General features: G+C 45.0%; 1 protein-coding gene and 1 long non-coding RNA gene across 2 annotated transcripts; one reads left to right on the forward strand and one right to left on the reverse strand.

Annotated features, from left to right (window-relative positions):
- Window positions 1–19,766: 19,766 nt before the first annotated feature.
- LOC125526925 lies at window positions 19,767–22,278 on the reverse strand. The gene is made up of 3 exons (XR_007291925.1): window positions 22,104–22,278; window positions 21,014–21,073; window positions 19,767–20,197 (listed from the first exon to the last, which is right to left on the reverse strand). It is a non-coding gene; the product is annotated as an uncharacterized LOC125526925 (long non-coding RNA).
- A 1,078-nt stretch (window positions 22,279–23,356) lies between these two features.
- On the forward strand, window positions 23,357–28,114 carry LOC125526924. The gene is made up of 5 exons (XM_048691526.1): window positions 23,357–23,741; window positions 23,907–24,034; window positions 25,301–25,404; window positions 27,351–27,457; window positions 27,795–28,114. Exons 1-4 carry the CDS (start codon window positions 23,476–23,478, stop codon window positions 27,411–27,413), a joined length of 561 nt encoding a protein of 186 aa, XP_048547483.1. The 5' UTR covers window positions 23,357–23,475; the 3' UTR covers window positions 27,414–27,457; window positions 27,795–28,114.
- The last annotated feature ends 43,975 nt before the right edge of the window (window positions 28,115–72,089 follow it).

The raw sequence follows: 72,089 nt of genomic DNA on the forward strand, positions 1-72,089 counted from the left end.
GCGACAACCAGAAAGAAAGAAAAGGGGGGAAAAGGGGGAGAAAGCAACCGTGAGTACTCATCCAAAGTACTCGCAAGCAAGGAGCTACACTACATATGCATGGGTATATGTGTAAAGGGCCATATCGGTGGACTGAACTGCAGAATGCCAGAATAAGAGGGGGGAAAGCTAGTCCTATCGAAAACTACGCTTCTGGCAGCCTCCGTCTTGCAGCATGTAGAAGAGAGTAGACTGAAGTCCTCCAAGTAGCATCGCATAGCATAAACCTAACCGGTGATCCTCCCCTCGTCGCCCTGTTAGAGAGCGATCACCGGGTTGTATCTGGCACTTGGAAGGGTGTGTTTTATTAAGTATCCAGTTCTAGTTGTCATAAGGTCAAGGTACAACTCCAAGTCGCCCTGTTACCGAAGATCACGGCTATTCGAATAGATTAACTTCCCTGCAGGGGTGCACCACATAACCCAACACGCTCGATCCCATTTGGCCGGACACACTTTCCTGGGTCATACCCGGCCTCGGAAGATCAACACGTCGCAGCCCTACCTAGGCACAACAGAGAGGTCAGCACGCCAGTCTAAATCCTATGGCGTAGGGGTCTAGGCCCATCACCCATTGCACACCTGCACGTTGCGAGGGTGGCCGGAAGCAGAACTAGCCCCCTTAATACAAGAGCAGGCTTACGTTCCAATCCAGCGCGCGCCGCTCAGTCGCTGACGTCACGAAGGCTTCGGCTGATACCACGACGTCGAGTGCCCATAACTGTCCCCGCGTAGATGGTTAGTGCGTATAGGCCAGTAGCCAGACTCAAATCAAATACCAAGATCTCGTTAAGCGTGTTAAGTATCCGCGAACGCCGACCAGGGCCAGGCCCACCTCTCTCCTAGGTGGTCTCAACCTGCCCTGTCACTCCGCCACAAAGTAACAGTCGGGGGCCGTCGGGAACCCACGCCCACCTCTACCGGGATGGAGCCACCTGCCCCTTCAGCCCCCAACTCCGAACAGTATCATAAGTAATGTAACAGTATAATGTATATAGCATATGCCCGTGATCACCTCCCGAAGTGATCACGGCCCAGTAGTATAGCATGGCAGACGGACAAGAGTGTAGGGCCATTGATGGAACACTAGCATCCTATACTAAGCAGTAGGATAGCAGGTAAGGGTAACAACTGTAGCAACAATGACAGGCTATGCAGTAGAATAGGAGTAACCGAAAGCAGTAACATGCTACACTACTCTAATGCAAGCAGTAGAGAAGAATAGGCGATATCTGGTGATCAAGGGGGGCTTGCCTGGTTGCTCTGGCAAGTAGGGGTCGTCTTCGATGTAGTCGAACACACGGACATCGGCAGCGGTCTCGGAGTCTACCGGAAAGAAGTAACGGAGGGGGAATACAATAAATAATAGAGTAATCAAAGCATTACAAAGCATAACAAGGCAATGCGCGGTACTAGAGGTGACCTAACGTAGTAGGAGGGGATACCGGCAAAGGGGGGGAACATCCGGGAAAGTATCCCTGGTGTTTCATGTTTTCGGGCAAATGAACCGGAGGGGAAAAGTTGCGTGTTCGCTATGCTAGGAATGTGGGGCGGACGAACGGGCTGCGTATTTGGATTCTTCTCGTCATTCTGAGCAACTTTCATGTACAAAGTTTTTTCATCCGAGTTACGATTTATTTTATATGATTTTTCGAAGTTTAAATCAATTTCTAGAATTACTAATCTATTATTAATATGAAAATCAAATAGCGAAAATTCTAAGTGCACCCGGTGCAGTGCACCCAGAGTGCACCAGGGGTTGACAATGGGGCCAGTCAACTGCCCAGTCAGCAGTTGACTGGTCCACGGTTGAATAGTCAATGGGTATGGTGGGACCCACATGTCAGTGCCTTATCTATTGCTTATCTATTTTTATTTTATTCTAATTCCTTAATTCTTTTCTTCTTTTTTTAATAGGCCGGCCCCACGTGAAGTGGCTCAGGCCACGGTTGGGTGGCTGGGAACGCACACAGGCGCTCCCAGAGAGACGTCGGCGGCGACGACGCATGACGAGGAGCCGCAGCGCAGGGGCGAACGAGATGGGCGAGGCCAGCGCGCGGGCGCGCGGTCAGCTAGTCGAGGCGAGTGGCGGACGGAGCCGGCAAGGGCGAGTGGCGGCGCAGGAGAGGAGCAGCGGCGTCGGGGGAAGTGGGGCGCGAGCGGGCGGTCCGGCGCAGCAGAGCAACGCGGTAGCGACGGCCGGAGACGGGTGCGACTAGTCGCGGCGGGGCCAGCAGCAGCGGCTCGGACCAGCGAGCCGCAGCAGAACGCAGGAGCGCAGCGGGGCATAGCAGTGGGGGCGAGCAGGGTCGATGAGGGGACTGAGGCAGCTGCGGGGCACGACCGGCGAGCGGCGCGAACAGCCACGGCTAGCGGACGCGGGACGCGGCCAGGGAGTGCCCCTGGGGCGGCCAGGACGCCGTGAGCGCGACCACACAGTGGTGAGCGACAGTGGTGAGCGCGAGCTCCGGCGCGGCGGCGTACAAGTTCTACGGCGACGGATTCGACAGGAAAAAGGGGGGAATCGGTGGAGGTGATCACCACGGAGCTCGTGGACGTGGTCAGGAGGTCGGGGGCGCTCGGGAGGCGGCGCATCTGACGACGAACATTGGTGGCCGTAGCGAAGAAGACGGGTGATGGCGAGCTTCCGGTGCGTCCGAGCTCAAACCGATGCACGTAGTCGGTGGAGGTGGAGGCGCTGAAGCTCCAGGGCATGCTCTCGGGTGACGGGGATGCCGATGGCCGCGGGATCGATGCGACAACGACGATCATGAGCTTCAGGCGACGAACAAACGAAAGAGAGAGAGCACGAGGGGATAAGTGACGCTTAGGGTTTGTCTATGGGGTTGGGGGTCTTCTTATCCATCTCCAGGGTACTCCAGATGATCGACACGGCGACAGTCGGCGGCGTGGACGGCGTGCATGCGTGCACAGCACCATGGCCTCCTCTGCACTATACAGAGGTGGGAGGAAAAGCCTTTGTGGGCTGGGCCAAAACACTATAGCTACATAGAGCCCACCAGCACAGGAGCTTGTTGGTTTTTTTTCCTTTTACTGATTTTCCTATTATGTTTTCTTTTAGTCTCTAATTTATTTACTATTCTAAAAAGATAAAAGTAGTTCCTGATTTAGTATAACTAAATATACTACTGCCATATTTAACTATGGCACCCAGATAAAATAGTTTAGTATTTTACTAAATATAAAAGGCATTTATTTAATTGCTTAAGATGTTGTTTTATTTATTGTAGTGTATTAAAATAATTTATGAAAATGTGGTTTCACCACCATAATCATCTAGGATTTATTTGCTACATTTCGAACACTTTAGATTTAATATTTGAAAACTTTTATTGTTTGCTTGATTTTGAATTTGAATTTGAATCGGTTTCGAACTAACTCGAGTTTATCAACAGTAACCGAGGTGACCTGGCACCATTAGCAGAGTTTTACTGTACCTTGATTATCCGGGCGTCACAATTATCCTCCACTACAAGAAATCTCGTCCCGAGATTTAAGAGGGAAGTAAAGGGGAAGGTTCGGGTTACGAAATTCCAGGGAGTGTTCTTGGTATTGGTTGTTCTTCTCTAAGAGGTTGATCCATTACATTGATGTCTTCATTTTGCTGTTTCAGGTCATCATGATGAAGTTGTCGTCCTTTTGGTCGTTCTTCTCGAAGAGGTTGATCCATTACATTGATGTCTTCATTTCGCTGTTTCAGGTCATCATGATGAAGTTGGCGTCCTTTCTTCGGGAACTCCATCGTACTTACGAATAGGTAAGGGGCAGCTTTACAACAATTGAATGTTATAAAGGAAAATCATCTGGGCGGGGGTATCCCAAGAATGATCATAAGAGTATCTCTCGAGTTGAACAAGTGAAACACATCGAGAGCAAAGTAAGAAGGTACCATAAGAAGTTTGAAGCGGATAGACAATCGCCGTTGCCTGAAACAAGGCAACGGGTATAGGTATTGTGTTTAATACCAGAATCGATGATCACACGGAAGGTGGCTCGTGAATTACATACGAAGCCAAGCGTGATGAATAACTTTAGAAACAGGGTTGTACGGGAGAGTCAGGTTTCGATCCTGTGGAACTGTGGGTTATGGGCCCACCGTGTGGGTTAAAAGTAGGAAGGCGGTGACGATTTGCACGATCATGTAAGCAAGGCATGTCAGAGGATAGCCTGTCAGCTATGTCGGCAACAACATTGATACCAAGGGCGAGGGACGAAGAGAACCATTTTCCTGCTCGTTGAAATGAGGCGGACCAATAGGCAAAGTTCTCGTCCATCGGTGGCTACCGGGATATCATCAACAATAGTAACAGGGTCTTGCTGGAAGAATTGTACACCTGGGTGTTTACATAAGCAGGAGAATATTACTACTTAGATCATATAGACCTCAAGAAGGTTAAACAGAACAATGGAAAGGAAAATATGATTATCAGATTAAACAGAACAATGGAACGGAAAATGTGTTTAAACACATATTGCAGGGGTATATCCTTCCCAAGGACAAGCAGAGCATGATATCCATGTCAGGATATAATGTAGAAAACTCTTTAGGTAAGGTGAGCAAAATTTCATGACTTTACCCATACAGCGGTGTTTGGATATTTGAGCAGGAAACATTTAGCATCTGGGCTTCAAATGTTCTTGTTGAAAATCGGAGTACCACCGACATGCTTCGAGATAGCATTGACAAGGTCTTCAAGCAAAGGTCAGACTCAGGATGCCTGAGAAGAAAAAGGTGCGACACAAATTGACGAGATGACATTGTAAGATCCTCGGGAAATGAACTATGGAAGCGAGTTCTGAAACAAGAGTTCATCATTAATCCAAGGGAATGACGAGGGGGTGGCTGATGGACTCAGCGACAATTCATCAAGATTAACCAAAGATGATTTCCACAATTATGTGAACAAGGAGATAACATTAGTCAGATCAAATGATATAATGATGTATGTCCGATGACAACATACACAATTGAACAATGATAGAAAGGTGCACCCGGAAATCTGGACTAAGTAGCACGATCAATGTTCGAATGATGATTCAATAAGCAATAGACTTAGAATGAAACTGTAGACCAATAACTTCAAAGCAATAGGGTTGCTAGAAGTTTAGAATTTACACATCACAGACCATTTGTCGGTATTCCGGTTAGAAACAACACGGAGACCAAGAAATGAACGCAAAAGGCGAGAGATATTACTATATCAAGAATTCTCAAGAGGTGGTAAAATTACCACGACATCCTTGACATAGAAGGTGGTAACATTCCAAGGTAAAGAAGAACAAATGCTGGATAGCAAGGATCTCAAGGTATAACACAAAACAGGAATAAGTTTGTGTTGAAAGGAAGGTGATAAAGTGGTCGGTGATAACACAAACCATTGAGGGGCGAGGATGGTATTTCTCATCAAGAATTCGATATATATCTTGGAAGAGCTCAGGATGTTGCTGATGACCACGACACATTTGTCGAGAGATTTCATGAAGATGTAATCGGTCGGCGATGACATCAAGTCAAATGATGATGCAGCGAAAGTCAAATAATACTTGAAGAAGAACTCATAAGAAGTTATGCAGTTCCGTGATAATCTCGAGATACCAGAGGGGGTAATACTCGACGACAGATCAAAGTAGAGGTTGGACTGGGGTATTGCTCTACATAAGCGCTTAAACTTGCACGCGAAATGGAATCAAGGAGAAACATGGTCGGAACCATGTCCACAGATACAAGATGAACTTATAACAAGGGGATAATTATTTTAAGAGAAGCTTCCATGATAAGGTATACATCGTTTCCATGGGCATGAACACAGGGTTCAGGTCGACTCCCACTTGTTCAACGCATAACCTTTCATTCACCTCTCGTATTTTGAAAATGGCATTAGTTGTTGAAAGTTTTACCTAGTGCAATACCAGATAAGTATGACCCATGAAATCTTCCGGGTTTGCACAGATTAGGGAAGGCATTAGTTCAAACCATCGGGTATCTTAGGAACATATATCACAAACTTCAGGAGTAAATAACACAAGCTCGAAAGTAGAGCATGGTTGTCAAGGCAGAGGATACAATTTACCAAAGGCATTATATACCTGTGGAAAGGCTCACAAGGTTATTGAATATTAAGGACGATGTCGGATGAAATCCAACAATGGATCTGACGATCCACAACGGAGCTGATGTGAGTATTGGTACTCTACCAGAAGAAGAAAGAATACAAGGGGATCAGATGATAGAAACAACTGACTAACTCAAAGCTCAATTGCACAGGAATTATGATTCCAAGATAAGGGATCAGAAGCAATGCTCTGAATAGGGATGGATAAGTTGAATATTCTTAGAGGTACAATCGTCGGCAATTTGATTGGTCGAGAACCGACTCATGTTTAAAATGGCGTCTGAGCCGGAAGGATGAATTCTAGGATCTGGTTGAGGATTGCGAACATTCGCACTCATTGAATGAATGGGCTCAAAATGATAGTGGCAAGGGATGCCAATAAGATTACTAGACTTATGGGGTTAACCATAATGCAAGCAAGTAAGAATTTCTAGAACAACATGCTGTTGAGGATTTTCGAAAGATCGAATAGTATTTCGAAGACTTTTGTGAAACAGATGAACAACTGGGGAGAAACAAATCCTCGGTATGTGTGAGGAATAATTTGTAGGTGTATTCAGGCGAGCAGAAACTACAACGCAGTAGGCACAGAGTTATCTCGTAGCAATAGAGAGAATTTCGGGGTATCTTGTAATAACAAGATCGATTGGGAATAAAAGTAAGAACGACAGGTGTAAGCATTTATCCATAGGGATATTTCAGTGGTAGGGAATTGTAAAAGCAACGGGCACAAGGTCTCGAGAAAATATTGGAGAGTATCTTCGAAATCTTCTTGTGCAGTAGACGATCATCTGTGACAAGGGGCTCTCCGGGAGAAAGTTGTTATGAGAACCTAATGTTAGAGTTTAGCAAATTCATTTAACCCGAATAGAAGAGAGATCAGAGTCCTAGAGTATAGACAAGGAGTAAAAGATACTAATACCACCCAGATGGCGACGTGGGCCCGTAAGGCACACAGCCATGTTAGTAAAAAGTTTAGTAATGTCTAGACTCGACTTCGGCCAAGGAGTGTGGAAGGGGGATTCCTACAGGCAGTCGGCTCTGATATCAACTTGTGACGCCCCCGATTTAATCGTACACTAATCATACACGCAAACGTGTACGATCAAGATCAGGGACTCACGGGAAGATATCACAACACAACTCTACAAATAAAATAAGTCATACAAGCATCATATTACAAGCCAGGGGCCTCGAAGGATCGAATACAAGAGCTCGATCATAGACGAGTCAGCGGAAGCAACAATATCTGAGTACAGACATAAGTTAAACAAGTTTGCCTTAAGAAGGCTAGCACAAACTGGGATACAGATCGAAAGAGGTGCAGGCCTCCTGCCTGGGATCCTCCTAAACTACTCCTGGTCGTCGTCAGCGGGCTGCACGTAGTAGTAGGCACCTCCGGTGTAGTAGGAGTCGTCGTCAACGGTGGCGTCTGGATCCTGGACTCCAGCATCTGGTTGCGACAACCAGAAAGAAAGAAAAGGGGGGAAAAGGGGGAGAAAGCAACCGTGAGTACTCATCCAAAGTACTCGCAAGCAAGGAGCTACACTACATATGCATGGGTATATGTGTAAAGGGCCATATCGGTGGACTGAACTGCAGAATGCCAGAATAAGAGGGGGGAAAGCTAGTCCTATCGAAGACTACGCTTCTGGCAGCCTCCGTCTTGCAGCATGTAGAAGAGAGTAGACTGAAGTCCTCCAAGTAGCATCGCATAGCATAAACCTAACCGGTGATCCTCCCCTCATCGCCCTGTTAGAGAGCGATCACCGGGTTGTATCTGGCACTTGGAAGGGTGTGTTTTATTAAGTATCTGGTTCTAGTTGTCATAAGGTCAAGGTACAACTCCAAGTCGTCCTGTTACCGAAGATCATGACTATTCGAATAGATTAACTTCCCTGCAGGGGTGCACCACATAACCCAACACGCTCGATCCCATTTGGCTGGACACACTTTCCTGGGTCATGCCCGGCCTCGGAAGATCAACACATCGCAGCCCTACCTAGGCACAACAGAGAGGTCAGCATGCCGGTCTAAATCCTATGGCGCAGGGGTCTGGGCCCATCGCCCATTGCACACCTGCACGTTGAGAGGGCGGCCGGAAGCAGAACTAGCCCCCTTAATACAAGAGCAGGCTTATGTTCCAATCCGGCGCGCGCCGCTCAGTCGCTGACGTCACGAAGGCTTCGGCTGATACCACGACGTCGAGTGCCCATAACTGTCCCCGCGTAGATGGTCAGTGCGTATAGGCCAGTAGCCAGACTCAAATCAAATACCAAGATCTCGTTAAGCGTGTTAAGTATCTGCGAACGCCGACCAGGGCCAGGCCCACCTCTCTCCTAGGTGGTCTCAACCTGCCCTGTCGCTCCGCCACAAAGTAACAGTCGGGGGCCGTCGGGAACCCAGGCCCACCTCTACCGGGATGGAGCCACCTGCCCCTTCAGCCCCCAACTCCGAACAGTATCATAAGTAATGTAACAGTATAAAGTATATAGCATATGCCCGTGATCACCTCCCGAAGTGATCACGGCCCAATAGTATAGCATGGCACACGGACAAGAGTGTAGGGCCATTGATGGAACACTAGCATCCTATACTAAGCAGTAGGATAGCAGGTAAGGGTAACAACTGTAGCAACAATGACAGGCTATGCAGTAGAATAGGATTAACCGAAAGCAGTAACATGCTACACTACTCTAATGCAAGCAGTAGAGAAGAATAGGCGATATCTGGTGATCAAGGGGGGGCTTGCCTGGTTGCTCTGGCAAGTAGGGGTCGTCTTCGATGTAGTCGAACACACGGACATCAGCAGCGGTCTCGGATTCTACCGGAAAGAAGTAACGGAGGGGGAATACAATAAATAATAGAGCAGTCAAAGCATTACAAAGCATAACAAGGCAATGCGCGGTACTAGAGGTGACCTAACGCAGTAGGAGGGGATACCGGCGAAGGGGGGAAACATCCGGGAAAGTATCCCCGGTGTTTCACGTTTTCGGGCAAATGAACCGGAGGGGGAAAGTTGTGTGTTCTCTATGCTAGGAATGTGTGGCGGACGAACGGGATGCGTATTCGGATTCGTCTCGTCGTTCTGAGCAACTTTCATGTACAAAGTTTTTTCATCCGAGTTACGATTTATTTTATATGATTTTTCGAAGTTTAAATCAATTTCTAGAATTACTAATCTATTATTAATATGAAAATCAAATAGCAAAAATTCTAAGTGCACCCGGTGCAGTGCACCCGGTGCAGTGCACCCAGAGTGCAACAGGGGTTGACGATGGGGCCAGTCAACTGCCCAGTCAGCAGTTGACTGGTCCATGGTTGAATAGTCAATGGGTCTGGTGGGACCCACATGTCAGTGCCTTATCTATTGCTTATCTATTTTTATTTTATTCTAATTCCTTAATTCTTTTCTTCTTCTTTTTAATAGGCCGGCCCCACGTGCAGTGGCTCAGGCCACGGTTGGGTGGCTGGGAACGCACACAGGCGCTCCCAGAGAGACGCCGGCGGCGACGACGCATGACGAGGAGGCGCAGCACAGGGGCGAACGAGATGGGCGAGGCCGGCGAGGCCAGCGCGCGGTCAGCTAGTCGGGGTGAGTGGCGGACGGAGCCGGCGAGGGCGAGTGGCGGCGCAGGAAGGAGCAGCGGCGCCAGGAGAAGTGGGGCACGAGCGGGCGGTCCGTCGCAGCAGAGCAACGCAGTAGCGACGGCCGGAGACGGGTGCGACTAGTCGCGGCGGGGCCAGCAGCAGCGACTCGGGCCAGCGAGCCGCAGCAGAACACAGCAGCGCAGCGGGACGTAGCAGTGGGGGCGAGCAGGGTCGATGAGGGGACTGAGGCAGCTGCGGGGCACGGCCGGCGAGCGGCGCGAACGACCATGGCTAGCGGACGTGGGACACGGCCAGGGAGTGCCCCTGGGGCGGCCGGGACGCCGTGAGCGCGACCACACAGTGGTGAGCGACAGTGGTGAGCGCGAGCTCCGGCGCGGCGGCGTACAAGTTCTACGGCGACGGATTCGACAGGAAAAAAGGGGGGAATCGGTGGAGGTGATCACCACGGAGCTCGTGGACGTGGTCAGGAGGTCGGGGGCGCTCGGGAGGCGGCGCATTTGACGACGAACATCGGTGGCCGTGGCGAAGAAGACGGGCGATGGCGAGCTTCCGGTGCGTCCGAGCTCGAACCGATGCACGTAGTCGGTGGAGGCGGAGGCGCTGAAGCTCCAGGGCATGCTCTCGGGTGACGGGGATGCCGGTGGCCGCGGGATCGACGCGACAACGATGACCATGAGCTTCAGGCGACGAACAAATGAAAGAGAGAGAGCACGAGGGGATAAGTGACGATTAGGGTTTGTCTATGGGGTTGGGGGTCTTCTTATCCATCTCCAGGGTACTCCAGATGATCGACACGGCGACAATCGGCGGCGTGGACGGCGTGCATGCGTGCACAGCACCATGGCCTCCTCTGCACTATACAGAGGTGGGAGGAAAAGCCTTTGTGGGCTGGGCCAAAACACTATAGCTACATAGAGCCCACCAGCACAGGAGCTTGTTGGGTTTTTTTCCTTTTACTGATTTTTCTATTATGTTTTCTTTTAGTCTCTAATTTATTTACTATTCTAAAAAGATAAAAGTAGTTCCTGATTGAGTATAACTAAATATACTACTGCCATATTTAACTATGGCACCCAAATAAAATAGTTTAGTATTTTACTAAAAATAAAAGGCATTTATTTAATTGTTTAAGATGTTGTTTTATTTATTGTAGTGTATTAAAATAATTTATAAAAATGTGGTTTCACCACCATAATCATCTAGGATTTATTTGCTACATTTCGAACACTTTAGATTTAATATTTGAAAACTTTTATTGTTTGCTTGATTTTGAATTTGAATTTGAATCGGTTTCGAACTAACTCGAGTTTATCAACAGTAATCGAGGTGACGTGGCACCATTAGCAGAGTTTTACTGTAGCTTGATTATCCGAGTGTCACAATAGGATAGCCATACACATTGGGAAATAATATATAGCGTTGAGCACCATGTTTAAGTAGAGATTACAACGGGTAAAAAAGGGGTTACACCGCTGCATAGAGGGGGAAGAGTTGGTGATGAGGGCGGTGAAGTTGTTGGTGTAGATTGCGGTGATGATGATGGCCCCGGCGACACTCCGGTGCCACCAGAAGCGATGGGGAGAGAGCCCCCCTCCTTCTTCTTCTTCTTCCTTGACCTTCTCCCTAGATGGGAGAAGGGTTTCCCCTCTGGTCCTTGGCCTCCATTGCATGGGAGGGTCAAGAGCCCCTCTGAGATTGGATCTGTCTCTCTGTCTCTCTCTGTTTCTGCGTTCTCTGATTCTGCCCTTTCACCGTTTCTTAAATTCCTGGAGATCCGTAACTCCGATTGGGCTCAAATTTTAACACGATCTCTATCCGGATATTAGATTTCTTGCGGCGAAAGAAGGGCATCAACCGCCTTACGGAGTGGCCACGAGGGCCCAGGGAGCGCCTGGCCCCCTGGGGCGCGCCCCCCTGCCTTGTGGCCCCCTCGGGTATCGTCTCGCGTTCATTCTTCTTCCCAAAATTCACATATATTCCAAAAAAATCTCCGTCAGTTTTTATCCCGTTTGGACACCGTTTGATATGGATTTTCTGCGAAACAAAAAATAAGCAACAAACAGGAACTGGCACTGGGCACTAAATCGATATGTTAGTCCCAAAAATAGTATAAAAAGTTGCTAAAAATATATAAAAATTGTAGAATATTGGCATGGAACAAATAAAAATTATAGATACGATGGAGACGTATCACGGAGCGATACCTACATGCTAGGCTCAAGCATCGCATGGTTAGCTTGACGGTTCTGGAGTGGGCTCGAAAGAACCAATGTGCTAGGTTGGCAAATCTGAGGGAGGGTGATGCCAACACCAAATTCTTCCACCGTCGCATCAATGCCCGTAGACGAAAAAACCACATTCACTGGTTAAAGCATGCTCAAGGTTGGGTGACTGAGCATAAGTAAAAAGAGAAGATCATCCACGACCACTTCTCCGAGGTCATGGGACGGGCAAGCACGAGTAAGAATGATTTCAATGGGATGAATTGGACATCGAGAACCATGCCTTGCAAGACCTCGACTCCGCCATCACTGAGGAGGAGGTTTGGGAGGCTATAAAGTAGATGCCTAGTGATAAGGCGCCGAGTCCAGATGGATTCACGGGGATGTTCTTCAAGAAGTGCTTGGGAACCATCAAGCATTCGATCATGGGGGTCATTCAACGATTCGATTCTCTGCACACCTCCAACCTCCAGTGGCTAAATTCGGCCAACGTTATTTTGTTGCCAAAGAAGGATGGCGCGGAAGGCATCTCTGACTATAGGCCCATTAGTCTCATCCCGCCATCGCTAAAATTATTGCCAAGATTCTCTCGCTTCGGCTTGCGCCTCACATGGATGATCTTGTCTCCAACGCCCAGAGTGCATTCATCAAAAGAAGAAGTATTCACAACAACTTCATGTATGGTCGAAACTTCGCCCGACGTCTTCACAAATGCAAAACACCCGCACTCCTCTTCAAGCTTGATATTAAGAAGGCGTTTGACTCGGTCAAGTGGGGATACATCTTAGAGATTCTCCAGTGGTTGGGCTTCCCACCCAAATTTCGGGCTTGGATTGTTGCGTTGTTATCATCTTCTTCATCTCGGATTATGTTAAATGGGTTGCCCGGCACATCGACAATCTTGCCTACTGCAAATGCCATTATTAAGGACATATCAAAATACTACCTCCTTTCCGGTTTATAAGGCTTGTGCGTATCCCTAGATCTATACTTCGACAAACATAAGATGACTTATATAGTCTAAATATTACACCATTAGAAATTATACGATTTGAAGTTTCTAATGATACATAAGAACATTTAGATCATTACTTTATTTTAGTGATCTATATGCTTGTATTTCTTTACGGAGGGATACTACATATATCCTTTCATGACATCACAACCATCCTGTTGTTTCCAGATTCTTGCCTTGCCAAACCAACCAGCTCGCTGCCATTTTGCCTCGAAGAGGAAGTGATGGCATATGGCACCAACAAAACGGAATGGTATAAGCTGGACGTATCGGGTGGGGGAAATAATGTTAGGCCGCCGAATATAGATCCTCCTCGCACACGTTATTCCAAGTTCCTCTGTCTCATATTCCCTAAAAAAAAGTTCGCCTGTCTCATCACTCCCAGAACTGTTGACACTCCATCATTCCTCAATCCTCGCCTTTGTGGGTTGTGGCCGAGATGTACTACTCAGATTCCTTCCCTTTCTCCCAAGGACAAATAATAGGATGTGCTTTATCTGAAAGTCACCTTTCACTGCTCCTGCTTTATGTACCCTCGGTCCTGCCCCGAGATGCAATTGTCAGCCGCTCGATCGATCGCTGGATATTACTAAAGGAGCACACAGGATTAGGTGACAGCCGAGCAGGATAGTCCAGGCACAGGCATAGATCGAGAACATGGAGACCAGCAGCAGTGAGAAGCGTGTAGGGGGAATCAACGAGTTCGTCTCGATCCGATGCAGTGCAGTTCGACCACGTGCGTGCAAACTGTACTACAGCAAGATCATGTCAGATCACAAAATTATCAGTAGATGATATGTTCTGCCGTCTCGGTCCGATGCAGTTCGACTCGACCACGTGCGTGCAAACTGTACTTACAACAAGATCATGTCAGATCACGCAATTATCAGTGATATGATCCGCCGTCTCGATTCATATCATGCGTACGGTCCCAGAACGCAGAGGGTTGGTTGTTAACTAACGCCGAAAACTTGCGTCACAAGCGTTAATTAGCATAACCCTTACTAACCCAAGGGGTCTACATGCTGTTAGAAGCTTCAGAAAAAGGGCGGTTCCACTGATTAGTGCCCGTATGCATGCAGTGGGGGTTACGGTACTTTAGAGAAGAACGGAAAGGTGACAATGGCGGCAGAGCGCTTCTTTCTTCCCCTTGAGAAGTAAACAAAACGGGCGAGGTCTCATGCGGACACACAGGGGAATTCCCGAGCGCAAAGCGATCAGAAACATTGTTGCAAGGGACAAGGTAGCTTCTGCGGCCTGATCTCGTCGCATTCCCTTCACATCGATTTTACTGTGGCTCTTGTAGGAGTAACTGTCCGACAATCACGGCCGGCAACCAAGCATCAACTGGTTGTGCTGCAGGTAAGGAATGGAACGAGATGCTAGTACTGTATTTGGTTATGTTCATGCTGGGGTCGCGGATTTTGCATCTTTAGGACTTTAGCCAGTAAGTAATTAGCTTTGGTTGTACGTACTTGTCTTTGGGACAAAGGTCTTCGGCTGGACGCCTCGAACCGCATACGGCATACTAATCATGCATAATCATGGCGAGCGGCAACATACGGAGCGACACAATCTTGTGGCACTTGATTAGCCGCAGCTACTTACTTAACCTGCTTTCTCCCAAGACTCTCGGCGATGGTTCAGCTAACGGTTCGTGCAGTGCGCCAAGCAGGCCATGGCCTGGAGCTCAACACACAGGCGTTCAGAGGCTCAGAGCTGTCGCGTTCATCGAAAGTAGGAGTGGAGTGGACGTTTCTGCGTACATCCATTTTCAGTAGGGCACAGGGCCCATATATTGCACACCATCTCGGCTGTGCCCACATTTTTCTTCTTTTTTTTTTGAGCGAAGGCCGTGCCCACATATGTGGGCCGACTTTGCGTTGAAGCCGTGCTGAAGAATAGTTCCTTTTCCCGGGCTGGACCGATAGCGCCAACCCTGTCATCATCAATCGGTTTGATGGGCGACAACGATTTTCTTTAGCAAATGGCTGAAAAATTGCTGTCACTCGGTTTCGCTGTTGCTCCGTTATGTGTCGGTGGTACACAGAGCTAGCTCACCCGAGCAGTAGCCAAAATGGACTACGGGAATTCTCCCATCTGCTTATCCGTTCCTCTATTCTCAACTGTGTGTCTAACTCTGAAAAGAGGAGAGGGCCTCTGACCTTTTTATTTTATTTATTTATAATATACTTCTTTCGTTTCTAAATATTTGTTTTTCTAAAGATTTTGAATGGACTACCATATACAGATGTATATAGACATATTTTAAAGTGTAGATTCACTTATTTTGCTCCGTATATAGTTACTTCTTGAAATCTCTAGAAAGATAAATATTTAAAAACGAAGAGAGTACTACTGATGTAGAAACTCGGTCCCATGCCGGAGCTTTTTTGGTTAGCATATTCCGAGCTCAAACTTGTCTTAGGACATCTCTTATCGAACCCTTAAATGTTAACTCATCAAACATTTTGTTAAATTTTCAAGTTTAAGGAGTTAATGTCGGGGAACGCAGTAATTTTAAAAAAAATCCTACGCACACGCAAGATTCATCTAGGTGATGCATAGCAACGAGAGGGTATGGTGTTGTCCACGTACCCTCGTAGACCGTAAGCAGAAGTGTTATGACAACGCGGTTGATGTAGTCGTATGTCTATACGATCCGACCGATCTTAGCACCGAAGGTACGGCACCTCCGCGATCTGCATACGTTCAGCTCGGTGACGTCCTACGAACTCTAGATCCAGCAGAGGTCGAGGGAGAGTTTCGTCAGCACGACTGCGTGATGACGGTGATGATGAAGTTACCGACGCAGGGTTTCGCCTAAGCACTACAACGATATGACCGAGGTGAAAATCTATGGAGAGGGGCACCGTACACGGCTAAACAATCAACTTGTGTGTCTATAGGGTGCCCCTGTCGATGTCAAAACTGGCGGATCTTGGGTAGGGGGTCCCGAACTGTGCGTCTAAGGCCGATGGTAACAGGAGGCAGGGGACACGATGTTTTACGCAGGTTCGGGCCCTCTTGATGGAGGTAATATCCTACGTCCTGCTTGATTGATATTGATGAGTATGAGGATTACAAGAGTTGATCTACCACGAGATCGTTGTGGCTAAACCCTAGAAGTCTAGCATGTATGATTGTGATTGTCTCTACTGACTAAATCATCCGGTTTATATAGACACCGGAGGGGCCTAGGGTTATACAAAGTCGGTTACAGAGAAAGAAAATAATACATCCGGACGCCTAGCTTGCCTCCCACGCAAAGGAGAGTCCCATCCGGACACGGGAGAAAGTCTTCTATCTTGTATCTTCATGGCCTAATAGTCCGGCCCATGTCACACAGGCCAGACACCTGAGGACCCCTTAATCCAGGACTCCATCAGTAGCCCTCGAACCATGCTTCAATGACGATGTGTCCGACGTGCTGATAGTCTTCGACATTGCAAGGCGGGTTCTTCCTCCGAACACTTCAAAGCGTTTGATCCGAAGAGTCATACTCGGCTTTCCATTTATTGTCGTACCCATTGGCTTCTGCGCCTCCACCGTTACGGCTTCCACGTGTCAAGCGAACACGAAAGGTCATAGTAATTTTTGCACATACCACCTTGGCCATGTAAGAAGGGTGTCTATTTAAAGGGACTGGATCTCAGATCCTATTCCACATCGAGCGGAAAATCCTTAGAGCTTGCTAGGAGAAACCATTCTAGCATGGCTAGTGTTCCCAGTTCTTCCTCCCGCCCCCATGGCTCCGAAAAAGGCGATTGGGAGAGATATTCCGTATCCCACGATCAGTTGGCTAAGCTTCAAACGCAGGAATCCCCCCCCCCCCCCCCCCCCCCCCCCCCCCCCCCCCCCCCCGCGGATCTAGTCCCTGTTCGAGCAGGATTAACCTCTTTTACCGGCGAAGCCTTGGCGAAAAATTTCCCCAATCCAGCCAGGAGGGGAGCGAGTGTGCTTTACATCCTTAATAAGAGGCGTCGGGTTTCCAATCCACCCCTTCCTCCGAGGTCTTCTGGAGTACTACGGCCTCCAACTGCACAATCTCACGTCGGGTTTCATTCTGCACATCGCGGGCTACGTCGCTCTTTGCGAGCTATTCCTGGGCCGCGAGGCTCATTTCGAGCTATGGAGGAAACTGTTCTGCCTCGTCCCTCGCTCCCAAAAGGGATCTATATTTGAGGTGGGCGGCGCCGAAATATGGCGCATAGCCGGGACCGGATACTTATCCGGCACACCGAAGAAGGCGTCCGAAGAGTGGCCCTCACAGTGGTTCTATATTGAGGATGTCGCTCTCCCTGACCCAGTCCGAATGGGCCCTCCAAAATTTACCAGTGCTCCATTGAAAAAACGCCACAGCTGGCGGCCTCGGAGCCTTGAGGAGGAAGATAGCATTGTCGGTGTCAAAACCGGCGGATCTCTGGTAGGGGATCCCGAATTGTGCGTCTAAGGTCGATAGTAACAGGAGGCAGGGGACACGATGTTTACCCAGGTTCAGGCCCTCTCTATGGAGGTAATACCCTACTTCCTGCTTGATTGATCTTGATGAATATGGGTATTACAAGAGTTGATCTACCATGAGATCGAGACGGCTAAACCCTAAAGCCTAGCCTGTATGACTATGGTAATGATTCTCCCCCTATCCGGACTAAGCCATCCGGTTTATATAGACACCGGAGGGGACTAGGGTTGTACAAGGTCGGTTACAGAGAAAGGAATCTTCATATTGGGTCGCTAAGTTTGCCTTCCACGCCAAGGAGAGTCCCATCCGGACACAGGAGAGAGTCTTCGATCTTGTTTCTTCACAGCCCATTAGTCCGGCACATATCCAACAGGCCGGACGCCCGAGGACCCCTTAGTCCATGACCCCCTCAGTAGCCCCTGAACCAGGCTTCAATGACGAGGTGTCCGGCGTGCAGATTGTCTTCGGCATTGTAAGGCGGGTTCCCCTTTCCGAATACTTCAGGATAGTCTTCAGGCGAAACGACGGTGTCCGTACCTGCAACACAAGTACCACAGCCGTAGAGTATAGTATTTTACGAGACCAATCTGCTGATAATTTTTATAACATGACATCACGCTCGCTCGATTATTTATTTCAAACCGTTTCCTATCCCACCGTTCCACGTTTCGAGGCGTGGTTGTCATTGGCACGTCATGTCGAAGCAGAGATCATGTTCCCTTATTGCGGGATTCTCATCAATACGAGCATGGGTAACCCAACCGTTCTGTTGAAAAGATTCCTTAGTAATAGGCAAGTCTTCAGGCTCAGGAGGAGGCGTTCAATACCCGGTGCCTTTATAAAGGAACCAAGGGCCGTCTTTTTACGCCAAACCTCTCCTCAGCCTTTCCAACCTCAAGTTCTAGCACCCAAGGTTCGACTTCATTGCTCCAAGCTTCCCCATCATGTCTGGGCCCATCCCTCAAGGTCGATGGGTGGCTTCCTCCGTTACAAAGGAGGATGTCGCAAAGCTTCGGGCGGCCAGATACCTGACCGCGGAGATCCCCCACAGGCTTCCTGCTCAAGGACAGGTTATTCCGACCCCCAGATCCGGCAAGAGGGTCGCATTCATCTCTCACTTCCTCCGAGGGCTAGGGTTCGCTCTCCACCCCTTTGTCCGGGGGCTAATGTTTTATTACGGACTAGATTTTCACGATCTAACTCCGGACTCTCTCCTCCACGTCTCAGCGTTTATCATCACGTGCGAGGCCTTCCTTCGAATCCCCCACACTTCGGCCTATGGCTCAAGACCTTTAGTGTGAAGCCGAAGGTAGTCGACGGGGAATATGCGAAGTGTGGCGGTGTTGTAGTAAGCAAGCTTACCAACACTCTCTGGCCAAAAGGCTCTTTCACCGAAATTTCCAACCAATGGCAGCGAGAGTGGTTTTACATCACGGAACACCGTAGTACCAAGTGGGCAGCTATACCTGCGTTCTGTTCCGGCCCTTCGTTACAGCTTGCATCATGGATCAATAAGGGGGTGGGCATGGGATCAGTTGATGAAGTGCAGACTCTACAGAGCCACATCCGAACCCTTCTTTCTGTCCAGCAAATCACTTCTAAACAGGTCCACATACCAAACTATAAACGGATTCACACCCCAATCTATTGAAACCCGTACAGAAAGCAGGTAAAAGTGTTAAAAGCTAACAAAAGGTGAACTAAGCTAACTACAGGAGGATGAGAAGGACCAAAACTAATGACATCTAACCACACAGCTGAATAACACTCTGAGCACTAAAATACTAAAAAATTGCAATTGCTGATGCACTGAGTCAACTATACAAAGGGCAAAAATACCACTAATAATTACAGTGTAAGAACCATGGAAAATGCACGGTAATTCCACTAAAAATACACTGTAATTCCACTTGCAAAATACAGAGCAAAAATCCCTAAAAGTACACTATAAATCCACTAAGACTTACAATGTAAATTCCACTAATAATTACAGTGTAAATACCATGGAAAATGCACAGTAATTCCACTAAAAATAGACTGTAATTCCACTTGCAAAATACAAAGCAAAAATCCACTAAAAGTACACTGTAAATCCACTAAGACTTACAATGTAAATTCCACTAATAATTACAGTGTAAATACCATGGAAAATGCACAGTAATTCCACTAAAAATACACTGTAATTCCACTTGCAAAATACAGAGGCAAAAATCCACTAAAAGTACACTGTAAATCCACTAAGACTTACAGTGTAAATTCCACTAATAATTACAGTGTAAATACCATGGAAAATGCACAGTAATTTCACTAAAAATACACTATAATTCCACTAAAAATGCCACTTGCAAATACAGGGCAAAAATCCACTAAAAGTACACTGTAAACCCACAGATTTACAGTGTAAATTCCACTGTAATTCCACTAATAATTACAGTGTAAACCCACTGAAAATGCACTCTAATTCCACTAAAAGTACACTGTAAATTCCACTTAAAACACACAGAAGAATTACACTGCAATACCACTGAGAAAGTACTAAATTTAACCCCAGAGAAGCACCACCAGAGAGGGCGATTCCTCCATGATCAAGGACACGAACATGGTTGGAGAAGCAAAAAAATCACAGGTAAACACCCCCTCCTATGCATTCATCAGCTCCTGTCGTCTCTCATCTCTCTCCTGCCTGAACAGATCTGGAAGAAAGAACATACCTGTAGTGGATATTACATAGGCTAAGTTAAGCACTAAATCTACATAGATTGAAAATAAGAACATAATCGTACAAAAGCTTGAACCAGGAGAAACTCTAGGAACAACTAGGATATGGTTGCATGAATTTGTAGTCTATGATCACAGGAAAACTGAAAACTAGATGCCCAGATCATAGATTTCTGAATTTGCAGAAATAAACACACTACAAGGATCAAAACATGCTCACGAAGCTAGCAATTCCATTTTAGGAAAACTAGTTAAAAACATACAAGGGGGAAGATTGCCCGAGTTGAGAGAAAATATGACTATTTTCGCAAACTTTGGAAACTAAAAACCTAAACACTGTTAAGAAACCTTGATTACTGGTTTTAGACACTTTCTACCCGTTCTTAAATAGCTGTGATTGAAGGACTGAATTTAAGTAACTTTGGAAGTGCAAACTACTATGATCTGATGCTTGCTTACATTGAATATTGATAGGCATTAACATAAGCACTAAAAAATGAAATTAACAGAAAAAGGACAAACACAATCAGGCTAAAAACATTCACACTAGAAGGCACTCACACTAGTAGCAACAAACAAAAAGAATCTATAAAACTGATAACATATTTACATTTCAGAACTAAAAGGACAAATTTGTGACCGTTAGATCAAATTACTGGGACCTACTACAAAATTACTCTGCATTTATTTACAGTTCAGAATTGAATACTTGTTTGCATTAATAGATAATTTACTCAAACTACTGAAGGCAGATGCCTACAATCGAACCAAATGCAATGAAATGCATCATCAAAGGACATGCGATGTACCTCAATGAAGACGAGGTTGATTTCCTTAACATATGGCTTTCTAATAGCAGAAAAAAAATCCTGAAAACAAAAAACATTATTAAAAACATGCTTTCTCTAACTAGTTTCTTGACAAATAACAGAGTGGGTCATACGCTTTTACCGAGCTACTTCAGGCGCAAATGATGTACAAGGTTTGCATTGCAAAAAAATCATAGAAAACTAAAATAGGGAAAATCTACCAACACTAGTCATCTGCTAATGATATTCAGTTTAACGTAGTGTGTTGGAAAAAAGGGAAAATTCAGAGTAGATCACTGTAACTTACACACTCCTGAAGTTACAAGCCAATGGAACAAAACACTCAAAATTGCAGTGTAAGACAGACTAATAAAAGAGTGAAACTACAGTCCGAATCACCGTTACTTTTCTGAAAATATTCAGTCCACATCACTGTCCAATTAACTCAAAGTTACAGTCCAAATCACTCACCAAAACAGTAAAAATTACAGTACAACGCATTGTTACTTGACTTGAAAAATTCAATCACATCACTATCCTATTCACTCAAAGTTACAGTCCAAATCACTACTCAAAACATTGAAAATTGCAGTCCAAATCATTGTTACTTAACTGAAAAAATTCAGGCCATGTCACTATCCAATTCATTCACAGTTACACTCTAAATCACTAACCAAAACCACTAAAAATTAGAGTCCAAAATTTCTACTAAACTGAAAAAAATCAGTTCACGAAATACACATCAGGAGACTGAACCCACCAAGAGGGTCAGCATTTGTATCCCAGCCATCTACATAAGACACATACCAGACGAACGACAACCTACCAAACTAGCAGATGACAAAGGGATCAGTGTACTTCTAGTCTAAATTTAATGTGAATATCAGTGATCTACTCAAGGGGCAACACAAACCACATACATCTACACAAAATATGTGCGGGTAATACATGCAACTAACACAAACAACAAGATCTGACCGAGAAAACTCTACACGCAACTAACAAACAGATCTGACGAACGACACAAATCGACGGGGAAAAATAGTAGCCGCGGTGGGGGAGGGAGGTGGCGTGGGGAGATGCTGCAGACCTCCGGTGCGGCAGACGGAGGGGGCGGGGCAGCCGGACGCCGTAGCTCCAAATCGCCATGGCTGTCTCACTCTCTCTCGACTCTGTTCCGGTTGTGTCTTCGAAATGAGTAGGGAAACGAGGAGGAGGAGAACGGGCAACCACAACAACGCGAGCGATAGCGAAGGAAGGGTACCGGGTCTCCAGAAAATGCCTCTTTGATTCACAGGATTTTGAAAATGTAAAAATAGAAAAAGTATAGGATTGCAGTGGCATATCAATTTGAATCCTATAGGATTAGCAAAGAGTGTTTGATGCCACATAAAAAACAAAAGAATTATAAAAAAAGGTTAGAGTGGATGTTAGATTTCCTATGAAATGTAGTACAAAAGATTTCATAGGATAAATTCCTATGGGATCCAATCCTATGAATCAAAGGGCCGACATAGGAAAAATTCCTAAGGATTTCAATCCTCTAAAAATCTTAAATAATTCCTTTGAATCAAAGGAGCCCTAGTGGGCCCGATAAGAAAGAAAAGGCAACATTGGGGCAAAAATAACACGAATCTCTGCACAGAGATCGCATGGCTCACAAAACGGATGAAAGCCAATTGAATTCAACCGGATGAAAATTAGCAAAACCGAAAAAATATTTGTCATCATCAATCGGTTTGATGGGCGACAGCGATTTTATTTGCCAAATGGCTGAAAAATTGCTGTCACCTGGTTTCGCTGTTGCTCCGTTATGTGTCGGTGGTACATAGTAACATCGAGAAATAAGGATTCCAGTCGCTCCCGAGCTCTCTCAGAGTTTAGCAACTCTCGGTCGTCAGATCGTTTCGCTTGATGCGTTTGGGACCGTCGGATCGAGCCCTCAGTCACCCCCAGCTGCCGGATTGAACTGAAAACACTGTTGCAATGAATAGTTTGCTTCCAAGCTAAAATATCTTGTGCCACCGCCGTTATTACAGTGCCCCGACGAGGGCGTTTTCGTCTTTTCACATGTTGGCTCATGACGCGTTGATCCCTGGTTGGCCCGTCAATCGATGAGACGAGGGAGGGCGTCTGCCTCGCCTCTTCGTCCTCCCAGTCGCCCCCACCATCCCCGCACTCGCCGCTGACGCCACCCTTCATCCCCCGTGCTCCGCCTCATCTCCTCCCCTCCCGTCGCCCGAATCACATGCTCGCTGGTCGGGCCGCGGTGGCTGGATTCGAAGACGGCCGGGCGGCGACCATTCCCGTGAGGCCCGGCGGCGAGCAGCGCGCGCCGAGGGGTGGAAGGGCGCTCTGGATCCGGGCGCGATGGCAGCCATGGCCGAGCTTGAGCCTAGGCGTGTGGGTGCGTTGGTGAGCGCGGCGGTGGTCGGGGCCGAGCTCTGAGCACGGCGGTGGCCATGGCCCCGTCCTCCCGCATCCCAACCTCGCTAGCCCCAGCCCTCTCCCCGACCTCTCCCTCCACCAGACCTCTCCGCCCCGCCCACTTCGCCGCCACCAACGCCCCGCAGATCTCGCCGCCGCCGACGCCCCTCAGACCTCGCTGGCGTGGACCTCTCTCCTCGTCTCCCTCGCACCACGCCGCCCGCAGCCTCCCCCTCTCGTCATCAGAAGGGAAGGGAAGGGAAGAGAAGAGGGAGAGTGAGCAGGGCAGGCGGCGGCCAAGGTGCTCATAGATTCGCTGGCGATGTCGTCCGACCTTGGCCTCCGAGTGCTTGTGCTCTGCCTGCTCTGAGCCCACGCAATGGCCTGCTCGGGATGCCACCCTCCCCCTGCTCCAACCCTAATCCCCTCCCCTCCCCTCACGATGTTGCTGCTTTTGGTCACGCAGGTGCACGCACGCGTCCCTGCTCCTCTGGTGGACAAGGTCGGTTCCGATCTGGATGAGCAGCAACTGCTGCAGGTGGACGAGGCACGATCCCTCATGGCTCGTCCCTCCTCCTACTCCCCCTGAACGTGGTGAGCTCCACCCCCTCTTCCTACCCCTGCACATCTATCTTATCTAGCCAATTTGATTGCAATTTATCAAAAAGTGCCAAGCAGCAGGGCTCGAACATCGGCTAAACATCCATTTGGCATTTGTGCTTCTCTTATTGTTATACCTGGATGCTTATTGCCTTCCAGCTCTATGTTTCATGTGCCAATGGCCACTGGTGTTAATTGTTTGGTCAGTGTGTGCTTTAATTTTCATAAATCGCGAAAACAATATATGTTTACCTATTTTGGATTTTGTATCCTATCAGCATAAGGGATAATATTTGTCATCTGCTCTCATATTCTGATATACTTCCTATGTTAGTTTGCACTTCCTCTAGTCAAAGTGTTTAATGTATGCTTGGCTGCATGTTACTTGTTTTGAACGTAGATGAATGGCTGCAAGGCGTAGTAGCAGTAGGTCGGTTCAGTCCTAGCCTTGGATCTAGCACGATTCATCCAAACTAGTTTTTTGTTGTCTTCCTGGTTCTATTTCTCTGTCAAGAAAGGGACAAACTTTTGTTTCTTTCTGTCCAGGAGGAGCTTGGATCTGGCTACATCCTTGGAAGGATATATTTCTGTCCTATGTTCTTTGGTTGGTATTTCTTTTTTCCTATCCTAGAGTGTAAAACACGAATCTCGAGTCTGTGCTATGATGGTTAGTGTGGCTCTTGCCAATTGTTTTTTGGATAAACTAAGTGGATCTGGTCGAACATTAAGGATAAAATAATTTTAGAGATCTCAGGTTTGGTGTAATTGCAGACTCCACTATTTAGCCTTAGGTTAATGTTGGTGGGTGGTACCAAATTAGGTGCACACTTGTGGCATGTTATATGGTCTAGGTAGGTTCTAAGGAAGGGGATTGTTGGACAGATGGTTGTGCAAGCTTGCTCTTACAATTAGGTTTACTTCATGTGTCTTGTTGTATGCTGGTGCCCCATTATGGCTTCAGGATGAATCTTCTTTTCATATTGGCCTACATTATATGCTGGCGCGGTGGCGCCCCATTATGGCTTCAAGATGTGGATGCTTGCTTAGGATCAAATTTACTTCCAGCTTTGTCTTGGCCTTTTCCTGAATCTTGTTCAATTGTTCATTGCAACGTGGGATATACCATGTCTCTCTTCCAATGCAACCTGCAAATTTTTTTAGGAAAATTATTCTAATACTCTTTTTTCCATTTCTAATACTCTTTTTAGGCCCACATATGCTGGTTTCTAATACTCTTTTTTCCTTCTTTTTGTGTTCAAGGAAAAAAATCGAGTGCTGGAGTGAATCATCTAATTCAGGGACGAAACACAAATCAGATTGTGCTTATGTCGCTACCTCCTACGTCTACAACAGTACAATTTCAGGTCTGTATATATGGACCAACCTGTTATTTGTACCATGTCACTGATTCATACTGGTTGTTAGAATTTAGTTGCTTGTCAAATGTTCATTGTATTAAGAAGTATGATGTAGCGTCTGTATCCAATGCAACTTGGCTATAGTTTATCCAAAGTAGATGTCTATTACTCTGGTTGATTTGAGACGGTGATATGGTTTTGGGGGTCCATGTGCACCTGAGCTTAGCTACTTTCTCTATTTTTCTTGTTCTGGGAACTCCGTGTACACTGTATAAAATTAGTCTACAACATAATCAAATTAACCATCTCATAGCTGCACAATTTTCTTACCGGTCTTGGTAATAGGGGCCCACGAGGTACTTCTGTAAAGTACATACAAAGATGTACTATATATGTGCAAAGTATCAATTCAGTACACCGAATCCTATGACTTGTACCTCTAATTGAGGAGGGGGGAATGTCAAAGCAGTTAAAATAATCCTAAACAATCTGGAAACATATAGCTTTGAATAGACATATATTATTTTGCTGAAGAGTTCAGTACATGCATGTTTTGCCATCTAATTTTGTGTTTTGGGTTGTATGTCATTGATACTTTTAAGTCCTATGATGATTATAAAAACACCTCACCCTGCTATTTTGTTATATTAGATGCTCTCCTGCTTTGGCTAAATAAGATAGAGGCTTTAAGCATATTCAATTTAGATAATGACAGTCTTAATTTGGATAAATGAAATAACAAGAGTCCAGACTAATGTGGAACAATTGGTCAAAATATAAAAGTTTGGTTCCTGTCGGTTTAGTTAGTGGCCTATATGAATCTTATTTGGACCACAATATTTTTGTACGGTTATTGATTTGCTAGCGTATATTCTAAACTTAATTTTGTAGCTCCTATCTGGTGTTCTTTCTTATAATATCTTTTTATACGTCGCAAGCTTACTCTGTCACAAGAGTTTCTCCATGTTTATGAAGAAAAGATTTGCGTTCAGAGCACCTTCGGTATAAGAATTTGTTTTCTAATTCTTGTTGGTCAGTCACAAAGCATTAATTTTGGTTTGCTTTATAATTTTTTCAGGAGTAATGGGAAATTATGAGCTCCTACTTGTTTTTATGCCAGCTCTATGTCGTAGTTAGCTGCGACCTTCTTCCCCGCGTGTTCGTGATAATCAGTTAACTTCCAGAGGGAATTGTGATTGCGATTAGTATCTTTAAGATCGACGGGGAACTCTTGATCAACATTTTGTGAGCAGACTAAGAAGTGACCTAATATTGGTATGCAGATCACAGTCATGCCAATTTCAGTATTGTCTAAATTGATCACGGTGAAACTACATCTGCTATTCTAGATTCAAGTTGAGTCTTGACCTCTACAGATATGTACTTGCTTTTCCTCTCCATAGGTTTCTAGCACTCTGAATGTATCGTAATGGCACATAATTACATCAATTTTCCTTGCAAATCAACTTAGAAATCCATTGCCCTTGTACAAAATCAACTTTGAATGGATCATGGCCACGCATAACTTCAGTTTTGGCTGGGTTTTGGAACTGACAAACATCTGTTGTATATGTGTATTCAGGTTAAGAAAAGATATGGTATTCAAACTATTCTGATTTCTCTATTAAATCGAAGATGCCAATGACATCGACGAAGGTCTGTATGCTCCTGTTGTCAAGTCTGCTTGATTTTTTTCTTCTAATTTTAGCTAGCTCTGCCTGGTGAAAGCATTCTTCCATGCTAAGTAGCCAGTCATTTTGCATTTAGTTTTGTCGTAATATTAATTCAGGTTCTACAGTCTGCTAGGTCATGTTTTTTATTTACTTAAGTTCACATCTAATTGACTGAATTAGTCACGCATGGGAGAGCAGTCTGAAAGTTATAATAGGGTATGCAATAATAGTGTGATTTATGTTGCTGGAAGTACTGCCAATGCTTTTGTCATTTTTCAGGTTTGCTCTCGGTTCTGTTGGCAAGGGATCTTTGGTCATGCATCCATTGTAGAATGGCAATAGTTGAGCATCAAGGGACAACAGAAATTACTATGATGATATTTCAGGTAGTAATTACTCGAACATAAACTTTTCCTGTTCTTTTTTTCTCCTTTATTTTGGTATGATGATGTGTTGATGCCCCCTGCCATGTAATTATTCCAAGATAGCCTGACTGTAATATTTCTGGGAGAAATATTATTACGAATAGAGAAAGCTTTATTTCAGGCATCTTAATATTTCATATCGTCCTAATATTACAGTCAGGCTATCTTGGATGAAAGACATAGTTCGTGTGAATCATGACCTTCTATGCAATATTTCTTTCTGTGTAATCATTCATGTGTGTATATGTGGGTATGTTTGTTGGTATCTACTCACTATATTATATACCGTGTTATTCAGACATCCCGGGCCCTGCGGGGAGATCAGAGGCTGGCAGTGCATGCAACAGGGCAGGTTAATCAGGCAAATTATCATTCAAAGACTGGGTCTATGATGCTTGGGGCGAAGGTCCTATTTCTCTCATTCCTCCCTTCCAACCCTCAACATTATGGATCATGGATGTAAGCTGTGCACAGTCACATTTTTTTGGTAAATGCATATGAGCAATGAACTTGGGAGCATTTTTATTCTGGTGTTAGTTTGCTTGATCTAAATATATGATGTATTGATCTGTACGCTGATGAACAATTTGGCTGATGCATATTGTTCCTTAGCTGATTCGTCTGACCACTACAGTTATGTGGCTTGATTGGCTTTGTGACTTGATTACATATTGTGGTTCAACCAGATTGGCTTGTGAGATGCGATATTATGCAGGGTAGTCCTATTTTTATTTCAAAAGCTCAGTATTTTTTTACAATGGATAGCACAACTTAGGCACGCTTCACTTCTTTGCCAACCTGTTCCCAGAATCTTTATTTTAGTTCCTTCCTGCATTAGATCGTTTTTATCTTTAGGCTGAATGATAGAGTGGAGATGTTAAACTCCTTCATGCTTAGAACATGGTGATAAGGAGAACATCTTTTTTTAGTTATGATCTATTTGAGATGTTTAAACAATGATTGCTACTTTCAAATAGATTTGATATGTTTCTCTGAAGTTTCATTCATTTCATGTGTGTTCAGGTATATATACTAGAAGTTATTATGGCTCACTTACATTTATATCACGTCGACACAGCGGATCAGCTGGTTAGAATTCTGTATATTTTTCTTCACCTCGTGAGAGGCACATCTTTCAACCAAGAATGTCATCAGCGATTATCCTGAGGACATGGCCAGAATACAATCTCAACACTTGCATTTTCATCTCCTTCTACCTTTTTTGTGTTTTGAGGTGTTAGAAATTGTGGGAAACAGTTCTGGATTGTGTGTGTATGGTAGTTTGCAAGTGAATTTGCGACTATTTTGGATATTGTCCCCAATTGAGGTTAATTTGAAATTGTGGATGCACACATGGTTTGTGTTCTTTATCATGGGGTATCTGTTCTTTTGCACATAGGTAGAAAGTGCTTGGTGGGTTTTTTTCTTTTAGTTCAATTGGCATGGCCTACTGATGTGTGTGCTGGTCCTACGTGTCCTGTGTCATGCCAGTGGCGTCAGTTTGTGAGGATTGTTTGATAGAACATACTCGTCATAGTGTGTTGTCAGGAAGGTGTGGATGCAATAAGACATGTGCCCTTTAGTTTAGTCTTGTTTTTTCTGGTACATTTGAATTAGTCTATTAGTCTGTGTCCATGTATTCTTTTGTTTTTGGTTGGCACTTTCAGGTTTGTTTGCCGAGAGACAGAGAGTTGTTTGTCCATTCACACATGATAAACAGAGGGTTGGATTTTTTGTGTTGGATTGATGCTTGTGAAAGAGTGTGGAAAGGATAGGATGTTTATTGGGTTCTTTTGTTGGATTTGGTCTCCCGATGGTGCCATTGTTGGTTTGGTTTGGTTAATCCTTGCTTATTCATTTATCTTAGGGATTGGATCGCTCACATGGTTTGTTAGGAAGTAAATGGAGGTTGTACACCTATTGTGGTTGCAGTTCTGTTAATCAAAGTGCTGTTTAGCGAGGTTTTTGTCTGGTGCTAACTTTTTGGTAGGAATTTCACTTCTGCCCTGAAAAAGCAACCTGCAAACGTCCAACTGATAATAGTTCCAATGTGCATTTTCTTGCTCAGACAATGAAACCTCTTACAACAGTGAAATGTGAGAGATAATCGAAAAATAAACAGAAATACCGGGTGAATCATGTATGTTCATACTATGGCAGTTATCTTCAGTCAGTGAGCGAGAATGGGCCTGAGCTGCAATCCTCGCTTTTCTCTATTCCTTTTATGAAATTTCATTCATGGTGAAAATGTTCTCTCTTAATACTGTTGTTGCATCACCGTCTGAGATAAGTTACTCCAGTTGTACATAGGTATCCATCCTTTTCCTGCTCAAGTATCAAGTGGATGATATGTTGCTCTCACCTACATCATCTTTTCTTGCAGGCACCTTCTTCTTTCAGCTGCAATATTTATTTGGATCTCTCGGTTGTGAAGTGCCATATTTTCTATTTATACTCTGCAGGCACAATGTTACAGATTTATTTTCAATCTCAGTATGCCATCTATCCGAATTTTGTAGTGCCTAATATCATGAGCTAATGCTAATATTATTTATAGAGCTTTCATATTATCATGATGACACCTGTCAAGTATTGTCCACTACTAATTGCGCTGGCTTCGCCTCAGAACGTGGAAAGAGGAAGTAGAGTTATCAGTAGTGACCAGCTACAACATACCGTAGATATCGATGTTTCCAGAGCATCGTTTCCAATTGTCTGTTATCTCATTGTTTTTATGAGCAGATACAGCATCTCATGTAACACTTATTCTTACAGTTCCTGATATGAACTACTTAGCATTATTTTATATAATTTATGTCTTTATGTTTTGTACCACTCCATACAAATTAGTTGTCCTTGGCAAACATTTGGCTTGCTTTTGGTACAATTTTTTTCTTTATTATCTATAGTGAAATTGCGGTTATTCTTGGTAACAACTACACTTTGCTTTTGGTATATCTTTAATCTGTATGCCCTATATTCAATTCAGTCATCATGGGCAGCAACTATACCTTGCTCCTGATATATCTTTGTAGTTTTTGTGATATATACTGAACACATTTATTGTGAGGTTATTTTAATTCCTTTGGATGTTCCGAACGCGTTGTTATATTGAGGTTTTAGTCGCTGGGTCACCGTGCTGAGCCAAACAACAACATTGCCTCCTTGACCAAAACATTTGGACCGGCACCCTCGCGCCAAGGCGCGATCCCGATCTAGTAGAGGTGGAGGTGGCTCAGTGGCTCACCCAAGCAGTAGCCCAAAATGAACTACGGGAATTCTCCCATTTGCTTATCCGTTCCTCTCTTCTCAACTGTGTGTCTAAGACTGAAAAGAGACTAAGAGAGGGCCTCTGACCTTTTTATTTTATTTTATAAAATACTACTAATGTAAAAACTCCGCCCCATGCTGGAGCTTTTTTCTTTAGCATATTCCCAGCTGAAACTTGTCTTAAATTTTTCAAGTCTCAAACGAACAGATCCCACATGAAACCCTTTTTTCCTGTTCTTTTTCTTCCTTCTTCATTTCACACGTCCAACGGCGACTTCTCGCCACCACATGATATCCATGAGTTAGCTTGGACTTAGGATAGATGATTCGCAAAGTTATTTTATAGAGGCTCGTTGTGCATGACGTAAGCACGCGACGAAGTAGGAAAAATTTGTCCTCCACGGGCCATGACATGGCGTCTCTTCGTCTGAATGGGTTCTTCCCCTCATCCTTCTCCTAGTGTCGCGATGGCATGGTCTGAAATGCAAGGATTCACCAGAATCAGCGATGAATGCTGGCGGCATGTATGTTTTCTTCATGTACTTGAACTTTTCCTCTGTAGGTACTTCTCTGTGTATGGTGCAACTTTGCTCGTAACTAGGGATGAAAAGGAGAAGCCCCATCGAGCTAGGGACAATGGGGAGGAGCGCCTCTATGGCCGTAGACAATGGGTAAAGCATAAAAAAACTAAAGAGAAAAGTTCACAGAATTCTCGCCAAAATTTGGCCGCTGGTTGGTTGTAGCGACCAGACCTCAAACGGTCCAATCTCTGTGCTCAGTGTCATCCCTGGGTCAGTAATGCTAACACCACACAGTACTTGAAGGATTTATAACAGAGTAGCAATCACACACTTATTACATCGAGAGTCTCAAAAGAGAACTTATTACAATAAATATGGCTTAAGGCCATCTAATAACGATAACAGCGGAAGGCTTGGAAGATAAGTGAGTCCATCAACTCCAACGGCATCACTGAGTATAGAACCACGACCTAAAAGCACCTTAATCGTCATCTGAAAAGTCTGCAACATTAACGTTGCAGCCCGAAATGGGTCAGCACATGGAATATGCTGGCAACGTAACACATAGAGAGTAATGGAAGAATAAGTCTATACTACATGCATATTTGGCTGGTGGAAAGGCTCTATGGTTACAATTTTTGCGTAAAGCCAATTTTTCCCTACTGCAAAGGAATAAATTTTATTTAACTATCATGGTAGTTGTTAAACATTGAGAATGGTTGACAGCATTCTCAATCCCAATTAAACATCATCATTAAACAAAACCCAACAAAATTTATTTTAGAGTAACATGATGAGATTCACATGATAATCCAGGTACTAGATACTCAAGATGTCCATAACCGGGGACACGGCTAACCATGATTAGTTTATACACTCTACAGAGGTTTGCGCACTTTTCCCCACAAGACTCGATCGCCTTCATTTGATTTCTCGCACTACATGGTGTTTGAGAAACGGATGACCGAGACATAGTCTTTCAGAAGTGCTTGCACCTTACGATCGGGTAGACCGTTACACCTACTTTCCCCTACATCTGCTAGTCTACCACTGTAAGAGTTCGCACGACTTAATCAACTATGCTAGAGCCCATAGTAGCTTGTGGCTACACATGGAAGTTTCTAGCATGAATAATCTCATGATCCCTTTGAGCCTGGGTGGCGGTCCAAAAGAAAACAGGCAATCGCTGGAATACCCAGGTGCCTCAATCCACCCAGATGTGTATTTAAGTTGCCACCTTAGATAAACCTTTACTTTAACAATCTCACATCTGTCATGGATTTTACTCACCCAATCCACGTCTACTAGCATAGCATGGCATAATAAGCAAACGTAGAAGTAACCCCCAAAGGTTTGATAATAAACAGGTAATAGGTACTACCTCAACTACTTCCCAAACCCACAATTTAATTAGATCCTAATCATGCAATGTGTGAGGATTGATCGAATGCAATAAAAACTGAGTAGTAGGAGATATGATCAAAGTGTTACTTGCCTTGCTGATGATCCGCGAAACCTAGCGATTTAAAGTAGCAAGCGGCGCACTCCGTGTACTCTATCGCAAACAAACAAGCATACAATAAGCACTCAACTAATGCACATGCAAAAATCGAATAAGAGATCTAACCAGAAAGTTCAACTTAAGAACTCCGGTTGGCAAAAAGAATCAAATCGAACGAAGTAATGAAAGACAAACGGCAAAAAAACAAGCTTCATTTACTATTCTGGATCTAGGACAATTTTTACAGTGGCAAAAACTTGTTTGAGTTGGTTAATCGGAAAGAGGGTTTCGAGACGAAACTCCAGGCGCTTGAATCGCCTGATTCTGACAAACGAGCGAAAATTTATACTAAAACGAAAAACGGATCAGGAATCGCGATCAGAAAAATCGCGGATTTAATCCGAGAAAAAAAAAGAAAACGAGGAACAGGTTGACGAACGGGTGTTCGTTAACTGGATCTAATCGAAGAACGCGTTTGTTAAAATGAACGAACGAGCGAACGCTCGCTAATTAGATAAACCGGAAAAACCGATCTACAAAAAAACGAACTAAAAAAACCGAGCGAAACTGACGGAAAAACCGATCGGTTTTTCGAAAAAAACGGTGGCGCTGAGGTCAACCTCTGGCGGCGGCGGATCCGGCGGGCGGTGCGGCTAGGGCGGCGGGGCTAGCGGCTAGGGTTTGGTGGGGGTCCGGCTGGGCCTCCCCGGCTTATAAAGTCGGCCAGGCCAAGTGTCCAGGTCGGACACGGCCCGGTAAGTCGGTTGTGCTTTTTTTTAAATAGTTACACTCAGAAAAAAACAAAAGGAATACTAAACGGACTCCAAAAATCCTGAAATAAATTTTCCCCGGCATCTAAAATCGTGTCGCACAGGATGAACATTTATTTGGGGCCTAAATGCAATTTTGAAAAACGCGCATTTTTCCTAAATTCAAATAAAATAGCAAATAAAACCAAAATAAAATTTTATTTGATTTTTTATTAAATCCTCAGTATTTCTTTATTTTTGGGAAAGTCATTTTATTCCCTCTCTCATATTTTGATAATAGAAATAATTGAAGATAAAATAAATAAATCAAATGATCCTATTTTCAAAATTTAAGAAAACTCAAATATGAAAATAGCGAAATCCCCAACTCTCTCCGAGGGTCCTTGAGTTGCGTAGAATTTTCTAGGATCAACCAAAATTCAATAAAATATGATATGCAATGATGATCTAGTGTATAACATTCTAAATTGAAAATTTGGGATGTTACAAACCTACCCCCCTTAAGATGAATCTTGCCCTCGAGATTCGGGTTGGCTAGAAAATAGGTGAGGGTGGTCCTTCAGCAATTCTTCCTCTCGCTCCCAGGTGGCTTCATACTCCGTGTGGTGGCTTCACTGAACTTTGCAAAACTTTATAACCTTGCTGCGGGTGACTCGACTGGCATATTCTAGAATCTTGACTGGTTTCTTTTCATAGATCAAATCACTGTCCAACTGAATCGCTTCCAGCGGCACTGTATCTCTCAGGGGTATATCAGCCATCTCTGCGTGGCACTTCTTCAACTGGGAAATGTGGAACACGTCGTGAACTCCTGACAATCCTTCGGGCAATTCCAACTTGTAGGCTACTTCTCCCATACGCTCCAAAACTTTGTATGGGCCTACAAAACGTGGTGCTAACTTTCCCTTAACTCCAAAGCGCTTAACTCCTCGAAGTGGAGATACTCGAAGATAAACTCGGTCTCCGACTTTGTAAACTGTCTCCTTGCATTTAGAATCTGCGTAGCTCTTCTGCCTGGATTGAGCTACCTTGAGCCTATCACGAATCAATTTCACTTTCTGTTCAGACTCCTTAATCAAATCCGGTCCAAACAACTGGCGGTCTCCAACTTCATCCCACGACAATGGGGTCCTGCACCTTCTTCCGTACAAGGCTTCAAAAGGGGCTATCTTCAAACTGGATTGATAGTTGTTGTTGTAAGAGAACTCTGCATATGGAAAATTCTCGTCCCAACTAGATCCGTAATCTAGCGCACAAGCTCTCAGCATATCCTCCAAAATCTGATTGACTCTCTCGGTCTGTCCATCTGTCTGCGGATGGAAAGCTGTACTGAATTCTAGCCTGGTACCCAAAGTTTCATGCAACTGATTCCAGAACTTTAAGGTAAATTGGGTTCCTCTGTCTGATACAATGCTCCTTGGAACTCCATGCAGACATACGGTTCTGGTCATGTATATCTTTGTCAACTTTGCACTGGTATAAGTAGTCTTCACTGGAATGAAATGAGCAACCTTTGTCAAACGATCGACTACAACCCATATGGAGTCATAGCCTGAACGAGTTCTGGATAAACCTGTAATAAAATCCATGCCTAACTTATCCCACTTCCATTCGGGTATCGGCAATGGCTGTAGCAATCCTGCTGGCTTCTGATGCTCAGCTTTTACTCTCTAACATACATCACAAACTGCTGCATACTCCGCAATATCCTTCTTCATTCCGGTCCACCAGAAAGTATCCTTCAAATCCAAATACATCTTGGTATTTCCTGGGTGAATCGAATATGGTGAATCATGGGCCTCTTGCAGAATTAACTTCCTGATCTCCGATCATTAGGCACATAAACACGGTCTTCAAACCATAAGGTATCGTGCTCATCTTCACGAAATCCCTTAGCTTTTCCTTTGCTCATTTTCTCCTTTATAGAGGCAATATCCTTGTCAGTCTTCTGAGCTTCTCTGATCTTATCCATCAAAGTAGATTGAATCTCCAATGCTGCTACATAGCCTCTCGGGACTATCTCCAAACATAGCTCATGAAGATTCTCGGCTAACTCTTTCGGTAAATCTCCCGTCATTACGGTGTTGACATGGCTTTTACGGCTCAACGCGTCAGCTACTATGTTAGCCTTTCCAGGGTGATAATGCAATCTCATATCATAATCCTTGATGAGCTCCAACCATCTTCTTTTATGAGATTCAACTCCTTCTGTGTGAAAATATACTTCAAACTCTTGTGATCCGTGTACACCTCACAATGGTTTCCAATGAGAAAGTGTCTCCAGGTTTTCAATGCATGCACTACGGCTGCTAACTCCAAATCATGCGTAGCATAATTTAACTCATGAGGCTTAAGCTGTCGTGAGGCATATGAAACAACTCTTCCTTCCTGCATAAGCACTGCTCCAAGTCCTCGACGTGAAGCGTCACAATACACCTCATAATCCTTGGTCTGATCCGGCAAAATCAACACAGGTGATGTAACCAAACGTCTCTTTAACTCCTGGAAACTAGCCTCACATTCCTCAGTCCATATGAACTTGGTATCCTTTTTCAACAACTCCGTCATAGGCTTTGCAATCTTCGAGAAATTCTCAATAAATCTCGGTAGTATCCTGCAAGTCCAAGAAAACTCCGGATTTCTCTAACTGTTGGTGGGGCTTCCCAATTTGTCACAGTGTCAACCTTAGTGGGATCTACTGCTATACCTTCGCCGGATATAACATGTCCGAGAAATCCAACTTCCTTCAACCAAAACTCACATTTGCTAAACTTGGCATATAATTGATGTTCTCTGAGCTTACGAAGTACCAAACGCAAATGCTCCTTATGCTCCTCTTCGTTCTTCGAGTATACCAGGATATCATCAATGAACACTACGATGAACTTATTTAGAAACTCCATAAACACCTTGTTCATCATGTTCATAAAATATGCAGGTGCGTTAGTCAGACCAAATGACATAACGGTATACTCGTACAACCCATACCTGGTGGTAAAAGCCGTCTAGGTATATCATGTTCTCGAATATTCAACTGATGGTATCCTGATCGCAGATCGATCTTGGAAAATACCTTAGCTCCTTGCAATCGATCAAACAGATCATTGATCATTGGTAGTGGGTACTTGTTCTTGATGGTTACTTCATTCAATCCTCGATAATCAACAACCATCCTTAACGATCCATCCTTCTTCTCCACTAGAAGTACTGGTGATCCCCAAGGCGAAGAACTTAGGCGAATATATCCTTTATCCAGTAACTCCTTAATCTGCTTCTTAATCTCCACCAAATCCTTTGCGGGCATCCTATATGGTCTCTTTGATATTGGCCCTGTGCCTGGCAAAAACTCAATCAAAAACTCAATATCTCTATCCGGTGGCATGCCTGGCAACTCCTCTAGAAATACATCAGGGAAATCCTTCACCACTGGTACTTCCTCCTGCACAACTCCTGTTAAACAATTCACTTGAGTCCTCTTTGGCACATGTTGGGATACATACTTGATCCTTCTCCCTTTTGGGGTGGTGAGTAAGATCGACTTACTGGCGCAATCAATGTTTCCTCCATACATCGACAGCCAATCCATACCCAGAATTACATCCAATCCTTGTGATTCCAAAATGATTAAATCCGAGGGAAACACATGCCTACCTATACTCAATGGCACTTGAAAACATCCTTGACTAGCCATATACTCCGCTCCTGGTGAGCTTACTAACATAGGTGTTCTAAGAACTTTGGTGGGCAGATTATGCTTATCCACAAATCCCCTTGATATGTATGAATGCGATGCACCAGTATCGAAAAGAACGAGTGCAGTAAATGACTTAACCAAAAACTTACCGATTACAACATCCGGCTGCTCTTCAACCTCCTCCACGTTAACGTGGTTCACCTGTCCCCTGTTGAAAGGGTTCGGCTTCTTCCCAGAGCTTCCATTGCCATTTCCATTCTGGGATTCAGGACATTCATTAGCATAATGTCTGGTCTTCTGGCACTTGAAACAAGTGACTTGTCTCAGGTCTCTCTTGGCTGGGGTTGATGGGTTTGTGCGGTTCTGGCCGTTGCTTCCTCCATTCCCATTACCATTCTTGGTGTCGTTGTGATTGTGCGAGCTACTTCCTCCATGGGTATGCTGAAAATGTCCTCCCGGTCTAGGGGTAAAACGTGGCTTCTGCTGAGCTCCAGAATTGTACTTCCCTTGTCCATACTTCCTCTTGCGATTCTCAATCTGTTGCTGCTTCCCTTCAATCATGAGAGCACGATCTACCAACTCCTGGTAGTTGTTGAAGGTTGCTACCATCAACTGCATGCTCAACTCATCATTCAGTCCTTCCAGAAACTTCTCCTACTTAGCTGCATCCGTAGCTACTTCATCTGGGGCATAACGTGCTAGCTTACTAAAGTCCTCCACATACTGGCCAACTGTCCGTCCTCCTTGGCGCAAATTGTGAAACTCTCGCTTCTTCATGGCCATAGCTCTTGCTGAAACATGGGCAGTACGGAAAGCTTGCTGAAACTGGTCCCACGTGACAGTGTCGACATGGAAAGTGGCTGTGAAACTTTCCCACCATGATGTTGCGGGTTCTTCAAGCTGATGTGCGGCAAACTTCACCTTTTTCGCATCTGTGCATCCTGCGGTGGTCAACTCCCTTGCTGTCTTATGGAGCCAATCATCTGCTACTATCGGCTCGGTGCTACTGGAGAACACCGGCGGATTCAGCCTAAAAAATGGGCTAAGTGATCAACAGGTGGTGGTGGTGGTGGTGGTGGTGGGTTGTTGTTGTTGTTCCCCTGATCCTGATTCTGGACTAGCAACTGCATCAATGTGTTCTGCTGCTGGATCAACTGGGTGAGCTCCGGTGGGAAGGTAAATCCGGGGTCACGTCTCGGAGGCATCTAAGGGTTTAGAAAAGATGAGATTTAAGAATAGAGAGGGGTCTAGAGAGAAAACACTACCCATATGCACATGAGGCAAATGCAAACAATTCACTTCATTCAATCAAACAAGGGCATACAATCGATCTAACTATCGCAAAAGTGCTCGGACTACTATATTTACATGGTGGACTACTACTACTATTGGGGTGGTCAACTAAAAATACTCTTCGGTTGCAGACTCCATGATATCTGCTCCAGCTTCATCAACATAGTCATCATCGCTATCATCTGGGTCCGAGTCGGTGTCGTCGATGATGATGTAGTCTTCCGGGCGAATCTCCATGGGTTCTTCATCTTCTTCTACTGGTGTAGGGCCTCCCATGAATATTTCGATCTTCTTGATCAGATCGTCATTCTTCTCCACTAGTACTTTGATTTCCTCTTCATAATCTTCACGTGTGGCCTTGAGTTCTTCCTCCAGTTCCTTGATTCTTGTCCTCGCCTTCTTCAGATCTATCCTGTCGGCGCACATCTGGTTCTCCTGACGTCGAATGTGCTGGTTTAGCTCCTAGATAAAAACTGCAATTGATCTATCCTTGTTGGTGCTGATCATCTCCCAGTGCTCATCTCAGCGCCCACAAATCTGGTAGATAGTATCCTTGAGATCATTGCGGTAAACTTCTCCAATGCGTCCCATGGCGATGTGAGCTGTCATGCTCTTTCCTAGATTCCAAGTTGGTGCATCAAAAGAAAACTCTATGGGCTCAGTGACTGGCATGAACGTCCTTCCTGGAACTTGAACTTGAATCATACAGCGCTCTTCTTCAGGTAAAGTGGCGTTGTAGGTTCTGGTGAAACTTGGTACTCCTATGTTCAGGTATCTAGTGACATCCTTCAAATGATGTCCAAAGGGTGTATCTTCATCCGGTTGTGTGAACTTGTTCCTTGCATCCGCCATCCTAAAAGAGTAGAAAAGATGAGATGTCAGAATGAGAAGACAGTGAGTAGTGATCTAGGTCTTTTAGCTTAGTGGTCGTGTCCTACAGTCAGCGTGTGCTCTGATACCATCTTGTAGCGACCAGACCTCAAACGGTCCAATCTCTGTGCTCAGGTGTCATCCCTGGATCAGTAATGCTGACACCACACAGTACTTAAAGGATTTATAACAGAGTAGCAATCACACACTTATTACATCGAGAGTCTCAAAAAAGAACTTATTACAATAAATATGGCTTAAGGCCATTTAATAATGATAACAGCGGAAGGCTTGGAAGATAAGTGAGTCCATCAACTCCAACGGCATCACTGAGTATGGAACCATGACCTAAAAGCACCTTAATCGTCGTCTGAAAAGTCTGCAACATTAACGTTGCAGCCCGAAACGGGTCAGCACATGGAATATGCTGACAACGTAACACATAGAGAGTAATGGAAGAATAAGTCTATACTACATGCTTGGCTGGTGGAAAGGCCCTATGGTTACAATTTTTGCGTAAAGCCAATTTTTCCCTACTGCAAAGGAATAAATTTTATTTAACTATCATGGTAGTTGTTAAACATTGAGAATGGTTGACAGCATTCTCAATCCCAATTAAACATCATCATTAAACAAAACCCAACAAAATTTATTTTAGAGTAACATGATGAGATTCACATGATAATCCAGGTACTAGATACTCAAGATGTCCATAACCGGGGACACGGCTAACCATGATTAGTTTATACACTCTGCAGAGGTTTGCGCACTTTTCCCCACAAGACTCGATCGCCTCCGTTTGATTTCTCGCACTACATGGTGTTTGAGAAACGGACGACCGAGACATAGTCTTTCAGAAGTGCTTGCACCTTACGATCGGGTAGACCGTTACACCTACTTTCCCCTACATCTGCTAGTCTATCACTGTAAGAGTTCGCACAACTTAGTCAACTATGCTAGAGCCCATAGTAGCTTGTGGCTGCACACGGAAGTTTCTAGCATGAATAATCTCATGATCCCTTTGAGACTGGGTGGCGGTCCAAAAGAAAATAGGCAATCGCTGGAATACCCAGGTGCCTTAATCCATCCAGATGTGTATTTAAGTTGCCACCTTAGATAAACCTTTACTTTAACAATGTCACATCTGTCATGGATTTCACTCACCCAATCCACGTCTACTAGCATAGCATGTCATAATAAGCAAACGTAGAAGTAACCCCCAAAGGTTTGATAATAAACAGGTAATAGGTACTACCTCAACTACTTCCCAAACCCACAATTTAATTAGATCCTAATCATGCAATGTGTGAGGATTGATCTAATTCAATAAAAGCTGGGTAGTAGGAGGTATGATCAAAGTGTTACTTGCCTTGCTGATGATCCGCGAAACCTAGTGATTCGAAGTAGCAAGGGGCACACTCCGGGTACTCTATCGCAAACAAACAAGCATACAATAAGCACTCAACTAATGCAGAGGTAAAACTCGAATAAGAGATCTAACCGGAAAGTTCAACTTAAAAACTCCGGTTGGCAAAAAGAATCAAATCGAACGAAGCAACGAAAGACAAACGGCAAAAAAAGCTTCATTTACTATTCTGGATTTAGGGCAATTTTTACAGTGGCAAAAACTTATTTGAGTTGGTTAATCGGAAAGAGGGTTTCGAGACGAAACTCCATGCGCTTGAATCGCCTGATTCCGACAAACGAGTGAAAAGTTATACTAAAACGAAAAATGTATCAGGAATCACGATCAGAAAAATCACGGATTTAATCCGAGAAAAAAAGAAAACGACGAACAGGTTAACGAACGGGCGTTCGTTAACTGGATCTAATCGAAGAACGCGTTCGTTAAAACGAACGAACGAGCGAACACTCGCTAATTAGATAAACCGGAAAAACCGACCTATAAAGAAATGAACTAAAAAAACGAGCGAAACCGACAGAAAAACCGACCGGTTTTTCGAAGAAAAAAAACCGGTGGCGGCGAGGTCAACCTCCGACGGTGGCGGATCCGGCGGGCGGCGGCGGCGGCGGGCGACGCGGCTAGGGCGGCGGGGCTGGCGGCTAGGGTTTGGTGGGGGTCCGGCTGGGCCTCCCCGGCTTATAAAGTCGGCCGGGCCAAGTGTCCAGGTCGGACATGGCTCGGTAAGTCGGTTGCGCTTTTTTTTAAATAGTTACGTTCAGAAAAAAAACAAAAGAAATACTAAACGGACTCCAAAAATTCCTAAATAAATTTTCCCCGGCTTCTAAAATCGAGTCGCACAGGATGAACATTTATTTGGGGCCTAAATGCAATTTTGAAAAACGCGCATTTTTCCTAAATTCAAATAAAATAGCAAATAAAACCAAAATAAAATCTTATTTGATTTTTTTATTAAATCCTCAGTATTTCTTTATTTTTGGGAAAGTCGTTTTATTCCCTCTCTCATATTTTGATAATAGAAATAATTGAAGATAAAATAAATAAATCAAATGATCCTAACTCAAATATGAAAATAACGAAATCCCCAACTCTCTCCGAGGGTCATTGAGTTGCGCAGAATTTTCTAGGATCACCAAAATGCAATAAAATATGATATGCAATGATGATCTAGTGTATAACATTCCAAATTGAAAATTTGGGATGTTACATTGGTGGGGAGGATGGGAAGGGATGCGGGCGTCCAATCCTAACGCCGGGGAGCTTCGCGGCGCTACCGCAGAGGAGGATGACTTTGACGATGGCGTTGGTGTGGATGGGGAGAAGAGTCGCACGAAGGATTTTTATTTACTCGGAAATGCTTTTGGCTGCTCAAATTTGAGGAGTTCATATTTTGGAGGTTCGGTTAGGTAGGCCTTAACTTCTCAAATGGAATCATTGGAGGAGTTAAAACTTTTCAAGTGTTCTGTTAGACTCACCCTTAAGACTGCCTTCACTTATTGTTTTTAACCTTTTGCTTACCTTGTTTGTGAATTTTTAATTTTTAACTAAATTTAAAATTTGCTCCATGAATTTGAAAAATATTCCTAAGAAAATGTTCATGACTTTTCAAACAAAAATTCATGAATCTAAAAACTGTTCATAAATTCATAAAAAAAGCCAGTTCAAAAAATGTTCATGGGTTTAAAAAACTGTGAACTAGAAGAATGTTTATGGATTATAAAAATATTCACAAATTATACAAATATTGATGTTTTTTGAAAACATTCACAAATTTGAAAAATGATTCATGAATTTTCAAATATTCCCAAATTGAAAAAAGGATTTTACAAAATTCAAGAACAGAAAACCATAAATTTAAAATTTATTAACGAATCCCAAAATTACTACAACAAATTTTAGAAACTTTAACTAATTAAAAAAATGTTCACAAATTTTAATAATTGATTGTTTTATAAAAGATCACGTCTTCAAAAAGAAAAGAAAACATGTTTTTTCCTTTTCTTAAGGCACGACCGTGCCTCTCGTGGAAGCAAATCTGTGGCTCCACGAGAAGTAAATGTGTGCCTCTTAACGAAGGAAAAAAATGCGTTTCCCTTTTTTCTAAGAGGCACGGTCGTGCATCTTGCGGAAGCAAATCCGTGCCTCCACAAGAACTAAAATGTGCTTCTCATGAAAAGAAAAAACACGTTTTTTCCCTTTCCGAGAAACATGACCGTGTCTCTCGCGGAAACAAATTCGTACCTCCACGGGAAGTAAATATTTGTCTCTCATGAAAGGGAAAAAACACAATTTTCTCTTTTCGATAGGACACGACGCGGAAGTAAATTTGTACCTCCACAAGAAGTAAATGAGTGCCTCTCGCGAAAGGAAAATAAATGTGTTTTTTTTCTTTCCAAGAGGCACGACCGTGCCTCTCGCAGAAGCAAATCCATGCCTCCACGAAAAGTAAATTTTTGCCTCTTGCAAAAGAAAAATAATATCATTTTTTCACTTTAAAAAATGTTTTATCCAAATCCTAAGAAAAACAGAGGAAAAACCCGAAAGTCCAAACAATCATAAGTTGAAGACGCATACAGAAAAATAGAAAAAATGGAGGGAGCGCCCAGCGCGCGGCACATGGCGGCCGCTAAGAGCGCAAGTGGCGTGCTCCCAGCCCATCCGAAGTGACCCTAGCGGGAGCTCCCGAAAGAGTACTCCTTAATTAGCTTTTTTTTGAGAGAAAGTACTCCTTAATTAACTGCTCTCGCTAACTGGTGCCCACACACGGAAGCTTATGGGCTGGCCCAGCTATGTGTCAGTTAAATCAGTTGACTGGTGGACTAACGACCATTGACCGGTCAATCATTAGGCACAGAGAGTTGATCGCAGACTACTTCGTAAAAGGAAAAATGTCATAAAATGAAATAAAAGTTTATTTCTTTTCATCAAATTTAGAAAAACTTCATGAAATTTGGAAAGCAAGGTTCATGAATTTGAAATAAAAATCGAGACATAGAGAATTTTGTAATTAAAAAATGATTTTGAAAAGGTTCACAATATTTGACTTAAAGTTTGTAATTTGAAACATGTTTAGAAATTTGGAAAAAAAATGTTCACAAGAGAATTTTGAAAAAAAACTCCAATTTTTTAAAAAGCTCATGAATTTGATATAAATAAATAAAAAAGAAAAAGAAGAAAAAACATATAATACTCATCTTGGAAAACCCAAGAGAAAACAACTCCAAGAAACTCGGTGGAACCTTCAACCTTCTAGAAGGTTCCTAAAACAAGTGAGAGAAACAACATCATGGGTTGGTTGACCAGGAACCTAGAGCATGCAATACTGTTATGAATTAGAAAGAAAAGTGAGTAAATGGGTCGAGCCTAAGGTGGAAGGGGTGTGAGTCAGTTTGCTGGAACCAATGTAAACGACGTTTAAGTCTTTGAATTTGATTTGAGACCATTTACAGGCGCATTTCCTATTTTTGTGTCCTCTGTACAGCCGTTATGGTTTCTTTTCCGCTTCTTGAAACTTCAGATATTCTGCGTATGTGAGGATGGAACTCTCAACTTCACGTTTCAGTAGTAACCGGTATAACCAACTTGGACAGCTCATCTTCCGTGCTTATTCACTTTTTTGTGCGTCAAATTGTAGCGCTAAAAGAGGACTCTATTTTTCTCTCTTTTCTTTCTTGACCGCACACACGTGGATGTGTGTTTTTTCGAGAAGAGGCCCAACTGGTTTTGTGAAGCTTCTAGCTGGGTTTTTTAGTTTTTCTTTTTCCTTGTTTCCTTCTCTTTTCTTTTACTTTTTCCGTTTTGTTTTTCCTTTTAGAAAATTCAAGATTTTTTTTTCAAAATCCATGAACTTTCTTCAAAATTGATATTCTGTTTGAAAATTGATGAACTTTTTTTAAAAATTGATGAACTTCTATCAACTTTGTGAACTTTTATTGAAAATTGATGAACTTTTTTTCAAAATTGATGAGCTTTTACAATTTTTGTGAACTTCTTTTGAAATTCGATGAACTTTTCCCAATGTCGATGAACTTTATTCCAAAATCAAAGATTTTTTCAAATGGATGAACTTTTTTACAAAATCCGTAAACCTTTATTGATTTCACAATTTTTTTCATAAGCACTAAAAAGCAGCAGGTTGTTTTTTTAGGGTAAGCAGCAGGTTGTTTTCCTACCAAAGCACATCACAAATAAAAAAAGGAACCTGCGTAGCGAGTGGCCAGAGTGAGCGAAGCGAGTAGGTGGCAAGCGAGCAAACTCTGCTGGGCCGCAGACCGCTTAGGGTGCGCGTGAGCGGCAGCTCACATTTTCGGCGCTGAAGCCGCCTAATAGGAGCCTCCTTTTATAAAAAAAAGTAAGCCACACCATTTGGTTCCCCCCAATGCGGGCACGTGTCTTTGTTTTTTCCGTTTACTCTTTTTTTTCTTATTTTCTCTACTTTCTTTTCATTCTTGAAAAATGTTCAAAAAATTAGAAATATTTTGGATTTAAATAAATTGAATTCCAGAAAAATAACATATATGAAAAATGTTCCAAATTTAAAAATGTTTGGAAGTTTAATTTTTTTAAGAATTGAGGAAAACGTACAGAATTTCATATTTAAAAATCTGTTTTTCTAATTTTTGCAAAAAAACTTTATAATTTTTGGAAAAATGTTTATGAATTTGAAAACAATTCTCCTAAATTTTTTAAAACATTGAAAATTTTAAATCCTGTTCATGAATTTAAAAATCATTCCCATATTCAAGAAATGTTCATGGAAAATTTGAAATTTGAAAGAAGTTTGAATTTTTTGGAAATTTTTTATTTGAAAGAAGTGTGAAATTTGAAAATAAATTCCAATTTTTGGAAAATAAATATTTATGCATTTTAATTAATATCCAAAAATTTTAATACCAAAAAAGAAAATTTTGGAAAAATAAATAATGATTAGTGTGCATGAAAAAAACCAAGATAACGCGAAACAAAACAACCAGGAATACGAAATAGAGAATAACTTGTACAGTGTGCATGATTACACGTTATTAGACGCAGTATGCAGGGACTAGGATATGTAGCTAATATGGAAGATTCCTAAAATCATGTGGAACCTTCCTCAAATGTTTTGCACGGAAGCTCTCCGAATGATTATGTGCCTTAAATAGGTCAGTCCACTGACGCAAGTGAGAGGTCATAAAGATATGTATAACTATAAGAGGGTGCGTCTTTGTCTTGCTTCTTGCGAGACGGAGGTACGCCACACCTTAGGGCCTCGACCCAGTAGTGTTAGTTCATCAGTTTCGTTATTTTTTGCTTTTTATCTTTTATTTTTGTTTATGTTATGAGACATTCTAAATACATATATTCTAAAAAATAATTTAGGTAATTTAGAAAAATCAAAAAATGCTCACTGTGAATAGGAAAAATGTGAATGTTCTGTACAAAGTTTGTTAAATAATTTTAAAAAATAGTTGACAGCATTAAAGAAAGGTGAGTCACATTTAAAAAATGTTCATGCATTATAAAAAAACTACATGACATTAAAAAATGTTTTGTAATGTAAAAAATTCTTGCATATTTCAAAATTGATTTTCTTTTCCATCTTAAACAATCATATTACATTTATGGGAATGCTCACGGGTTTAAAAATTATGTTGATGAATTTTTTAGAAAATTTTCATAGAATGTAAAATATCTTTGTATAGTTTATAAAATGTTTTGTAACATTCAAAAATGTTACAACCCATATATGAAAAATGTTTAATATGTATTCAAAACAATGTTAAAAAACATTTATTTGATAAAAAGTCAATCATATAGTTTAAAAGTGGTAAACATGTATACAAAATGTTTTAGATCCATTAAAAATGACAATGTGTATTAAAATAATAGACATCAAAACTTACAATTAAAATTACATTAATCATGTATTTGAAAAATGTTAACTGTGAAAAATGTTCATGTTGTATATGTAAAATGTAGACTTGTCTTAAAAATTCTGAACTAAAAGTAAATAATGAATAAAATAAAGAAAGCCATCGAAAATCGAAGAAAGAAACAATGAAAACCAAAGAAAAAGCAGAAAAAAACTAAACAAAGAAAACCTGAATAAAATGGAATCAAACAATGAAAAACGATAAGAAAGCCACAGAGAAAAAAATTACGTGACACCTTCAGTATTGGAGTGACCTAGTAGCGTCGCGCGAAAGGTGAGCTGAAGCTATGTCTCGCATGATGCGACGCTTAACTACCAAATGGTAATGGATATGTATCATGACGAGCCCAGGTTCGTTTGGAGGCCAGCCCCAAGATGGAGTTGAAGCCCAGCCCAAGACGGGAGCTACTGGGCGCAGCTAATTGGCGCTTTAAGCGCCGCCGAGCGGAACCGGCGCTCACGCGCTCACTAGAGTGGGCTGGCCCATCTACACTGCCATGCGTACCGGAGCTGCTGCGTTCGATAAAAAAACCTAGCTTCTTGTTCGATAAAAAACAATCTTGAGTTGTTCAACAGTCAACTGTTGACCCTGTTGATGGCAGACAGTTGACTTTCAACAAAAATATCCTTAAAAAAATCAAGGATTTGAAAAAATTCATGAATTTTGAAAAAAATCATGAATTCAAAAAAGTGCACCGCTTTTTAGAGAAAAGTTAACAGATTTAGAAAAAAAATCAACGATTTTGAAAAAAAATCATGGATTTGAAAAATAGTTCATATATTTGGAAAATAGGTTCATGAATTTGAAAAAAAAGTTCGTAAATTCAAAAAAGTTCATCGGCTTTGAAAAAAAGTTCATTGATTTTCCAAACAGTTCACAAATTTCAAAAAAATAAATAAATCCAAAAGTACACAAATTTTAAAAAAATTCATCAATTTTGAAAAAATAAATCATGAATATAAGAACAAGAAAGGGGAAAATAATAGAAGAATAAAAGGGAAAATAGAAATAAAAAGGAAAAAAGAAAAGAAAAATTAAAGAAAGAACAAAAAGAGGAAAAAAAAGAAACTTATCACAATAGGTGTTGTGTCCCAGGTGGTTAGCAGTTTATATGTGAACATTGTACAGGAAATCGTTAACTCGTAGCTACTCGGTTGGCTAGCGTGTAGGGGATTAATAGGCTAATCGGCAAGTTAATCAATTAATTGGCCGATTTATCAGTTTATAGGCTACTCGATGACCTTACGAATAGGGATTAATCGGTAAGTTAACTGGTTAATCGGATGAATTTTTAAACAGGGTCTATAAAAAAGACCGTGTGTTCGAATCATTGACGTGCGCACCCTTTTTCCATTTAACAGAGAAAAAATAATCTAAACAGGCCGGCCCACTCGGAAGGGTGGGGGTGGAGGTGTGTGCACCCGATTGGAGAAACTATACGAACGGGCACTTATGGCGCCGTTTAGGAATCGCCGATACTATTAGTGAGACATTGTTTTATTCAGGGTTTTCGTTTGGAATTATCTCTTTTGCAAGACACATGCATGTTTGTGAGCATTGATCTTTTTCTTCTTATAAGACCATCATGCATGTAATTTCTTCACAAAATTTCACATTTTTGTGGCTACGAAGATGAAGTTTTTTTCAAGGGAATACTATTCTATCGGATTTTACTGCTCATTCGGTTACATGTTCAACCTGTAGCAAAGCTCCATGCAAAAAATCACAAAAAAATTATAGTTACATGCTAAGTTGACTTGGAGCACTTCAAGAGTCTAGGGCGTGTTTGGTAGCCCACATTAGGCCCAACCAGGCCCGCGCGGGAAGAAAATGGCCCGTTTGGTTTCCTGCGCTGTATCTGCTTCTCCAGCCGCACAGAACTTAAAGCACCCCAAGCCTGTCCACAAAGGAACGGCCGAGCCGGTGGGTTTTTGCGAGCCAGAAGAACTCGAGACACGCGTGCCTCTTCGGTGCACGCCTCGGAGAGCGTCGGAGATGGACGAGGCGTCTCAGAACTCCCATCCCTCTCTCGTGTCACCGCCCACTCCCCCATTCACACCGCCCTTGCTCTCCTCAGATGGCTCGCCCGTTGACCCCCCATCATCGTCGACAGCAACAACATCAAAGACCGGTAGCTGGTCGGCCTCACGAACAACGACATTGACTTGATGGAGGCCATCCGCGCGCCGTCACCCTTCTGCAGCAGCCCGCTCGTCGGGCTAATGAGGTGTTGGCCGCTCCGGCTCCGCCGTCGTATCCGCACCTGGTGGTCTTGGGTTCGGTTGTGGCGTCGGAGGGGACATTGGGTGCGCCGTTATTCAGAACCCTAGTGGTCGGAGGGGGGGGGTTATTTTACCCCCATTCAGGGGTCTTCTCCAGGCAACGCGGTAGGGCCATGGACGACGACACCCTCTTCCCCTACCTCCCATGTCACCAGGAGCACTGGCGCATCGGCAATGGCCCTGGGCATTGCTGGCACGTCCTCTTTTGGCGACCCCTCGTTCCCACTAGGGTTTTCTCCTCGATCGGCGTACACTCCAACGGCAACCGCTACGGTAAGTTGCATTTTCCCTTTTGCTCATATATGTAGATTAGGATTTGCGTTGTACTAGGCATGGATTGGATTGGACTGTATTCGATTCGATCCAATTCCAATCGAATTGATTTGAAATCAATTCGGATCCAATCAATTGTTGTTTACTTTCAGTGGAGGTTCGTGCACTACCTTAGGTATTGATGCAAAATAGGTGTTGTTGTTGCTATATTGGTAGATTTGTTCTTGTAAGATTAGTAGTGACATTGGCTTGATGTTCATGCTAGATTAGTACTGACATTTGCTTGATGTTCCTGCTGCACTGCTACTGATCAGTGTTTTGTGTTGTTCGTAGTTAGGATTTGTGCATGATTTCAGTATGTGCATGGTGATTAGTGTAGGTAGGACAAATGTGCATGCTCATAAACATTGTAGGACCAATGCGTTTACTCGTTTAGGTACTAGTACCAATCCGAATGCGGGAATGTATCCGGTTCACCGGATGCCATAGAACACTTTAAAAAATCTGAAAAAAATCTAGCACATTAACACAACATCAATGTGTGGTGTCACAAAATTTTCTATCAAAATTTAAAACATTTTTTGAGATACAAAATTGACAAATTTGACATGAATGTAATAATGGGCCAAATCTAAAGTCCAAGTTATTTTATATACTATTCACTGTTGACTTTGTCATTTTTGTTTTTCAAGTCATGTTTCGAGTTTTGACTTGAAATTTTGTGACAACCTGCATTGATATTGTATGAATGTGCTAATTTTTTAAAGAATTTTTTGAACATTTTAAACGCAACGTGAGTTTGGTGCATCGGTAGCACCACAAGCTCTGGTGCACCAGATATTTTCCCATCCGAATGCTGCCAAATGTGGAAGTGCAACTAATGATTGGAAACTTGTCAAACTTGCAGTGCTATGTTTAGATCATAACACTGATGATTTGGCAAGTGCCACTAATCCAGTGCTATGAACATAACATAGAATTGCATGTTTGGCAACCGACACTGATCAGTGGCAGTATTTTCCCATATGAATGCTGCCAAATGTGGAAGTGCAACTAATGATTGGCAACTTGTCAAACTTGCAGTGCTATGTTTAGATCATAACACTGATGATTTGACAAGTGCCACTAATCCAGTGCTATGAACATAAAAACATTGCATGTTTGGCAACCGTCACTGATCAGTGACAGCTGCCCAAGTGCAAGTGCCACTGATAAGTGACACTTGCACTTGGGCAACTGCCACTGATCAATGCCAGTTGCCAATGATCATCACACTGATCATTTGCAACTGCCAATCATGAGAGGCAGTTGCCAATGCTCTGTTACTAACACAAGTCATCTTACCTGACAAGATCATGAAGACGGAGTAAGACGTAGCCGATAAAGGAGTGCAGGTCATGGCTGGTGCTGAGGACCTGATCCCAATGAACCGGTGGCTCAAAAGGGAGAACCTGCCCGGCAGGGTCGATGCCATGAGCCAGCCACGATCATGGGAATGATCTCCAAGGACCGGTCATGAAGAGGGGGAACGAGAGCCGCTGCGTTTCTACTTTTAGATCAAGGACATGGAGGATCTCGCCATGCTCATCATCCCGCCCAAGTTCACTGAGGTGATGAAGTAGTGGCTGGTGATCAAGCCCCCGCGCGCAGTTAAGTTGTTGATGAACAAGTAGTGTGAGTTGTAGGTTGAGGTCCAGAACTTCCCGGGTCAGATGGTCCTTCGTAGGGGCTGGCAGTACTTTAGCCGCCATCATAGGATCGTCCCCGGTGACCACCTTGTCCTATGGATATCCGTGCTTTGCCTCAAGGTTTAGATCTACAACCATGACAACTCCATCATGTACAAGGTGCGCTGCAACAGGCATAGCTGCATCGGTGACATTAGTCTCGCGCTCTAGAAGTCTTAAGTATGAACTTGGTAGTAGTTTGTGGTGATGGTGTGAACTAGTGTTGTGAACTTGTTTATATTTTGGCCAGAATCAACACCCTAGTGTGAAGCAGGGGGAATGGGATTCCTATATTATCTTAAACCTTAACCCCTACTAGTATTATGGATGTTTATCTGCTCTTTAACCTACTATTTATCACTTGTTTATCTGCTATTGTGCTGTTAATTAGGTAGTCTTTTCTTATATGTTGTGTCTTTTGTTGTGCTACAGATGTGGTGGTAAGGCCACCATATTTGAAAGGGGTGAGCAGAACACCAACGTGCACGCAACCAAATAGATGTGGTGTGCATCTGCTGTCCCCTGAAGAACATATGCGTGCAACCAAACAACCGACCCTAAAATGGGCACTAATGCAATGCGAGCGCCTATTTTTGCTTAGCTAGGCTGAACTGGGACAAGTACGCAATGCAGAAAAATATGGAGATGATAAAGAAACATGCCCCTAATGACCTCGCCAAACCTCACAGCGTGTGCCAGCGTATAATAGCTTGGTTGAATGATGTATTGCAGTAGGGTTGGAGCTGGTTTAGGGTTAGAGGCTAACATGCAAAGGACTCGGCGGCGATGCTGCTTCATTGCAATGACAAGTGATTCTGCGGTGACGCCATAACAGAGCTCCGCTCGTGCCCCAGACAACACTCTGTGACACGAGTGATAATGGCAAGAGGCCAAAAGGAGACATAATGCCGTGTGGAAGTGCATGGATCTGGTGCATCGGAAGATGAACAGGATTGAGGTAGGACCAACAAATAAGGACGAAGGGGGTTAGGATTTTTTTGCCCTTTTTCTTTTTATTGGGTGGGTCCCACTTGTAAGGAACATGTCTAAAGGACCATTTTCCTGTTACTCATGGGCACTTTGGACCCAAGTCATGGTCAAAAGCCCATATGTGTCGGTAACTTAGGGGCATTTTTTGACAAAAATAACGGTTAGATGTCCTTCGACCTCATGAAACCTGTGTAGTGTTGAATTGTAGATGGGTCACAGAAACATGATCCGGGTGACCAAAAGGCCCACAACACACTGAAGGAAATATGCCCTAGAGGCAATAATAAAATTGTCATTTATATTTCCTTATATCATGATAAATGTTTATTATTCATGATAGAATTGTATTAACTGGAAACTTAGTACATGTGTGAATACATAGACAAACAAAGTGTCCCTAGTATGCCACTACTTGACTAGCTCGTTAATCAAAGATGGTTAAGTTTCCTGACCATAGACATGTGTTGTCATTTGATGAACGAGATCACATCATTAGAGAATGATGTGATGGACAAGACCCATCCGTTAGCTTAGCATAACGATCGTTTAGTTTTATTGCTATTGCTTTCTTCATGACTTATACATATTCCTCTGACTATGAGATTATGCAACTCCCGAATACCGGAGGAACACCTTGTGTGTTATCAAACGTCACAATGTAACTGGGTGATTATAAAGATGCTCTACAGGTGTCTCCGAAGGTGTTTGTTGAGTTGACATAGATCGAGATTAGGATTTGTCACTCCGTGTATTGGAGAGGTATCTCTGGGCCCTATCGGTAATGCACATCACTATAAGCCTTGCAAGCAATGTGACTAATGATTTAGTTGCGGGATGATGCATTACGGAACGAGTAAAGAGACTTGCCGGTAACGAGATTGAACTAGGTATAAGGATACCGACGATCGAATCTCAGGCAAGTAACATACCGATGACAAAGGGAATAACGTATGTTGTTATGCAGTTTGACCGATAAAGATCTTCGTAGAATATGTAGGAGCCAATATGAGCATCCAGGTTCCGCTATTGGTTATTTACCGAAGATGTGTCTCGGTCATGTCTACATAGTTCTCGAACCCGTAGGGTCTGCACGCTTAACGTTCGATGACGATTTGTATTATGAGTTATGTGTTTTGGTGATCGAAGTTTGTTTGGAGTCCCAGATGAGATCACGTACATGACGAGGAGTCTCGAAATGGTCGAGAGGTGAAGATTGATATATTGCAAGGTTATATACGGAGACCGGAATGGTTCGTATAAGCTTCGTGGATTTTTCGGAGTACCGGGAGGCTACCGGAACCCCCCGGGAAAGTTAATGGGCCTATTGGGCCATAGTGGTGAGAGGGAGGCTGCCACAAGTGGTGGCATGTGCCCCGCAAGCCCAAACAGAATTGGACTAGGGGTGGGGGGTGCGGCCCCCCTTTCCTTCTCCCTCTCCCCCTTTCCCCTTTCCCCTTTCCGTTGGTTGGAAGGAGGGGGGCCGAATCCTACTTGGACTAGGAGTCCAAGTAGGACTCCCCCCTTGGCGCGCCCCCCTTGGGCTGGCCACCTCCTCCCCCCTTTATATACGGGGGCGGGGGGCACCCCAAAAGGACACCAAGATTTCTCTTAGCCATGTGTGGTGCCCCCTGCACAGTTTACCACCTCGGTCATATTGTCCTAGTGCTTAGGCGAAGCCCTGCGCGGATCACATCATCAACAATGTCACCACGCCGTTGTGCTGACAAAACACTCCCTTGACCCTCTACTGTATCAAGAGCTCGAGGGACGTCATCGAGCTGAACGTGTGCTGAACACGGAGGTGCCGTATGTTCGGTACTTGGATCGGTTGGATCGTGAAGAAGTTTGACTACATCAACCGCGTTAACCTAACACTTCCGCTTTCGGTCTACAAGGGTACGTGGACACACTCTCCCCTCTCGTTGCTATGCATCTCCTAGATAGATCTTGGGTGATCGTAGGAATTTTTTTGAAATTGCATGCTACGTTCCCCAATAGTGGCATCCGAGCCAGGTCTATGCGTAGATGATATGCACGAGTAGAACACAAAGAGTTGTGGGCGATAATAGTCATATTTCTTACCACCAACGTCTTACTTTGATTTGGCGGTATTGTTGGATAAAGCGGCCCGTACCGACATTACATGACCGCGTTCATGAGACTGGTTCTACCGACGTGCTTCACACATAGGTGGCTGGCAGGTGTCTATTTCTCCAACTTTAGTTGAATTGAGTTTAACTACGGCCGGTCCTTGTTGAAGGTTAAAACAGCACACTTGACGAAAAATCGTTGTGGTTTTGATGCATAGGTAAGAACAGTTCTTGCTAGAAGCCCATAGCAGCCACATAAAACTTGCAACAACAAAGTAGAGGACGTCTAACTTGTTTTTGCAGGGCATGTTATGATGTGATATGGTCAAGACGTGATGAGATCTAAATTGTTGTATGAGATGATCATGTGTTGTAACAGTTATCGGCAACTGGCAAGAGCCATATAGTTGTCGCTTTATTGTATGAAATGCAATCGCCATGTAATTGCTTTATTTTATCACTAAGCGGTAGTGATAGTCATAGAAGCAATAGTTGGCGAGACGACAACAACGCTACGATGGAGATCAAGGTGTCAAGCTGGTGACGATGGAGATCATGACGGTGCTTTGGAGATGGAGATCAAAGGCACAAGATGACGATGGCCATATCATGTCACATATTTTGATTGCATGTGATGTTTTATATTTTTATGCATATTATTTTGCTTAGTATGGCGGTAGCATTATAAGATGATCCCTCACTAAATTTCATGGTACAAGTGTTCTCCCTGAGTATGCACTGTTGCTACAGTCCGTCGTGCCGAGACACCACATGATGATCGGGTGTGATAAGCTCTACGTTCACATACAACGGGTGCAAGCCAGTTTTGCACATGCAGAATACTCGGGTTAAACTTGACGAGCCTAGCGTATGCAGATATGACCTCAGAACACTGAGACCAAAAGGTCGAATGTGAATCATATAGTAGATATGATCAACATAGTGATGTTCACCATTGAAAACTACTCCATGTCACGTGATGATTGGACATGGTTTAGTTGATATGGATCACGTGATCATTTAGATGACTAGAGTGTTGGGGAACATGGTAATTTCAAAAAAAATCCTACGCACACGCAAGATCATGGTGATGCATAGCAACGAGAGGGAAGAGTATCGTCCATGTACCCTCGTAGACCGTAAGCGGAAGCGTTATGAGAACGCGGTTGATGTAGTCGAACATCTTCATGATCCGACTGATCCAAGTACCAAACGCATGGCACCTCCGAGTTCAGCACACATACAACTTGATGACGTTCCACGAACTCCGATCCAGCAGAGCTTCACGGGAGAGTTCCAGCAGCACGACGGCGTGATGACGGTGATGATGTTGCTACCGACGCAGGGCTTCGCCTAAGCATCACTACGATATGATCGAGGTGGATTATGGTGGAGGGGGGCACCGCAAAGGGATCAATGATCAACTTCTGTATTCTATGGTGCCCCTGCGCCCGTATATAAAGGAGCAAGGGGGGAGGCCGGCTGGCACTGTAGGGCGCGGCAGGAGGAGGAGTCCTCCTCCTAGTAGGAGTAGGACTCCCCTCTTTCCTACTCCTACTAGGAGGGGGAAAGGAAGGGGGAGAAGGAGAAGGAAAGGGGGGCGCCGCCCCCCTTCCTAGTCCAATTCGGACCATAGGAGGAGGGGCGCGCGGCCTTCCCTGGCCGGCCCCTCTCTCTCTCTCTACTAGGGCCCAACACGGCCCATTAACCCCCGTGGGGTTCCGGTAACCCCTCCGGCACTCCGGTAAAATCCCAATTTCACCCGGAACTCTTCCGATGCCCAAATGTAGGCTTCCAGTATATCAATGTTTATGTCTCGACCATTTCGAGACTCCTTGTCATGTCCGTGATCATATCTAGGACTCCGAACTTCCTTCGTTACATCAAAACATATAAACTCATAGTACCGATTGTCACAGAACTTTAAGCGTGCGGACCCTACGGGTTTGAGAACTATGTAGACATTACCGAGACATGTCTCCGGTCAATAACCAATAGTGGAACCTGGATTCTCATATTGGTTCCTACACATTCTACAAAAATCTTTATCGGTCAAACCGCATAACAACATACATTGTTCCCTTTGTCATCGGTATGTTAGTTGCTCGAGATTCGATTGTCAGTATCTCAATACCTAGCTCAATCTCGTTACCGGAAAGTCTCTTTACTCGTTCCGTAATGCATCATATCGCAACTAACTCATTAGTCACATTGCTTGCAAGGCTTATAGTGATGTGCATTACCGAGAGGGCCCAGAGATACCTCTCCGATAATCGGAGTGACAAATCCTATTCTTGATCTATGCCAACTCCACGAACACCATCGGAGACACCTGTAGAGCACCTTTATAATCACCCAGTTACGTTGTGACGTTTGGTAGCACACAAAGTGTTCCTCCGGTATTTGGGAGTTGCATAATCTCATAGTCATAGGAACATGTATAAGTCATGAAGAAAGCAATAGCAGTAAACTAAACGATCAAGTGCTAAGCTAATGGAATGCGTCAAGTCAATCACATCATTCTCTAATGATGTGATCCCGTTAATCAAATGACAACTCATGTCTATGGCTAGGAAACTTAACCATCTTTGATTCAACGACCTAGTCAAGTAGAGGCATACTAGTGACACTTTGTTTGTCTATGTATTCACACATGTATTAAGTTTCCGTTTAATACAAATCTAGCATGAATAATAAACATTTATCATGCTATAAGGAAATAAATAATAACTTTATTATTGCCTCTAGGGCATATTTCCTTTAGTCTCCCACTTGCACTAGAGTCAATAATCTAGTTCACATCTTTATGTGATTAGTTCACATCTCCATGTGACTAATACCCAAAGGGTTTACTAGAGTCAATAATCTAGTTCACATTGCTATGTGATTAACACCCAAAGAGTGATCATGTCTTGCTTGTGATAGAAGTTTAGTCTATGGGTCTGCAATATTCAGATCCGTATGTATTTCGCAAATTTCTATGTCTACAATGCTCTGCACGGAGCTACTCTAGCTAATTGCTCCCACTTTCAATATGTATCTAGATCAATGTAAAAAGCTTGCGTCGACTTAATTCTTTACGACGAACTCTTTTATCACCTCCATAACCGAGAAATATTTCCTTAGTCCTCTAAGGATAATTTTGACCGCTGCCCAGTGATCTACTCCTAGATCACTATTGTACTCCCTTGCTAGAAGGATGCTAAGGTATACAATAGGACTGGTAAACCGCATAGCATACTTTATAGAACCTATGACTGAGGCATAGGGAATGACTTTTCATTCTCTTTCTATTTTCTACTGTGGTCGGGTTTTGAGTCTTTACTCAACTTCACACCTTGCAGCACAGGCAAGAACTCCTTCTTTGACTGTTCCATTTTGAACTACTTCAAAATCTTGTCAAGGTATGTACTCATTGAAAAAACTTATCAAGCGTCTTGATCTATCTCTATAGATCTTGATGCTCAATGTGTAAGCAGCTTCATCGAGGTCTTTCTTTGAAAAACTCTTTTCAAACACTCCTTTATGCTTTCCAAAAAATTCTACATTATTTCCGATCAACAATATGTCATTCACATATACTTATCAGAAATGCTGTAGTGCTCCCACTCACTTTCTTGTAAATACAGGCTTCACCGCAAGTCTGTATAAAACCATATGCTTTGATCACTTTATCAAAGCATACATTCCATCTCCGAGAGGCTTGCACCAGTCCATAAATGGATCGCTAGAGCTTGCACACTTTGTTAGCTCCCTTTGGATCGACAAAACCTTATGGTTGCATCATATACAACTCTTCTTCCAGAAATCCATTCAGGAATGCAGTTTTGACATCTGAGGGAGTCCTGGATTAGGGGGTCTCCGGACAGCCGGACTATATCCTTTGGCCGGACTGTTGGACTATGAAGATACAAGATTGAAGACTTCGTCTCATGGCCGAATGGGACTCTCCTTGGCGTGGAAGGCAAGCTAGGCAATACAGATATGTATATCTCCTCCCTTGTAACCGACCTTGTGTAACCCTAGCCCCCTCCGGTGTCTATATAAACCAGAGGGTTTTAGTCCGTAGGACAACATACAATCATACCATAGGCTAGCTTCTAGGGTTTAGCCTCTCTGATCTCGTGGTAGATCAACTCTTGTAATACTCATATCATCAAGAATAATCAAGCAGGACGTAGGGTATTACCTCCATCAAGAGGGCCCGAACCTGGGTGAACATCGTGTCCCCTGCCTCCTGTTACCATCCGCCTTAGATGCACAGTTCGGGACCCCCTACCCGAGATCCGCCGGTTTTGACACCGACATTGGTGCTTTCATTGAGAGTTCCACTGTCTTGTCGCTGTAAGGCTTGATGGCTCCTTCGATCATCGGTAACGATGCAGTCCAGGGTGAGGTTTTCCTCCCCGGACAGATCTTCGTATTCGGCGGCTTCACACTGCGCCAATTCGCTTGGCCATCTGGAGCAGATCGAGAGCTACGCCCCTGGCCATCAGGTCAGATTTGGAAACTTGAATTACACAACCGACATCCGCGGAGACTTGATCTCCGACGAATTCGAGCTCATGCCAGGTGTGCCGCTTAGTCGCAACGAGCATGACGTAACTCTGCCGTCGGACAATGTTCGGGAGATCGCATCTGTAACTACTCCGGCCATCAATCGGGAGCAAATTGCGCCATCCGAGAGCGGAGGGATAGACCCCGCCATGGAGGCTGCACTCTCAGTGGCGATACAGCCGGATACTGACTTTACCCCTTACGAGAGCCGCGTCGCCAAACCACTGGATTCTTCTCTGGCCACAGGCTCCGAGCCGCGTGCATCCGCACCCATCGAGTCCGATTGGGCGCCAATCATGGAGTTCACCTCCGCGGCTATCTTTCAGCACTCGCCCTGCGGCGATATGCTAATCCATTAAGGTCTCTCTCCCTGTCAGGAGAACCTTGGCCGAACTATGTCCGGCTAGAATGGGATGAGGACGACAAAGAAATTCGCTGCCCACCCACCACCCACTTAGTAGCCACCGTCGACGACTTAACCGACATGCTCGACTTCGACTCCGAAGACATCGACGGTATGGATGACGATGCAGGAGATGAACAAGAACCACCGCCCACAGGGCGCCGGACCACCACTTCATCACATGACATATACATGGTGGATACACCCACAGAGGGCAATGGCGAAGAGACAGCGGAGGATGCCCCCTCCAAGAAACCCAAGCACCGACGTCAGCGGCGCCGCTCTAAGTCCCACCATAGCAAAAATAGCGATAAGAGCGCAAGAGGAAATAACAGTCCAGTCGACTCTAGAAGAAACGACGACTGCACCACCTTGGCGGCAAAGCACGATCAAGATGCAAACGGCGAACATAGTACGGATCCGGCGTCCGAACATGGCGACGCCAAGGATAAACCTCATCAAACCCCGTCTGGGGAGGAAAATAGTCCGGATAAAGATGCACACATCATCCCGAAAACGCACTTGGAACAAGAGAACCTCCGCAGAAGGCTTATCGCCACAGCGAGGAGCCTGAAGAAACAGAAGCAAAGGCTTAAGGCCGCACAAGATACACTCAACAACAGGTGGAACAAAGTGCTCGACAAGGAAGCAAAGTATAGTGGAAGTTACCACACAAAAAGCTATCCAAAGCGCAAGCTATTACCGGAATTCGACGATGAGGCCTTAGAGCCCACACAGCCGAAGAATGATATGGCCAACCGGCCGGATCCACCACCTTGTGAACGCGATAGAGTGGCTAACAAAGTCGCGCATAAGTCAACACACGATCTACGTTAGAACTTGCGCCAAAAATCCGGAGCGACCAGATCCATCTATGGATCTAGGAAGCGCGCTCCGGTACAAAACCAAAACCGAATACTACAACCGTCCGAACACCATGGCACATCCCAATACAGGGGTGCCGCACACCCCTTATATTTCACTAATGAGGTGCTGGACCACGAATTCCCAGAAGGATTCAAACCGGTGAACATAGAGGCGTACGACGGGACCACAGACCCTGGAGTCTGGATCGAGGACTTTATCCTCCATATTCATGTGGCTCGCGAAGACGATCTCCATGCCATCAAATACTTGCCCCTCAAGCTTAAAGGGCCAGCTCGGCACTGGCTGAAAAGCCTCCCCGAAAACTCAATTGGAAGTTGGGAGGATCTCAAGGATGCTTTTTGGGCTAATTTTCAAGGGACTTATGTCCGACCACCGGATGCAGACAATTCAAGTCACATAATCCAACAGTCCGGAGAGTCTGCTTGAAAGCTTTGGAATAGGTTCCTCACCAAGAAGAACCAAATCGTAGACTGTCCAGACGCCGAAGCCTTAGCAGCTTTTAAACACAGTGTACGAGATGAATGGCTCGCCAGACACCTAGGCTAAGAAAAACTGAGAACAATGGCAGCCCTAACAAGCCTCATGACCCGCTTTTGTGCGGGCGAGGACAGCTGGTTGGCCCGTAGCAGCACCAGCGACCCAAGCACATCCGAAGTCAGGGATGGCAATGTAAAACCATGACGCAACAAAAACAAGCATCGAAATAAAGAAGGCAGCCCAGATAACACGGCGGTAAACGCTGGATTCAGGGGCTCTCGACCAGGTCAGCGGAAAAAGCCTTTCAAAGGCAGTAGAGAAGGACAATCTGGCCTAAACAAAATTCTTGACAAGCTCTGTCAGATTCATGGCACCCCCGACAAACCTACAAATCATACCCACAGAGAATGTTGGGTCTTCAAGCAAGCCAGTAAGCTAAACGCCGAACACAAAGGGGAAGAGACACCAAGCGAAGACGAGGATGAACCTCGCTAGCAAAGCGCCGGAGGACAGAAAAAGTTCCCACCAAAGGTTAAAATGGTAAACGTGATCCATGTGACGAAGAGGAGAAGCAAGCATGCACTCCGAGACACACGCACCATAGAGCCCGTCACCCCTAGGTTCAACCCCTGGTTGGCCTGCCCAATCACTTTTGATCATAGGGATCACACGACAAATATTCGGCACGAGAGACTGGCAGCCTTGGTGTTAGACCCAATAATAAATAGGTACCATTTCACACGAGTCCTCATGGACGGCGGCAGTGATCTAAATCTGATATATCAGGACATAGTCCGCAAAATGGGGATAGACCCGACACAAATAAGCCATAGTAATACTACCTTCAAGGGAGTAATACCAGGCCAAGAGGCCCGCTGTACGGGCTCTCTACTGCTAGAGGTGGTATTCGGTTCTCCCAATAACTTCCAAAGCGAAAGGTTAACTTTCCACGTCGCTCCATTCCGAAGTGGTTATCAAGCACTACTCGGAAGAACGGCTTTCGCTCGTTTCAACGCAATACCGCATTATGATTTTCTCAAGCTTAAAATGCCTGGTCCACGTGGCATCATCACAGTTAGCGGAAATACCGAACGTTTTTCACGTACGGAAGAGGATGCGGCGGCTCTAACAGCTGCGAACTAGACGGCCTCACTAACCAGAAAAAATGGCAGGTCGTCAAGACCACGGACACGGTTATACGAGTCCGGCGTTCCACCACATATACACGAGATCGGTTTGATGATCAAACGCTCAAAGACGATACCAGGGGCTTCCCGCGTGTAATCAGGGCCAGCCCGGCTCAACTTGACTTCTCTTGAATTTTGATAGTTCATTGATAATAACCAATTCTTTTTTTTCGGCACGACAACTTTCACCTAAGTTCTTTCCTTTTACAGATGACAATCGTGCTACACCCGTCCAGGACATGGCACAACGGAGACACAGGCGCAGACGTGCAGCAGGGACCCGCCCAAAGGTTTCTTTTTAGATTAAGACCCTGCGTAAACCTTTTTTACTGTCTCTTGTTGCTCTCATCCTCCGGATACTCCACACAACCGAGAAGGATGCTGACGTTATTGGCATGTGGCCACGTCAGGCTATTGCACATACCTGGACACATGGGGTCTATTATTGAGGGCATTGTTTAGCCGGTATATATTATTAAGACCGAACACCTTAGGGAGTGTTCGGCGTCGCGAGTTTGGCCCTATATGCATCAGCTCCGAATCATGTCTTTGGTCAAATGTTGGGTTTGCCCGGCTCCCACGTTTTGGTACCTTACGTTCCGTTATATCGGCTAAGGTAGCACTGGGAGAACTACTGCGATTGTGCCCTGGTTCATCCGGATGAGCACCTCAGTAGAGAAAGCCGAAAACTGACTGTCATGATATAGCGAGAGACTGGTCAACCACTTGATGACTCAGCGGAATCTTCGGGATTCCTCCGCATTAACGAAGGGCCGTTTCCCGGTCATGTACGTACGCGCCCCATATTCGGACAAGCGCAGAAGTACTAGGGGCTATATAGTAGCCCCACCGTCAAACTCCTATGGCTAAGTGAAAGTGTTAAAGCAATATAGTCTGATTGCATCGTTCGCCGCGCTACCACCTCCTTAACAGACCAAGACGTTGGATCAAGTGTGGATATGCGTTTTCTGTGAACACCCTAGCATTATATGTGTGGGGGCGGAAGCCGACGACTGCAAACTTTCAGGTTATATACATATATACATAAACGGCCGCACAAGAGGCATCACAGTACTTTCGGGCAAAAGTATAAATACAGCCTAGATAAAATTGAGTAAACATTGTTTTTACAATGGGAATACTTTTCACTAGAACATAATATTCTTCGAGCACTAAGCCTCTATCGAACGAGCGCCTTCAAGAACTTCTTCAAAGTAGTGCTCGACAGCCACTCGGCCTATGGTCGAACCCTGTGTTGCAATAGTGGTGGCCTCCATCTCCGCCCAGTATGTCTTAACACGGGCAAAGGCCATCCGCGCACCCTCTATGCACGCCGATCTCTTTACAGCATCGATGCGTGGCACAACACCAAGGAATTGTTGCACTAAACTAAAGTAGCTATTCAGCCTTGGCCCTCTCGGCCACAGATGATCCACAGCGGACCTCATGGCAAGTCCGGACAACCTATGGAGCTCGGCCCACTCGGCCATTTGCTCATTCAATAGCAGTGGATGGACCGGAGCATGAAACTATGACCACAACAGCTTCTCCACTTCATGATCTTTCTGATCCTTGAAGTACTCGGCCGCATCGGCAGCACTTGCAGCCAAATCCACATAGGCGTCTGCAGAACTCCATAATCGGTCAAGAGGAGCATACTTTAGATCTCTGAATTTAGTCCGCAACAAGAAGGGCTTCCCAGACACAATATCTGCAGCTTGATGCAGCTCCTCCTTCACCGCTCTAATTTTGGAGCGGGCTTCCTTGGCAGCTACCAGGGCCTTCTCCAGGCCCGTCGCCCTTGCTCGGCTTTCTTCTTCAAGAAGCTGGTAACGACCAGCGGCATCTTTTAATTCTATAGCCATTTTGTCTATTCTTTCCTTGCTCTCGCAATGCGCGGCCTGTTCGACCCTTAACTCTTCGGCTGCCTTTAGAGCGGCCACATTGCTACTCCTTGCTTGCTCCTTGGCTCAGGCAAGCTCCGCCCGAAGGGTCTCCATGGTGGCCGCTCCATCTGCAGTCACAACATATTAAAGATACTGGCATCATGCTCCTTTTATTATGTGACGGTCACTAGAGAAATCACTCACCCTGTGTGTCGGTGTCAAAACCGGCAGATCTCGGGTAGGGGGCCCCAAACTATGCGCCTAAGGCGGATGGTAACAGGAGGCAGGGGACTCGATGTTTTACCCAGGTTCGGGCCCTCTTGATGGAGGTAAAACCCTACGTCCTGCTTGATTATTCTTGATAATATGAGTAGTACAAGAGTTGATCTACCACGAGATCGGAGAGGCTAAACCCTAGAAGCTAGCCTATGGTATGATTGTCCGTTGTCCTATGAACTAAAACCCTCCGGTTTATATAAACACCGGAGGGGGCTAGGGTTACACAAGGTCGGTTACAAAAGGAGGAGATATACATATCCGTATTGCCTAGCTTGCCTTCCACGCCAAGTAGAGTCCCATCCGGACACGGGACGAAGTCTTCAATCTTGTATCTTCAGAGTCCAACAGTCCGGCCAAAGGATATAGTCCGGCTGTCCGGAGACCCCCTAATCCAGGACTCCCTCAGTAGCCCCTGAACAATGATGATGAGTCCGGCGTGCAGTGTTGTCTTCGGCATTGCAAGGCGGGTTCCTCCTCTGAATACACCACAGAAGAGTTTTGAATACAAGGATAGTGTCCGACCCTGCAAAATAAGTTCCACATACCACCGTAGAGAGAATAATATTTCCACGAATCCAATCTGCTGACACGTTTCGGCAACATGACATCATGCCATGGCCCGGTAATTATTCGAACCGTTTTTCCTTAACCAGCCCCGTACATAACGCGAGGCGGTTTCTTGACACGTCTTGTCAAAGCAGAGATCGTGTCCCCGTTATTACGGGATCCTCATTAATACGGACGTGGGTAACCCAACCATTCCTAGGACTCCTAGATTTTAGGAAAGTCCTAAACGGCCACGAGGAGGACGCTTGATATTCACCCTCTTTATAAAGGGACAAGGCGTTTACTTCTTCCCTCCCATGCTCAATCGAATCCTTCCCCCGCCTCGAGTTCTAACACCCAAAGCCTAGGTCAGGTGCTTCGGACCTTCAATCATGTCCGGATCCAGCCTTCAAGGCCGATGGATGCCTTCCTCCGTCACGGAGGAGGATATCAAGAAGTTAAGGGAGGCCAGATACCTGACCGCCGAAATTTCGCATAGGCTGCCCGCCCGAGGGCAGGTCATCCCTACTCCCGAACCCAACGAGAGCGTTGTGTTCGTCTCCCACTTCCTCCGAGGACTAGGCCTCGCTCTGGATCCCTTTGTCAGGGGTCTTATGTTCTATTACGGGCTGGATTTTCACGACCTAGCCCCGGATTCCCTCCTTCACATCTCATCATTTATTGTCGTTTGTGAGGCCCTCCTCCGCATCACCCCTCACTTCGGCCTGTGGCTCAAGACCTTTGACGTGAAGCCGAAGACAATCGAGGGGCAATACGCAGCGTGCGGAGGTGCTCTAATAAGCAAAATTGCTGGCGCTCCATGGCCGAAGGGCTCCTTTCCAGAGGTGTCCGGATTGTGGCAATGGGAGTGGTTTTATGTCACAGCTCCCCGAAGTGCCAAGTGGGTAGCCGCCCCTACCTTCTGCTCGGGCCCTCCACCCCAACTGATGTCATGGATCAGTAGGGGGCTAAGCTGTGGCCCGACCAAGGACGTGCCCATACACTACTAGGGAAAACCCTAGTAGTAGCGCTGGTTTTGTGCTCACTAGTAGCGGGGGGGGGGGGGGGGGGTGCGCTACTAATAAGGCGCTACAGCTATTGCTTAGCAGTAACGCGTGCCCGCACGCGCTACTGCTAGGACAAATAACTGCAGCGTTTTTTCGCTCCCACGCTACTGCTAATGTAACTAGTGGCAGCGTGTTTTCTCTCCATCGCTACTAGTATTCTTTTTTTAGTGTATTTATGCGCCATCATACAAATATTGGTACAATACCAGTTATGAGGTTTACATCATTATGTCCATAACAGTGTGTCAAATGAAGGTGGATTAGGTTCAAGTGGAGGCAATATGTGGTGCATGTCAAAAGTATACTAGTAATCCAAACTTGATCTAGTTTGGACTAGTAGTACTTTCGATGTGCACCACATGTTGCCTCCGCTTGAATCTAATCTGCCAGCACAAGCTATTTAATCATCATCATAGTCATTACCACCAACGGTATTTATTTAATCACCACTAACAGTAGCTAATAATAATCATCATAGTCATTACCACCAACACTAGCTATTTTATCATCATAGTAATAGTGTAGCACATCATCATCCTCAAACTCATTTCTAGCTAGCTAATCACTCCTGCTGCTCTCTCTCAGGTAAAATAACATAAAACATGTGTAGCTCTCCTCCTTGATCAAGTTGGAGCATGCAGATGAACCTGTCTCCTAATCGTGGGTAGCACATCTGTTTGCTGCCCCCTAGTACTTCTTTGCGCTTCCCCATCACATATTTGGTCCAGTCTTGCACTATTAAGCATCCGTCGCTATCTTGCACTATCATACCATAGGCTAGCTTCTAGGTTTAACCTCTCTGATCTCGTGGTAGATCTACTCTTGTACTACCCATATCATCAATATTAATCAAGCAGGACGTAGGGTTTTACCTCCATCAAGAGGGCCTGAACCTGGGTAAAACTTCGTGTCCCCTGCCTCCTGTTGCCATCCGCCTAGACGCACAGTTCGGGACCCCCTACCCGAGATCTGCCGATTTTGACATCGACATTGGTGCTTTCATTGAGAGTTCCTCTATGTCGTCGCTGTTAGGCTTGATGGCTCCTTCTATCATCGTTAGCGATGCAGTCCAGGGTGAGACTTTTCTCCCTGGACAGATTTTTGTATTCGGCGGCTTTGCACTGCGGGCCAATTCGCTTGGCCATCTAGAGCAGATTGAAAGCTACGCCCTTGGCCACTAGGTCAGGTTTGGAAGCTTAAACTACACGGCCGACGTCCGCGGAGACTTGATCTTCGACGGATTCGAGCCTCTGCCTTGCGCGTCACGCAGTCACGATGAGTATGATTTAGCTCTACCAGCAGACAATGTTCAGGAGATCGCACCGGCAGCCGCTCCGACCCTCAATTCAGAGCCAGTTGCACCGTCCATGGATGGGTGGATGGACCCTGCCACGGAGGCCTTACCCTCAGCGGCGATTGAGCCGAACATCGACCTTACCTTGCACGAGAGCCGTATTGTTAAACTGCTGGATCTTTCTCCGGCCACAGACTCCGTACTGCCTGCGCCCATTCCTATCGAATCCGATTGGGCGCCGATCATGGAGTTTACCTCCGCGGATATGTTTCAGCACTCGCCCTTCGGCGACATACTGAACTCATTAAGGTCTCTCTCCTTGTCAGGAGGATCCTGGCCGAACTATGTCCGGCCGGATTGGGATGCGGACGACGAAGAAACTCGCGACCCACCCACCACCCACTTAGTAGCCACTGTCGATGACTTAACCGACATGCTCGACTTCGACTCCGAAGACATCAACGGTATGGACGACGATGCGGGAGACGAAGAGGAGCCACTGCCCACAGGGCACTGGACAGCCACCTCATCATACGATATATACATGGTGGATACATCCAAAGAAGGCAATGGTGACGAGACATCAGAGGATAACCCCTCCAAGAAGCAACCCAAACGCCGATGTCAGCGGCGTCGCTCTAAGTCCTGCCAAAGCAAAAGTGGTGATACCGGCACAGGAGATAATAACACTCCGGATAGTGCCGAAGATAACAACAATCCCCTCCAGCAAGATTTAGAGCAGTAGGATGGAGGAGCCAGCCCTCCTGAGAGAGCGGCAAACGGAGAAGCGGAGGATGGTAATTACATGCCCCCTCCGAAGACGAGGCAAGCCTCAGCGATGACGAATTCGCCGTGCCAGAGGATCCCGTCGAACAAGAGAGCTTCAAGCGCCAGCTTATGGCCACGACAAATAGCCTTAAGAAAAAGCAGCAGCAGCTTCAAGCTGATCAAGATCTGCTAGCTGACAGATGGACTGAAGTCCTCGCGTCCGAGGAATACAAACTCGAGCGCCCCTCCAAGAGTTACTCAAAATGCAGGTTGCTACCTCGACTGGAGGAAGAAGCATATGACGTGGCTGATCGGCCACCTCGTGGCCGTGATAGAGAGGCATTCCAGCCAAAAACTCATCCCGCACCCCGACGCCATTCAAATAAAAAAGCATGGGGAAATACACCATACATGCGAGACATATTGGAGGACAAAGCAATACATGCAAGATCGATCTACGGATCACGGTGGCGCGCCACTATGCGAGATGATAAGCGTCACGCCGGATACAGTAAAAGTAAATCCGGCCGGGCCGAACACAGCGGGCAAGACCCATTTGAGCTGCGTCGTGATATAGCCCAATACAGAGGCGCCGCACACCCCCTATGCTTCACAGACGAAGTAATGGATCATCAAATCCCAGAGGGTTTCAAACCTGTAAATATTGAATCATACGACGACACAACAGATCCTACGGTTTGGATCGAGGATTTCCTCCTCCACATCCACATGGCCCGTGGCGATGACTTACACGCCATCAAATACCTCCCACTAAAGCTCAAAGGACCAGTGCGGCATTGGCTTAACAGCTTGCCAGCAGAGTCCATTAGCTGTTGGGAAGATCTCGAAGCCGCATTCCTCGACAACTTTCAGGGCACTTATGTGCGACCACCAGACGCCGATGACTTGAGCCACATAATGTAGCGGCCAGAAGAGTCGGCTAGGCAATTCTGGACACGGTTCCTAACAAAGAAAAATCAAATCGTTGACTGTTCGGATGCAGAGGCCCTAGCAGCCTTCAAGCATAACATCCGCGATGAGTGGCTTGCCTGGCACATTGGATAGGAAAAGCCGAAATCTATGGCAGCCCTCACGACACTCATGACCCGCTTCTGTGCGGGAGAAGACAACTGGCTGGCTCGTAGTAACAACATATCAAAAAACCATGGTACTTCGGATACCAAGGACGGCAATAGCAGGTCACGTCGCAACAAACATAAGCACCGCATTAACATCGATAGTACTGAGGATACGGCAGTCAATGCTGGATTCAAAGGCTCTAAACCCGGTCAACGGAAAAAGCCATTCAAAAGAAGCACTCCGGGCCCGTCCAGTTTGGACCGCATACTCGATCGCTCGTGTCAAATACACGGTACCCCTGACAAGCCAGCCAACCACACCAACAGGGAATGCTGGGTGTTCAAGCAGGCCGGCAAGTTAATTGCCGAGGATAAAGATAAAGGGTCACACAGCGATGACGAAGAGGAGCCCCGGCAGCCGAACACCGGAGGACAGAAGAGGTTCCCCCCACAAGTGCGGACGGTGAACATGATATACGCAACCCACATCCCCAAGAGGGGTGGAAGCGTGCGCTCAGGGACGTATATGCGTTGGAGCCAGTCGCCCCAAAGTTCAACCCATGGTCCTCCTGCCCGATCACCTTCGATTGCAGGGACCACCCCACTAGTATCCGTCACGGCGGATTCGCCGCACTGGTCTTAGACCCAATCATTGACGGATTTCACCTCACTCGAGTCCTTATGGACGGCGGCAGCAGCCTGAACCTACTTTACCAGGACACAATGCGCAAAATGGGTATAGACCCCTCAAGTATCAAACCCACAAAAACGACCTTTAAAGGCGTCATTCTAGGTGTACAGGCCCATTGCACAGGCTCAATTACACTAGAAGTAGTCTTCGGATCCCCGGATAACTTCCGAAGCAAAGAATTAATCTTCGATATAGTCCCGTTCCGTAGTGGCTATCATGCACTGCTCGGGCGAACTGCACTCGCAAGATTCAATGCGGTACCGCATTATGCATACCTCAAGCTCAAGATGCCAGGACCCCGGGGGGTCATCATAGTCAATGGAAACACAGAGCGCTCTCTCCGTACGGAGGAGCACACTGCGGCCCTCGCAACAGAAGCGCAAAGCAGCCTCTCAAGGCAATCCACCAGTTCGGCGTTTCAAGACCCGGACACATTCAAGCACGCTCGAAGTAATCGGCAACCAGACCGCCTGGCATGATCTGAGCTCGCATAGCAATGCGGCTCCCACCCCAGTCCCAGCCAAGCGGCGAAATCTGTGCCACGCGTACATAATTACGCATTAAAAATACCATGGGCATAAGTGGGGAGGGGGGCACAACTACGGCAGGCCCCCAGAGGTGGCCTAAACCGCAATAGGGGCTTCCCGCTCTGTTATTTTTCTCTTTCAGGACTTTAATCTCTGGAAACCCCGTCCAGCAGCATGATTGCCGAACACATGATGCAGCAACCAAGGAGGCAAAAAGCTACATCACACCACAGAACTACCAGGTGGATTATGATAACGAGTGAAATATTTGCTTTAATACTATTCCTCAGCTTGCCCTTGGAAGGGACATAGTCCTACTTTTTGCTTATCGCACTATCTGTATCATCCTGCTTTAACGCATCTATTTAAATAAACAATGCATATCATTAAGACTATTATTGCATTCTTCTTTTTTATATATGTGTTCCTTAATGACGCCTTGCAACCGTACACTTTGGTACGACCAATACACCAGGGGCTTAAGTACCCCACAATGCGGTGTGAGAAGTCCGGACACTTCCACAAGTGCGGCACCACAAGTGCGGCACCCCGAACTTATAGCATTATATGCATCAGCTCCGAATCATGTCTTTGGTCAAATGTTGGGTTTGCCCGACTCCTATGTTTTGGTACCTTACGTTCCGCTCTATCGGCTAAGGTAGCGCTAGGAGAACTACTGCGATTGTGCCCCGGTTCTGCTGGGCTAAGCACCTCAGTAGAGAAAGCTAAAACTGACTGTCATGATAAGGTGAGAGACTGGTTGCTGTTCGGCGAGTTTTCGAGTCCCTAAAGACTTATGCCGCTTAGAGCGAGGAGCCGGTCCTAACTGGCTTAAAGGCGTGTATCGCGCCCCGAATTCGGCCTTCTGAATACCAGGGGCTTCACCGAAATTTAAAATTATAGAATTCTATGGCTAAGTGAGAGTGATAAAGCATTATTAGTCCAGTTGCCTTGTTCGCTGTGCTGAGCACCTCCCTCGAAGGACCCAAACATGGGAACAAGAGTGCTCAGGTTTATCCCGAACACCCCAGCACTCACGGCATGGGGGCAGAAGCCGAGGACTAGCCATCTTTCAGATTGGATAAACAGCCAAACAGAAGGTAATATTTTAAATTCAAACAAGCGTTGCATAGCGCATATGAAACAAGTTTTCAGCATACAGGATCACATGAGCAAGTTCACTCAAATATTACATCCTTTGAACATTCGTCCGCTACAAGACGGGCACCCTTCAGGACACCCTCATAATAAATTTCGGGGGTGCGATGCTCCTTGCCCTGCAGTGGTCCTTCCTTGATTAGCTTCACGGCGTCTAGCTTGGCCCATTGCACCTTCACACGGGCGAAAGCCCGGCGTGCACCTTCAATACAGACGGACCGCTTGACGACTTCCAGCCGTGGGCATGCATTCACTAGCCCCCTCACCAGGCCGAAGTAGCTGTTCGAAAGGGCGTTGCCAGGCCACAGCTGGACTATAAAGCCCTTCGTGGCCTGTTCGACCGCCTTGTGTAGCTCGACCAGCTGCTTCAGCTGGCCGCTCATAGGCACCGGGTGTTCGGTCCCAGTATACTGAGACCAGAACAGCTTCTCTGTTGAGCTTCCCTCCTCGGCCTGGTAAAACTGTGTGGCATCCGACACGCTGTGGGGCAAATCTGCGAATGCTCCTGGAGAGCTCCGGATCCGGGTAAGTAATAGGTAATTTACTTTCACATGCTTGCATTGCATATAGAATGCCTTACCCGCCGCTATTTTCTTCATCGAGTCAATCTCCTGGAGGGCCTTTTGGGCCTCGGCCTTGGCACTCTTCGCGCTCTCGAGGGCCACGGCAAGCTCAGACTCTCGCGTCTTCGAATCAAGCTCCAACGCCTCGTGCTTCGTCACGAGAGCCTGGAGCTCTTGCTGCACCTCGCCCACCCGTGCCTCTTGCCTTTCCCGCTCGGCGCGCTCCTTGGCCACTTTGTCTTCGGCCTCGGATACTGCATGCTTCAGGGACGCCACCTCGGTTGTGGCCCCTGGCAAATATAAGATGATCCTGTCATTTTGCAACCACGTCTTCTTTTATATATACATATCTATATACAGGGTATTACTTACCTTGGTTCTCCTCGAGCTGCCTCTTGGCAAGGCCGAGCTCGTCCTGGGACCCTTTAAGGTCCTGCTTCAGTGTGGCGACCTCCGCAGTCAGTGCAGCAAATGCCAGCAGCGAAGCCTGCATACGCATATTGACATACTTATATTAGACTCCTGCGATATTGTTTGATCCTCTGTTCGTCTTTTCTTTGTGAACACCAAACAGAGCATCAGGGGCTACTGTCTATGCGGTAATATT

This window comes from Triticum urartu, unplaced genomic scaffold, assembly GCF_003073215.2.
Source record: "Triticum urartu cultivar G1812 unplaced genomic scaffold, Tu2.1 TuUngrouped_contig_233, whole genome shotgun sequence".
Lineage (NCBI taxonomy): Eukaryota > Viridiplantae > Streptophyta > Magnoliopsida > Poales > Poaceae > Triticum > Triticum urartu.

What these genes read in the sequence shown, in the direction of transcription:
- LOC125526924 (XM_048691526.1), top strand. Translation starts at nt 23,476, where the DNA reads ATGGCCCCGTCCTCCCGCATCCCAACCTCGCTAGCCCCAGCCCTCTCC. An exon ending in CAGGGCAGGCGGCGGCCAAG is followed by an intron (nt 23,742 to 23,906) that starts GTGCTCATAGAT and finishes TTGGTCACGCAG; the next exon opens with GTGCACGCACGCGTCCCTGC. An exon ending in TCCTACTCCCCCTGAACGTG is followed by an intron (nt 24,035 to 25,300) that starts GTGAGCTCCACC and finishes TTTGTGTTCAAG; the next exon opens with GAAAAAAATCGAGTGCTGGA.